The sequence below is a fragment of the Oncorhynchus mykiss genome, chromosome 23, assembly GCF_013265735.2.
Source record: "Oncorhynchus mykiss isolate Arlee chromosome 23, USDA_OmykA_1.1, whole genome shotgun sequence".
Taxonomy (NCBI): Eukaryota; Metazoa; Chordata; class Actinopteri; order Salmoniformes; family Salmonidae; genus Oncorhynchus; species Oncorhynchus mykiss.
Window position 1 is genome coordinate 56806138 of NC_048587.1, and position 72089 is coordinate 56878226.

A 72089-nucleotide genomic window follows, 5' to 3' on the forward strand; every position below is an offset into this window, starting at 1 on the left:
CATCAACCACCCGAGCCACTGCCTGTTCACCCCGCTATCATCCAGAAGGCGAGGTCAGTACAGGTGCATCAAAGCTGGGACCGAGAGACTGAAAAACAGCTTCTATCTCAAGGCCATCAGACTGTTAAACAGCCACCACTAACATTGAGTGGCTGCTGCCAACACACTGACACTGACTCAAATCCAGCCACTTTAATAATGGGAATTGATGGGAAATGATGTAAATATATCACTAGCCACTTTAAACAATGCTACCTTATATAATGTTACTTACCCTACATTATTCATCTCATATGCATACGTATATACTGTACTCTATATCATCGACTGTATCCTTATGTAATACATGTATCACTAGCCACTTTAACTATGCCACTTTGTTTACATACTCATCTCATATGTCTATACTGTACTCGATACCATCTACTGTATCTTGCCTATGCTGCTCTGTACCATCACTCATTCATATATCCTTATGTACATATTCTTTATCCCCTTACACTGTGTATAAGACAGTAGTTTTGGAATTGTTAGTTAGATTACTTGTTGGTTATTACTGCATTGTCGGAACTAGAAGCACAAGCATTTCGCTACACTCGCATTAACATCTGCTGACCATGTGTATTTGACAAATAAAATTTGATTTGATTTGATTTGGACTGGGGACAGCAAGGAGTCATCATGTCAGGTAGTCCTGGGGCACGGTCCTAGGGCTCAGGTCCTCCGAGAGAGAGAAAGAAAGAGAGAATTAGAGAGGGCATATGTGGGGTGGCCAGTCCTCTTCTGGCTGTGCCGGGTGGAGATTATAACAGAACATGGCCAAGATGTTCAAATGTTCATAAATGACCAGCATGGTCGAATAATAATAAGGCAGAACAGTTGAAACTGGAGCAGCAGCACGGCCAAGTGGACTGGGGACAGCAAGGAGTCATCATGTCAGGTAGTCCTGGGGCATGGTCCTAGGGCTCAGATCCTCCGAGAGAGAGAAAGAAAGAGAGAAGGAGAGAATTAGAGAACGCACACTTAGATTCACACAGGATAGGACAGGAGAAGTACTCCAGACATAACAAACTGACCCTAGCCCCCCGACACATAAACTACTGCAGCACAAATACTGGAGGCTGAGACAGGAGGGGTCAGGAGACACTGTGGCCCCATCCAAGGAAACCCCCGAACAGGGCCAAACAGGAAGGATATAACCCCACCCACTTTGCCAAAGCACAGTCCCCACACCACTGGTACCTGGCAGGACAGCTGTTGGTAGTAAATCTAAGGTCTTCTGCAGTAGTTTGGACCCAAAAGAACTCTCTTGAGACACTCCACCGTATCTCTCTTAGCCGTATGTCCCTACATCAAACATTGTGAACCTGTAGTGGTCATCATCTCTGTATCTGGCCTATTAAATGTGTTGAAAGGTACATCAAATCTAGCAGATCACTATTATATGTGTTGCTAGGTACATCAAATCTAGCAGATCACTATTATATGTGTTGCTAGGTACATCAAATCTAGCAGATCCCGAGCAATTTTCACAAATTACTCGTCAGTCAAGTGTCTTCTTCTTTTAAAGTTATGTCTTTACTATGGATTAAGTGATATATGACATGCTATTTTATCAAATCAATTCTCTGTAATTAATATCACCTGATTAAACTAATGTAATTAACTATGAAGTCGGGGCACCACGGAAGAATGTTTATAGAGCTATTGTCTTCCAAATAAACTCTTAAAGACCTTGTAATCAATTATCAATTGTCACCTCATTCAGTCTCATCTGAAAGTTGTACAATTCTTGGTTATCTTCACAAACCCTGGCTAACAAGTTGAATCAGCAATGCAAAATTTGATTTAATTATTTATTTACTAAATACCTAAATAATCACACAGAATTACATATACACAGGATGGGTCAAACATTGATTACTAATTATGTCATACAAGAAAACCTCCCTAGCAGACGGAAACAATATGACGGCTGGTTACACAAAGAAAGGGGGTTGGATTTGAATGAAAGTGCGGGAAGACTGAGGAACAAAAGGATTGGGTCTCTGTCGGACCTTATGAAGCTATGCTATCGTAAATACAGAATATTATGCATTCTAAATAACTGCCCATTTGGAAAAGGAAAATGCAAAAAAATAGATTTACTCTGAGCTGCGCTTTGATAGATTGGTCAAAGATGGAAGACTGGGTTGCCCAGCAGAGATCTCCCTTGTCCTTTGAAGAATATGTCTTGTGGTAGAACGGATATGTTGTAGTACCCTGTCTTTCTGAAGAGATTGTCTGTCCTTTCCTAGCCCACGTTTACAGCTGCTTCTGATAACTCAACGTCTAGGATGTATCACTTCTTTAGTGAATAAGAGTTCAAAGTTCATACCAAGTTGCCATACTGTAAGCTCATGCTACATTCTGGCTGGTATAGTCAAAATTCATCCTTCCAGCATGTTGATCGCCACCTCCACATTGAAATGATCCCTTTTAAACGTATGGACAGCGGTCCTCATGTCCTCGGGAACACAATGTTAATTTTGTTAGGTTGTATTCGTTCAACCATTCGCAACCATAACTCACATTGAAGTTGGCTTAGTTCTGTTGTTGATATGAGCCCTTTTAAACATATGGACAGCAGTCTTCACGTCATCGGGGACACAAATGTTGATTTTCGCCAATGGGCTTTTGTAGTGGGGGAGAGAAGGGTGTGTTTCGTAGTTCACAACCGATGCTTGTTCACTTGGGCGGGGCCACTGAGTGAGCATAGTTCACTTATGAAAACAAATCTCTCATTTAGAAGCTAAAATTACATTTAATCTTTTAACAAATAGTTTCATATTTAAACATTTAAATTGCACAACAATTCCATGTGAATCTAATAACTAGAATATGTAGACTTCCCAAGATACAGTTTATGTCGTCCTATCATCAGCAATAATGTCTCAGACGACAACTGATCTGACATAATATTCTTTAAGTACCAACGGATATTTTCAACTGGTTGGATTACCGAAATATGGTTCCAGAATCAACCTTTTGATGTTACCAGACTCTCTCTATGTTAACAAAGGGCTTTCCAAGAGTCCATTCTGTAGAGTAGAGAGAGAAAAGGGGGAAAGGTATTTATGGGGCTCATAAACCTCACCAACAGGGCAACGCCATGACAAAGTGTTATGGCAGACTTCACCTATTGGTGTCTTACTGCCCCATACTGCATGGGGTATTGAAACAAAACAAAAATATGATATTCCATTGCGGGGGGCATGGGTTTGGGCATGAAGGCTCTCACAAGGAATCTCACATAACCCAAATGCACGTAAGAAAGAAGAGACTCTTCATCACAAAACAATAGAGGGGATGGACTTCCTCACTCCATCCACCAAGCAGGTCAGTCGCTGTGCACCAACCACTTGATCCAATTCTTTACGTATATATCCTTTGCATTTACTTCTAGCGCACCACCCCAGAGATAACACCCTTGATAGATACCCTGCTTCGAAGATCCACACATCACGCATTCCAATCTGACATCTTTTTGAGGAGCAGAGCATGCTCCTTCTGTTCTATAGAAGCACAAAAAAAACTAAGTAAGCCCACTTCTCATTATTCTCATCCAACGCATCCACAATTATAATAGACACTTCAAACGGACATCCCAGGTAACAACCCCTATTCCAACCAAAAAAGACTGAGAACTAGGTTTGGATTTACTACATTTCACTGCCACTTTACTACTCTTACTTCCTTCTGCTTTCTCCTCTGAAATCCAATTCTTCTCACGTTCATCTCCACTCAACACTTCATCCGATTCAAACAGAACATCACCCTCTACTGTCCCAGGGTAATATTGTTTGCTCATAGATGGCTATTACCAGCTCATCAGCCTCTACTGTCCCGGGGTAATATTGTTTGGTCGTAGATGGCTTTCAACTTTGATGGCCACTGGCATGCTGGAGAAGTGTGCTCTTCACAGATGAATCCCAGTTTCAACTGTACCGGTCAGATGGCGTTGTGTGGGCAAGTGGTTTGCTGATGTCAACGTTGTGAACAGAGTGCCCCATGGTGGCAGTGAGGTTATGGTATGGGCAGGCATAAGTGTCGGACAACGATCACAATTGCATTTTATTGATGGCAATTGGAATGCACAGAGATACCATGACGAGATCCTGAGGCCCATTGTTGTTTCATTCATCTGCCACTTCATTCATCTGCCGCCATTAACTCATGCTTCAGCATGATAATGCACAGCCCCATGTCACAAGGATCTGTACACAATTCCTGGAAGATGAAAATGTCCCAGTTCTTCCATGGCCTGCATACTCACCAGACATGTCACCTATTGAGCATGTTTGGGAAGCTCTGGATTGATGTGTACGACAGCATGTTCCAGTTCCCGCCAATATCCATCAACTTCGCACAGCCATTAAAGAGGTTTTGGATAACATTCCACAGGCCACAATCAACAGCCGGATCAACTCTACGCAAACAAGATGTGTCATGCTGCATGAGGCAAATTGTGGTCACACCAGATAATTACTGGTTTTCTGATTCACCCCCCTATTTTTTTTTTTGTGACCAACCGATGTGACCAACCGATGCATATCTGTATTCCCAGGCATGTGAAATCCATTTATTTCAATTGACTGATTTCCTTTTATGAACTATAACTCAGTTAAATCTTTGAAATTGTTACAGGTTGCATTTATTTTTGTTCAGTTTATCTGTGCCATCATGGGCAGTGCCATTGTGGACTTTCTTCTGGCAAGTGAAGAGTAGTTCTGGGTCTTCTGGGAACAAGGGCACTCTGCTTTGTCCAACACTAAGGACTGACCCTCTGCCATCACAGTCTACTGTTTAGGGCCTTTTTACACTACACTACTTTGACGACACAAACTAGGTCCAGGAGAGATTCTTGTGAAGTATAAAGAGACAGATATAGATGCAAATCTCTTTTTAAAGATGTCTCCCACACTTCCTCCAGAGGTAGTGTGTGAGATATCTACACCACATACCCCCCTCTAAGTGGTATAGTGTAAAGACAACGGCTCTCCCACACCACATGTCCCTGCGAGAATGACCTTAACACCAGTAGACAGCATGTTTGCTCAATTAGCCAAATTGAAAATTAAAGGCTTTTAGAATATCCACACATTTGTGGATCATTGCATTAATCGAGTGTGCAACACTGGCTGCGTTTAGACAGGCAGCCCAATTCTGTTTTTTTTTTTCATTAATTGTTCTTTTGACCAATCAGATCAGCTCTGAAAAAGATCTAATGTGAAAAGATCTGATGTGATTGGTCAAAAGACCAATTAGTTGAAAAAATATCAGAATTGGACTGTGTCTAAACACAGCCTATGTGCAACATGGTTTAGATGAGAAGCTCCTGTATAGTTTGAATTGCAATGCTTATTTTGTTTGTCTATATACTATGGCAGGGGTTTTCAAACTTTAATTGCCAGTGACCCAGGGACCCCCTCTTTACACTCTACCACTTAGAGGGGTAGAGTGTAAAGCCCCCCAAAAAAAGTAATGTCTTGTGAGTATTTGTCTTGTAGATTATTTCTGTCTGTAATAAATCCCTTTTGTCAGGAAAAATTCATTTTGATTGACTGGGTCTGGCTCGTCCAGTGAGTGGGAGTCCTATGGAATATCGTAAAGAAGAGGCTGTTGTAAAGGCTGTCTGTGGACCATTAGAATGTGACAAACTGTCCACGAACAGTCGTTAGACCAAATGTAAAACAGGCTTGAATTTCACATAGTCAAAGGGCGCCGCACTGTGGACGTGTTGCACGTATGGAAATGAAACTACATCAATAGCAGATAATGTTGTGTTGTTATAAAATGTGCTGTTAATGCAAGCCAATATTTTCTTTATTGTTCTCATCTTAGTCAAATCCTCTATTATCCCAGTCTTGCTAACACGAGTCAGCCATGCTACTATTGTCCATAGACAGAAGACGACGATTTTTATTGCTTGATTTTTGTAAACTAGCCCCCATCAACAATGTTAGTGGTTAGATCACCTGACTACATTTGAATTGTTTTGTCATCATAATTATTGGTGGAAAAGTGCGACAGTAGTCTAACTTTTGATAAGCATTTATCAATATTTGCAGCAGCTACTGTCCAGGCTGTATCACAACCGGTCGTGATTGGGAGTCCCATAGGGCTGCGCACAATTGGCCCAGTTTAGTCCGGGTTTGGCCGGTGTAGGCTGTCGTAGTAATTAAGAATTTGTTCTTAACTGACTTGCCTAGTTAAACATGTTTTACTGTGCTTAGCGTAGATAAGGAGGGTAAGCATTGAAGGGAAAGAAGAGTCCCCGCCCTAAAATGTGATCCTTCAAAAACCTCTAGTGACGATGTCACCAAAGAAAGTTTATCTTCGCCGTCCAGAGAAACGTAATTTCCAGATTCGCCATTCTGACAAACGTTATTTCCAGATTCGCGTCCAGAGAAACGTGATTTCCAGATCTCCAATCCTGGATCTTCTCCGAACGAAAACAGCTGGATTACAGACTGGGATAAAATTAGTTAGTTAGTTTGTATTAATGATGTTGAGAATTATAACTATTTGTGGTAACGTGTCAGAGCGCTCCAAAATTACTTATAGATAAGTTTTTTTTATTGGAGAGGAGCTGGTAGCGGATCAATTCCCCGTGTGCGCGCACTGCACACTATTTACTGCGGCAAAAGAGTTGAATAAATTATCTCTATTGACTGTTTTACGTTCTACAAGTTTTTGCATCGTTTTGGGGAATCTGGCCAATGGTAAGTTACAATTGAACCATTTTGGGGTTTTGAAGGACTTTGAGCACAACTCTTTCTGTCAAAAGTGACATTTTTTTAAACTATAACCAGGCACTACCACACTATTTACAATGCCAAAAACGTGAACTACAATACTTCTATGGACTATTTTACTTTTTCATAATTTGTGGGAAAACTGACCACTAGCCTGATTTCCCCATGATTGTGCTAACACTCATAGAAAGTAAAATAGTCCATAGAAGTATTGTAGTCGTCTTTTAAATGCAATTTAACCATTTGGGTTTTTTGGAGGACTTTGACCACAACTCTTTCTGTCGAAAGATAATTATGTATTTGATAAATCAACTGCTGTTTTTCAATCAGTTAATTTTCAATGTTTCATATTTGTTCATTTTGAAACTTGAGTTTAGATTGATTAGATTCTAAATTAATTCCATATGTTGATTTCTTGTGATCATGTATTTATGAGCAAACATTTTCAATATTTACATTAAATGTATCCTGGCTCTAAGCTATTAATGCGAAACCAACTTCACAACGTACAGACTGCCCCAACATAGATTGCTTGAGGAAATAATTTTGATAGCATTTATTCTGTTTGTACTGCAACAATATTTCAATTTCTAGACCCATCTCCTCTTTCACCATAAATCATCTCCAACCCAATTTTGAGATGTGCAGACTGGCCCAACTGAGATTGCTTGTAAAAGGACAATGCTATTTGCATATGGAAATATAATGGAATGCATGTGTCTTTGTGTTGGGGCCCCAGCCCACGCTTTGGTGTTCATTTTTATTTATTTATTTTTATTTTTATTTTACCTTTATTTAACCAGGTAGGCAAGTTGAGAACAAGTTCTCATTTACAATTGCGACCTGGCCAAGATAAAGCAAAGCAGTTCGACAGATACAACAACACAGAGTTACACATGGAGTAAAACAAACATACAGTCAATAATAAAGTATAAACAAGTCTATATACAATGTGAGCAAATGAGGTGAGAAGGGAGGTAAAGGCAAAAAAAGGCCTTGGTGGCAAGGTAAATACAATATAGCAAGTAAAACACTGGAATGGTAGTTTTGCAATGGAAGAATGTGCAAAGTAGAAATAAAAATAATGGGGTGCAAAGGAGCAAAATAAATAAATTAATGAAATACAGTTGGGAAAGAGGTAGTTGATAGGGCTAAATTATATGTGGGCTATGTACAGGTGCAGTAATCAGTGAGCTGCTCTGACAGTTGGTGCTTAAAGCTAGTGAGGGAGATAAGTGTTTCCAGTTTCAGAGATTTTTGTAGTTCGTTCCAGTCATTGGCAGCAGAGAACTGGAAAGAGAGACGGCCAAAGAAAGAATTGGTTTTGGGGGTGACTAGAGAGATATACCTGCTGGAGCGTGTGCTACAGGTGGGAGATGCTATGGTGACCAGCGAGCTGAGATAAGGGGGGACTTTACCTAGCAGGGTCTTGTAGATGACATGGAGCCAGTGGGTTTGGCGACGAGTATGAAGCGAGGGCCAGCCAACGAGAGCGTACAGGTCGCAATGGTGGGTAGTATATGGGGCTTTGGTGACAAAACGGATTGCACTGTGATAGACTGCATCCAGTTTGTTGAGTAGGGTATTGGAGGCTATTTTGTAAATGACATCGCCAAAGTCGAGGATTGGTAGGATGGTCAGTTTTACAAGGGTATGTTTGGCAGCATGAGTGAAGGATGCTTTGTTGCGAAATAGGAAGCCAATTCTAGATTTAACTTTGGATTGGAGATGTTTGATATGGGTCTGGAAGGAGAGTTTACAGTCTAACCAGACACCTAAGTATTTGTAGTTGTCCACGTATTCTAAGTCAGAGCCGTCCAGAGTAGTGATGTTGGACAGGCGGGTAGGTGCAGGTAGTGATCGGTTGAAGAGCATGCATTTAGTTTTACTTGTATTTAAGAGCAGTTGGAGGCCACGGAAGGAGAGTTGTATGGCATTGAAGCTTGCCTGGAGGGTTGTTAACACAGTGTCCAAAGAAGGGCCGGAAGTATACAGAATGGTGTCGTCTGCGTAGAGGTGGATCAGAGACTCACCAGCAGCAAGAGCGACCTCATTGATGTATACAGAGAAGAGAGTCGGTCCAAGAATTGAACCCTGTGGCACCCCCATAGAGACTGCCAGAGGTCCGGACAACAGACCCTCAGATTTGACACACTGAACTCTATCAGAGAAGTAGTTGGTGAACCAGGCGAGGCAATCATTTGAGAAACCAAGGCTGTTGAGTCTGCCGATGAGGATGTGGTGATTGACAGAGTCGAAAGCCTTGGCCAGATCAATGAATACGGCTGCACAGTAATGTTTCTTATCGATGGCGGTTAAGATATCGTTTAGGACCTTGAGCGTGGCTGAGGTGCACCCATGACCAGCTCTGAAACCAGATTGCATAGCAGAGAAGGTATGGTGAGATTCAAAATGGTCGGTAATCTGTTTGTTGACTTGGCTTTCGAAGACCTTAGAAAGGCATGGTAGGATAGATATAGGTCTGTAGCAGTTTGGGTCAAGAGTGTCCCCCCCTTTGAAGAGGGGGATGACCGCAGCTGCTTTCCAATCTTTGGGAATCTCAGACGACACGAAAGAGAGGTTGAACAGGCTAGTAATAGGGGTGGCAACAATTTCGGCAGATAATTTTAGAAAGAAAGGGTCCAGATTGTCTAGCCCGGCTGATTTGTAGGGGTCCAGATTTTGCAGCTCTTTCAGAACATCAGCTGAATGGATTTGGGAGAAGGAGAAATGGGGAAGGCTTGGGCGAGTTGCTGTTGGGGGTGCAGTGCTGTTGACAGGGGTAGGAGTAGCCAGGTGGAAAGCATGGCCAGCAGTAGAAAAATGCTTATTGAAATGTTCAATTATGGTGGATTTATCAGTGGTGACAGTGTTTCCTATCTTCAGTGCAGTGGGCAGCTGGGAGGAGGTGTTCTTATTCTCCATGGACTTTACAGTGTCCCAGAACTTTTTTGAGTTAGTGTTGCAAGAAGCAAATTTCTGCTTGAAAAAGCTAGCCTTGGCTTTTCTAACTGCCTGTGTATAATGGTTTCTAGCTTCCCTGAACAGCTGCATATCACGGGGGCTGTTCGATGCTAATGCAGAACGCCATAGGACGTTTTTGTGTTGATTAAGGGCAGTCAGGTCTGGGGAGAACCAAGGGCTATATCTGTTCCTGGTTCTAAATTTCTTGAATGGGGCATGTTTATTTAAGATGGTTAGGAAGGCATTTTTAAAAAATATCCAGGCATCCTCTACTGACGGGATGAGGTCAATATCCTTCCAGGATACCCCGGCCAGGTCGATTAGAAAGGCCTGCTCGCTGAAGTGTTTCAGGGAGCATTTTACAGTGATGAGAGGAGGTCGTTTGACCGCTGACCCATTACGGATGCAGGCAATGAGGCAGTGATCGCTGAGATCTTGGTTGAAGACAGCAGAGGTGTATTTAGAGGGGAAGTTGGTTAGGATGATATCTATGAGGGTGCCCGTGTTTAAGGCTTTGGGGAGGTACCTGGTAGGTTCATTGATAATTTGTGTGAGATTGAGGGCATCAAGTTTAGATTGTAGGATGGCTGGGGTGTTAAGCATGTTCCAGTTTAGGTCGCCTAGCAGCACGAGCTCTGAAGATAGATGGGGGGCAATCAGTTCACATATGGTGTCCAGAGCACAGCTGGGGGCAGAGGGTGGTCTATAGCAGGCGGCAACGGTGAGAGACTTGTTTTTAGAAAGGTGGATTTTTAAAAGTAGAAGTTCAAATTGTTTGGGTACAGACCTGGATAGTAGGACAGAACTCTGCAGGCTATCTTTGCAGTAGATTGCAACACCGCCCCCTTTGGCAGTTCTATCTTGTCTGAAAATGTTGTAGTTTGGAATTAAAATGTCTGAATTTTTGGTGGTCTTCCTAAGCCAGGATTCAGACACAGCTAGAACATCCGGGTTGGCAGAGTGTGCTAAAGCAGTGAATAGAACAAACTTAGGGAGGAGGCTTCTAATGTTAACATGCATGAAACCAAGGCTATTACGGTTACAGAAGTCGTCAAAAGAGAGCGCCTGGGGAATAGGAGTGGAGCTAGGCACTGCAGGGCCTGGATTCACCTCTACATCGCCAGAGGAACATAGGAGGAGTAGAATAAGGGTGCGACTAAAAGCAATAAGAATTGGTCGTCTAGAACGTCTGGAACAGAGAGTAAAAGGAGGTTTCTGGGGGCGATAAAATAGCATCAAGGTATAATGTACAGACAAAGGTAAGGTAGGATGTGAATACAGTGGAGGTAAACCTAGGTATTGAGTGATGAAGAGAGAGATATTGTCTCTAGAAACATCATTGAAACCAGGAGATGTCATTGCATGTGTGGGTGGTGGAACTAATAGGTTGGATAAGGTATAGTGAGCAGGACTAGAGGCTCTACAGTGAAATAAGCCAATAAACACTAACCAGAACAGCAATGGACAAGACATATTGACATTAAGGAGAGGCATGCTTAGTCGAGTGATCAAAAGGGTCCAGTGAGTGGAGAGGTTGGTTTAGGGTCACGGCGATTTAGACAGCTAGCCAAGCCAACCGGTAGCAAGCTAGCATAGGATGGAGTCTGTTGTTAGCCACCTCTTGCGTTCGGTCAGTAGATTAGTGGGGTTCCGTGTGGTAGAGGGGATTAATCCAAATCACACAACAACAACAAAAATAAGAACAATAGATATAGTTATAGAGGCCCGAGAAGAAAACATAATAATTCAAATAAATAAATTGTCCGATTGTCTATTCAGATAGCAGCCGGAAAGACAGCTAACGGTTAGCGGGCCGCAGATGGGCGTTCCGGTAACGTCGCGACAGAGGAGCCAGCCAGATCTCCTTCAGGTAGATAACGTCGGCAGTCCGGTTGTGAAGGCCCGGTGGGGCTCCGCGTAGGCAGTGAAACGGGTCCGGATAGGTGACTGCAGCCCAGGAGTGAATGATGGAACTCAGGCGTGATTGACGGAGCTGGCTAGCACCGGAACAATCGATGTTTGCTCCGGAATCGACGAAAGCCGACTGTCACACGGATAGCAGCTAGCTAGCTGTGAGATCCGGGTATGAATGTCCAGAGAGCAGTTGAAATCCAGGGACATGGAGAGAAAAATTGGTCCGGTATGTTCCGTTCCGAGCCGCGCTGCGCCGTACAAAACTGGCGATAGATTTTCGATAGATTTTCGAGCTAAAGGACAGCCGATGACCACAAACCGTGGTTAGCTTCTGATTAGCTTCTGGGCTAGCTCCTGGCTAGCTTCTGGCTAGTTTCTGGCCAGCCTCCTGGAGTTTCTGGCTAGCTTCCTGAAGGATTGCAGATCTGAGGTAAATAATACTTTTTTATAAATATAAATTGGTGAGGCTGGTTGCAGGAGAGTGTTTAGAAGATGAGTTGATGGAAAATAAAAATAAAATGTATGTGAAAAAAAGTTGAAAATATATATATATACAGGACACGACAAGACGAGGACAAAAGACGTCTGAACTGCTATGCGATCTTGGATCAGAGTGTTATCATGTTATCCTGCAGTGTGTGTTTAATCCCAGCCTACAGTATAGGCTTGTCAGGATTTCCCAGATTGTACATAAGAAAACATCTAGTCTTATTAGTTACACTTCGTCAGTGCAACTTCTTAAGTATTCTAAGCCTGAGCAGTTACTTGGAAAGCACAGCCCTGTAAGGCAGGTCTACACTCCAATCTGTTTCACTGCAGCATAGTGTCTGGATGTATTGTAAAGGGTTTTGCTGATCAGTGAAGTGTGCTTGACTCTATGGTAAGGATTTTGTCCAGTGCTGAATAGATTAATCCGTCTTTTATTCTCCTCCTGTTATGTTTGACGTACACACAATAGTGGGTATGTGAAGGGTACATAGTCTATGCCACTGTGGCTGCACTTAAACAGGCAGCCCAACAGAGCCCCACAATGGAGGTGTCATAATACCCAGCGGTCAAACGGGGAAATGGTTCCAGTTGTTTTTCCACCATTCATTTTTTCCCATTGGGGATTTTAGAAACACTTAAAATATGGGCTGTGTTTTGTGTAGGCTTACCCTGGCGTAATGTTTTGATCATGTAAATATGTATCGGACAAGGTGACTTTTTATCAATATTTGTCTCTATTTACTCTGATTAAAACAAGCTAATTATTATTAAAGTAGACATCATGCAAGACTACAAATCCCTGCAAGCTCCTGCACGCCATCTCTAGCTGGCTCCTTTGCTAACAGGTATTGTGTCAATTTAAAACTTGCACAAGACATTTCAAAGAATTGTCAATTTTAAAGATATTTTGGCAATTGATTAATTTCTACATTTAGCTAACATTAGATAGTTAATCCAGAGATTCTTACTTTTGCCTCAATTTATCAGTCTCATTCAGATTATTATGGCATTTGTAGTTCTTTATAATGGCCAAATTAGCAGCTAATTAGCGTTTCATTTTTGGGAGGTAAATGCAGTGAATTTATTGATAAAAGTCTCCTTGTCCTTTTGCAACTAATTGGTCTTTTGACTAATCAGATGAGATATTTTGCCAATAATTTGGCAAACTATTATAATTGCCTGTGTAAATGCAGTCTGTGTTGTAAAATGTATAAATGGATGTCTTATTGTCACATACACCGGATAGGTGCAGTGACGTGTTTTACAGGGTCAGCCATAGTAGTAAGGTGCTCCTGGAGCAAATTAGGGTTAAGTATTTGTATTTATTATGGATCCCCATTAGCTGCTGCCAGCTACTCTTCCTGGGGTTTATTATGGATCCCCATTAGCTGCTGCCAGCTACTCTTCCTGGGGTCCAGCAAAATTAAGACAGTGATACATTTTTTTAAACATAATACATTCATAACAGATTTCACAACACACTGTATGCCCTCAGGCCCGTACTCCACTATCACATATCTACAACACAAAATCCATATGTATGTGTGTGTATCGTGTGTATAAATGTGTCTGTGCCTTTGTTTGTGTTGTTTCACAGTCCCTGCTGTTCCATAAGGTGTATTTTTAGCTATTGTATCAGTTGCCTGATGTGGAATAGAGTTCCATGTAGTCATGGCTCTATGTAATACTGTGCGCCTCCCATAGTCTGTTCTGCATTTGGGGACTGTGAAGAGACCTTTGGTGGCATGTATTGTGGGGTATGCATGGGTGTCTGAGCTGTGTGCTAGTCGTTTAAACAGACAGCTTGGTGCTTTAACATGCCAATACCTCTCACAAATACAAGTATTGATGAAGTCAATGTCTCCTCCACTTTGAGTCATGAGAGATTGACATGCATGTTATTAATGTTTGCTCTCTGTGTACATCCAAGGGCCAGCTGTGCTTCCCTGTTCTGAGTCAATTGCAATTTTCCTAAGTCTCTTTTTGTGGCACCTGACCACACGACTGAACAGTAGTCCAGGTGCGACAAAACTAGGGCCTGTAGGACCTGCCTTGTTAATAGAGTTGTTAAGAAGGCAGAGCAGCGCTTTATTATGGACAGACTTCTCCCCATCTTAACTACTGTTGTATCAATATGTTTTGACCATGACAGTTTACAATCCAGGGTTTCTCCAAGCAGTTTAGTCACCTTAACTTGCTCAATTTCCAAGTTATTTATCACAAGATTTAGTTGAGGTTTAGGTATTAGTGAATGATTTGTCCCAAAAACAATGCTTTTAGTTTTTGAAATATTTAGAACAAAATTATTCCATGCCACCCATTCTGATACTTACTGCAACTCTTTAAGTGTTGCAGTCATTTCAGTCGCAGAAATAGCTGACGTGTATAGTGTTGAGTCATCCACGTACATAGACACGCTGGCTTTGCTCATAGCCAGTGGCATGTCATTAGCAATGATTGAAAAAAGTAAGGGGTCTAGACAGCTGCCCTGGGGAATTCCTGATTCTACCTGGATTATGTTGGAGAGGCTTCCATTAAATAACACCCTCTGTGTTCAGTTAGACTGGTAACTCTTTATCCACTATATAGCAGGGGGTGTAGCCATAACACAATTTTTTTTCCAGTAGCAGACTATGATCGATAATGTCAAAAGCCGCACTGTCTAACAAGTCTAACAAAACAGACCGCACAATCTTTTTATCATCAATTTCTCTTTTGTAAGTGCTGTGCTTGTTGAATGTCCTTCCCTATAAGCGTGCTGAAAGTCTGTTATCAATTTGTTTTCTGTGAAATAGCATTGTATCTGGTCAGACACCATTTTTTCCAGAAGTTTACTAAGAGTTGGTAACATGCTGATTGGTCGGCTATTTGAGCCAGTAAAGGGGGCTTTACTATTCTTAGGTAATGGAATTACTTTTGCTTCCTTCCAAGCCTGAGGGCACACCCTTTCTAGTAGGCTTAAATTGATGGTATGGCAAATTCGAGTGGCAATATCGTCCACTATTATCCTCAGTAATTTTCCATCCAAGTTGTCAGACCCAGGTGACTTGTCATTGTTGATAGACAACAATAATATTTTCACCTCTTCCACACTCACTTTACGGAATTCAAAATTACAATCCTTGTCTTTCATAATTTGGTCAGATATACTTGGATGTGTAGTGTCAGTGTTTGTTGCTGGCATGTCATGTTGCTGGCATGTCATGCCTAAATCTTGCCAATGAAAAAATCATTAAAGTAGTTGGCATTATCAGTTGGTTTTGTGATGAATGAGCCATCTGATTCAATGAATGATGGAGCCGAGTTTGCCTTTTTTCCCCAAAATGTAATTGAAGGTGCTCCAAAGGTGCTCTTCATCTTTTTATTCAGTTTAGTCACATGATTTCTCAATTTACAGTATATTTGCCAATCGGTTGTGCAGCCATACTTATTTGTCATTCCTTTTGCCTCATCCCTCTCAGCCATACAATTTTTCAATTCCTAATCAATCCACATGGATTTAACAGTTTTTACAGTCATTTTCTTAATTTGTGCATGCTTATTAGTAACTGGGATAAACAATTTCATAAATGTGACAAGTGCAGCGTCTGTTTGTTCTTCCCTTAGCACAGGGACATTTATTTAATAAAAAATGAACTCTGTTCCACCTCATCCTGTATAGTCTCCGTACCATTTGAGTTAGGCTGGCTTGAATCATTTGAGTAGATCCAACTCTGAGGGAAAGACTATCTAAATGTAGGGAACTGAAATGTTAGTTTCAACTGCAGATTATTCCCCAATCCCCCTGTGATGTTATTTGGTGTTTTTATGAGAAATATATCCAGGTATTGACTATTGATCTAAGGTAGGAGAAATGACAGAGATGGTCTAATATTGTAACAGGCTTTGGAAATGACCGTTTCTTCCTGCTCACATACAGCTGAGCATCATGGGAGTCCCTATGTTTACCGTGTCTCTGGAGGACCTGGTCGTGGCCGAGGCACTGTCTCCCCCAGCATGCCAGGACGTCAGGTTCGCTCCACCCAGCCCACCGTACCTCCCGAGACCCTCATCATACCAGCCCACAGCACGAGGGTCCACCTCAGCCAGGACGACATCAAGAAGCTGAGGTTACTATCTATCAATAACTGTCAGCAAGAAGCTGAGGTTACTATCAATAACTGACACCAAGAAGCTGAAGTTACTATCTATCAATAACTGGGCGGCAGGGTAGCCTAGTGGTTAGAGCGTTGGACTAGTAACCGGAAGGTTGAATCCCTGAGCTGACAAGGTACAAATCTGTCGTTCTGCCCCTGAACAAGGCAGTTAACCCACTGTTCTTAGGCCGTCATTGAAAATAAGAATTTGTTCTTAACTGACTTGCCTAGTTAAATAAAGGTCAAATAAACAAATAAACTGACATCAGGAGGCTGAGTTTACTATCTATCAATCACTGTTGATGTTGTAACGGTTGTCTTATCATCATTAGGTAGATATTAGATATCCATGGGTTTTTATCCATCAGTCTGTGTGCTAACTCTGAGGTCCATATGCACATCTTGTTGAGTTGTGTTTCATGTGCAACCCTAAAATTTTAACTCAACTTCTATTCTTTCCCATCCAGGTTCAAGCCCACGGTGGGATCGGTGCACCTATCAGAGGGGCACAACACCAATTTCAACTGCTCCATCGAGGTCCCTGACAACCACCTGGACCTCACCGTGCTGTGGTGGAAGAACACCATGGAGCTGGCTGAAAACCTGCAGGTGGTCATCAACGAATTACAGACCGTCACACACGGGTTCATGACTCTGCTGTTCACTGTCAGGTAACTGTGGCGGGATTAGGGGATCATGACCGACACAGCATGTGAAGAAAAGAGCGTTAATATTTGGGTCGGTTGGATACTCAGGTCATTTGGGTCGGTTGGATACTTAGGTTATTTTGGTCGGTTGGATACCTAGATCATTTGGGTCGGTTGGATACCTAGATCATTTGGGTCGGTTGGATACTTAGACCATTTCGGTTGGATACCTAGATTATTTGGGTCGGTTGGATACTTAGGTCATTTGGGTCGGTTGGATACTTAGACCATTTCGGTTGGATACTCAAATTATAAAAATTTGCAATGATCTAACTGACAAGTTTTCAGCTACAGTCAATCTTCATCAGAGCATCGATAGACAAACGCAAAAAGCGAGTGCAGTCAGTATTATAAATCAGATGTAAAAGTTCTGAAATGTCAGGATTGCTACATTTCACCTCTACTTGTGTGTTTCAGCATAACTCGTGTGCAAAGAGCTGACGCTGGGGATTACCGCTGTAGACTGAGAGTCCGTGACATAGAGATAGAGTCCCAGCCTATCAGCATTCAGGTCGAAGGTGAGTCACCACATCATACCAGGACATTAAATTATGACTAGAGTTTCCATCAGTGGTTCTTAACATAATTTATTGAATGTGTTTGAGGGGATCAGTTTGGCGCAGAATTGCCGATCTTGATCATAATGAGTAATTCTTGATCATAATGAGTAGTTATTTGGGATGTAAGGTGACTTGTAGAGCAATGATTCTGCCAAGTCTGACTGCAATGTAGTCCATCTCAAACATGTACTGTGTGTGTGTGTGTGTTTAGGTCTACCAATGTTCACTAGACACCCAGATGACATGAACGTAACTTGTAACAGCCCCTTTAACCTGTCATGTGAAGCGGTGGGTCCCCCGACTCCTATCACAATCCGTTGGCTACGCAACGGAGTTCCTGAGATGGGGTACCTTACCTCCCGCAGCAACTACACTGTACCAGGTCAGGGAGAGAGAGGGAGACATGCAAGCATGCACACACGCGCGCACACACACATGGGCGCATGCACAGACGAGCACATGCACGCACGTATACATGCATGCACAGAATGCACATGCACAAAAATACACATATATGTACATACAATCTCTTGCTCTCGTGAGGTATTGAGCTGTGGCCACCAATATTATCCCAGTACCTCCTCTTTCTGGGTTTCAGATAGTCTGAAGGTGGACTGATTTGTTATCCTAGTCAGCATCTGGTCTAAAGTGGTGCACTACATAGGGAATATGGTCTAAAGTAGTGCACTACATAGGGTAATGGTCTAAAGTAGTGCACTACATAGGGTAATGGTCTAAATTAGTGCACTACATAGTGAATATGGTCTAAATTAGTGCACTACATAGGGAATATGGTCTGTACTCCCTGTTCACCCACGACTGTGTGGATATGCACACATCCAACTCAATAATGAAGTTTGCAGATGACACTACAGTGGTAGGCTTGATTACCAACAACGATGAGAGCCTACAGGGAGGAGGTGAGGGCACTCGGAGTGTGGTGTCAGGAAAATAACCTCACACTCAGTAAAACAAAAGAGTTGATCGTGGACTTCAGGAAACACTAAAGAGAGCACCCCCCTATTCACATCGATGGGACAGCAGTGGAGAAGGTAGAACGTTTAAGTTCCTCGGTATACATATCACCGACAAACTGAAATGGTCCTCGCACACAGACAGTGTGGTGAAGAGGGCGCAACAGCGCTTCTTTAACCTCAGGAGGCTGAACAAATTTGGCTTGTCACTGAAAACCCTCGCTAACTGTTACAGGTGCACAATTGAGAGGATCCTGTCAGGCTGTATCACCGCCTGGTATGGCAACTGGACCGCCCACAACTGCAGGGCTCTCAGAGGGTGGTGCGGTCTGCACAACGCATCACCGGGGGCAAACTACCTGCCCTCCAGGACACCTACAACACCCGATGTCACAGGAAGGCAAAAAAGATCATCAAGGACAATAACCACCTGCGCCGCTGCCTGTTCACCCTGATTCCATCCAGAGGGCAAAGTCAGTACAGGTGCATCAAAGCTGGGACAGAGAGATTGAAAAACAGCTTCTATCTCAAGGCCATCAGACTGTTAAACAGTGATCACTAGCACAGAGAGGCGGCTGCCTACATACAGACTTGAAATCATTGGCCACTTTAATGAATGGAAAACTGGACACTTTAATAACGGCGCTTTAAGAATGTTTACATATCTCGCATTACTCATCTCATATGTACAGTGGGGCAAAAAAGTATTTAGTCAGCCACCAATTGTGCAAGTTCTCCCACTTAAAAAGATGAGAGGCCTGTAATTTTCATCATAGGTACACTTCAACTATGACAGACAAATTGAGAGAAAAAAATCCAGAAAATCACATTGTAGGATTTTTTATGAATTTATTTGCAAATTATGGTGGAAAATAAGTATTGTGTCAATAACAAAAGTTTCTCAATACTTCGTTATATACCCTTTGTTGGCAATGACAGAGGTCAAACGTTTTCTGTATGTCCTCATAAGGTTTTCACACACTGTTGGTGGTATTTTGGCCCATTCCTCCATGCCGATCTCCTCTAGAGCAGTGATGTTTTGGGGCTGTTGCTGGGCAACAATGACTTTCAACTCCCTTACAGGCCTCTCTCATCTTTTTCAGTGGGAGAACATGGACAATTGGTGGCTGACTAAATACTTTTTTTGCCCCACTGTATGCCTTAATTTCAACAACAAAAATATAGACCCTTAGCTTTCCTTTGACATGCTCCTATGAACTTCACATGTTGGTGCTCATGTAACCTTTTACATAGAAATGGCCTTAATCCTTCTCCTGTCCCACTGTCTGTCCACCAGGTATGAGATTATGTACAGCTGTTGGCGTACTGACCCCCTGGACCGCCCCATCTTCACTCCGGTGAGAAAACTGCTGGGGTAGTGCGCTAGACAAAGGTGTGTCCCAAATGGCACCCTATTACCCAAGGGGCTCCGGTCAAAAGTAGTGCACTATATAGGGATGGGGTGCCATTGTGATATAGACATAGACACCCTGGTCAAAAGTAGTGCGCTACACTCTTTAGGGGGGGAAAAATATGTTTTATTGTCACATACACCAGAAAGGTTTGATAAAATGTTTTTTTTACAGCAGGGGTGTCAAACTCATTCCACCGAGTGTCTGCAGGTTTTTGTTTTTTCCTTTCTATTAGATCTAGACAACAGGTAAGGGGAGTGTCATACTAATCAGTGACCTTAATTCATCAATCAAGTACAACGGTGGAGTGAAAACCCACAGACACTTTGTCCTCGGTGGAATGAGTTTGAGGCGTGTCTTACAGGGTCAGCCATGGTAGTATGGCACCCCTGAACAAATTAGGGTTAAGGGCCTTGCTTAAGGGCACATCAACAGATTTTCCACCATGTCAGCTCGAGTATTAGAACCAGCGATCTTTCGGTTACTGGTCCAACAGCTCCAACCGCTAGGCTCCCTGCCACCCCTATCTAGAACCTAAAAGGTTTCTTTGGCTGTCCTTATAGAATAACCCTTTTTGGTTCCAGGTAGAACCCTTTCCACAGAAGGTTGTACTGGGAACCCAAAGGGGTTCTAACTGGAACCAAAAAGGGTTATCCTATTGGGACAGCCGAATAAACATTTTCTTAATCTGAGTGTGTATATAACGAATAGGGTGTAATTTGGTACGCAGACATAAACAAAGACTGCGTAAACATGAATCTTCCCATCTTCCCTTAGGTAAGAGAACTGTTGGAGAAGCTGACAGAGAAACTTCCAGAGGTTTCTACCAGCAAAGAGAACATCATCTACATCAACACCAGTTTCGCCGAGGAGGAGCATGGGGTTTGTGCAGACCCCCACCTAGATTTGCCGCTTTTTAGGACCTCCCCTTCCTGCAGTCATAACAACCAATTCAGCTCCTCCCCTTCCTGTTGCCACCCATTTAGCTCCTCCCCTTCCTGCAGCCAGGCGAGACCGGACCTCCCCCTTTTCAGTTCCTTCTCTTCCTGCAGTCAAAGTCAGAGACCAAATAACAGAGATATGGTGACAGCAGACATCCACGAGAGTAAGGAAGATGATCGTTACGTTGTTGTCATCTCTAATGCCAATCGGAGTAGAGACCCCGCTGTCGCCAAGACCGCAGCAACAGCAGCAGCTGTGGACAGTGACACTCCCCCGTTCTCGAGGGAGGGCTTGGGTGGGGCTGTGCGTGGAACTACCTGTGACTCAGTGGGTGATGTCACTGGAATGGAGCAGCACGCGAGTGACACCACGCTGTTACTCTGAAGGGCATGGAACATTGGGACTAGAAATCCAGGGATTTGAAAGCAGAAAAGAAAAGCTCTCTCTCAGGTGTCATATCTGATGATAATACACATCCTTCTGGTCTGCACTCTGATCTGTTGAGGACATTATAGGTATGATAATGACCCGGCCGGTGATGAGCACGATTACCGCATGATTACCGCCGGTAACGTGTCCGGCTCTGGACTCTATGCTACTGGGTTCGAATCATGCCTCGGAATATCATGCTACTCCTTCATTTTATTACAGTATGAAGAGATGTTACTGTGGATCATGAGCACATAGGCTTCCTGCTTGGTGCAGCATGTGCAGTCTTGAGTTGTCACCCTTCCAAGTCCTGTTTCACCAAGGATCTGCCCAGTTTCCATAGAAATTGAATACCTATCTATGATTCTGTCTTCTGGCATTATTAAAACAGTATTACAGGCTTGTCTATTCCCTAATGATTTGCATTGAAGTTATTCTGACCAGTTTTTCGGTGGATGTTTATACCTCAAATAGTTACCACTAGCTATCAGTGTGCAAGAGATGTACATAATATATTCTACATTTGCACATCTCTCTTATAGTATACAGCATTTCCAATGAGATAAGCTTTGCTCACAAATAAAATCAGTGTATCCCTAGCAAATATTTTCCCTCCTGCAGCAAAGCACCCCCACAACATGATGCTGCCACCCCTGTGCTTCACGGTTGGGATGGTGTTCTTCGGCTTGCAAGCCTCCCCAAAAAGTACGACCTTTGTCCCCATGTGCAGTTGCAAACCGTAGTCTGGCTTTTTTTATGGTGGTTTTGGAGCAGTGGCTTCTTTCTTGCTGAGCGGCCTTTGAGGTTAAGTCGATATAGGACTTGTTTTACTGTGGATATAGATACTTTTGTACCTGTTTCCTCCAGCATCTTCACAAGGTCCTTTGCTGTTGTTCTGGGATTGATTTGCACTTTTCGCACCAAAGCACGTTCATCTCTTGATATTGAAAGCTGTGAACAAGACATAAATACGGCCAATCACTGTTCTAAATCAGTGTACTACACTTCCAACTAAATGCTTACATTCAGACTGTATGTAAATTGCCTTTTTATATATTGAAGTATTTTTTTAAGTGCCATTGTGTATATGAACTTTACCTACTAAGTGTATAGAGAGTATTGTGTACATATGTTTTATAGTCTGAAAAAAAAATCTGTTTTGGATCTCTGAGGACCCTGTGCAGCCTTGAGGTACTCCACCAAGTTCAGGCTGTAGACCTTGGAATGTGCACAATATCTAATAGTTTCAATTAAAGATTTTAAAACAAGTACAACTTTTGTCAAATATAGTCCATGTTGATATTGACTTGTTAGTGATTTGCATTATTTTGACACAACGTAATAAACGATTGCAAATACACAAAGGTGCTATTTTGTTTATCCTTCTGAAAATAAATCCATCCTGGAATGAATAAAATACACACACAATATGATGATGATCATTGAAAGGTAAATGAATAACAGATTTCAAGTTGCTATCGTTTTTATAAAGTATACGGTAACTGGCACGGCTTTACATGGTGTAATGCATGTAATGCCAAAACGTCAACTCAAAGATACCCAGGTGTGTGACATTTTCCACTCAGGTGAGTTGGCCAGCCAGCCACGCAACACTAGAGCTACTGAAAACATGGCTGCTTCTGTACGGGTGAGGACGTGGAACAGCAAGGCTAGCTCAGTCAAACCCTGGCTCCTTCTTTTGACAGGGTTCATTTTATTGGGCGATGTAAATAGCGGGGTCATGGCAGCACCAGAACCGGGACAATGGAGTATTACAGTTGTCAATGTGAGTATTAAAATATTCAATTTATCTAGTTGTCAAGCTAAAGTTAGGTTTCGAGTTAACTAGCAAGAACAGCAGTGCGATTCATCCGTCCTAGCAATCTAGCGAGCCAGATTTTCTGTTCTTTAAAATTGAACATTAACAGTATTGATTGGTAATGCATTTTCCTGAACATATTCAGGCTATCGATTTGCACAAGCCATTGTACTGTCTATGCACCGTTAGCTATCTGGTGAGTGAGCTAACTAGTTAGCTAACGTTAGTTGGTTTAGGAATATTCTTTGAATGATATACCATGCTACCTCGGACAATTAGGCAAGCTGTTTTAGTTTAGACCATAGTTATAACGTTACCCCAAATGTTTTCTTAATGTATTGCCCAAACATAGCCGAGCTAGGTTAGGCAGCTACCTAACGTAACATACAACGTAGGCGGTATGTAAACAAATATCAGAGGGACCACTGTCCTGTACTGGGCTAGATCATTGCCTGCAATTTTGCCCCGATATAAGAAGTCTAACAACCATTTAGCTAGCTAATGTCCAGATTAGAACATGTAGCTAACTAGGCTATGCCAGAATTATATTGCTATAGTAACTATATAGCTAACGTTACAATGTCCAATGAATTGAAGGGGTAAGACAAACATCGTGTCTACCAGTCATTTGCTTTCAAGTCAGTGAAGTGAACAAGTGCACACTTTAGGAGGAAGGTTAGGTAGGCTAATTGGGACGTAGCCCCAATTTTCCATGGAGCTGGTCAGATGTCTGTCCACCACCATATCCTGTTGCAGAGTAATGTGAGAGCTGCCATTGCCTGCCTAGGGACTCCCAATAATGGTCACCAGGGCCCATATAAAGTGTCTGAGTAGGAATCAGTGCTGATCTAGGATCAGGTCCCCCGTCCTTTTAATCTCATTCATTGTGATCTGATCTTAAATCATCACTGTTACTCTGAGAGGATGGAGACATAGGTCACCAGACCAGTGCCTGTGTTTTGTTCCAGTGCTGGCATTAATCAGACCTGACTCTAGTGTAGGCCTATCACTCAGTTTATCTAACTAATGTAAACGCTGTTTCCTCTTCTTCTCAGACCTCAAGACCATTACTTTTGAGGAAATCCATGTATAAAGACACTGATATCAAATTGAAAGGTAAGATTAGCAGGTCCAGGATTTGTTTCAGACAGACTACCAAGCACTCCCAGGATCTGGATCACAGGAGGGATATGAAAGCGCCCAAAGAACTACCTCTGTAACACCAATTTATTGTTTCTCTTTACACCAATTTATTGTTTCTCTTTTAGTTGTGTCCTTTGGTTGTCCAGAGGAGATGACTTTTACCATTCAATGGTACTTGAAATACTATCCCTGCCACAATGAGTTCAATAATATTGAGGTAAGTAAAGTACAGGTAGTAATTACAGTAAGTGACTAGTACTAAGTTATAGGCTATTTAATGTCTATAGGCTGACATATATAGGTGTGGAGCAGAAAGTGAGTTTGCTGTAGTCATCTTTCATTATCAATACCTTGAACATTTTCTTAATGACTCATTTGTTTAGAATTCCTATGGTAGTGCCACATTTTGACAGTTGGTGTGAATTACCAGTTGACTATACTAACTGTAAGAGTTATTTTTAAATCCCGTAATTCCTCATAGGAAATGTATGTCTCCCTACATTCAACTACTAATAAATATGGTTGAATATTTTATGTATTAAATAGATGTGAAACATTGAATATGAATATAAATGATTACTTTAAAGGAAATGTATGAGAGGACGCCACTGAGTCGAGGACAGAGTATGGATCCTAACCCTCTAGGACAAGGGGAATGCATTGAGCACAAGCACAAGCCCTTGAGCTGCAACAATGACCTGCGATACTTCCCAATGCTAAATGTAAGGGCTTATAGGTTACATACATGAGTTCCATTACATTACAGTGCTTTTCACACTCCTGAGCTGGCCTGGTTACTCCTTTTCCATAGTAGCTGAAACTGTGCTGAAAGGGAAAGTGTGATAACGAAATATTTGGGTCGCCTCAATAGTTTGAAAAGGATATATTGGGAAGAATAATTTGTTTTGGAACTTTGCGTTTGACTTACTGACAACTTACTGTATGACAACTTTGTTTGTTTCAGAAAGCCAAGGCAGAACCACGGCCAGTTGTCCCTCCCATGGAAGGAGCAGCACCGGTGAGATGCTACGATGAGGTCATGATGTTTCACTGATGATGCATATAAAAAAACGTTTTACACACACACTTTCGGCTACATTGCAAGTTGCTAAGATTGTTGTCAATGACCGTTGGAGTTGGCATATACAGCATGCACAAAGAGATCTGGAACCAGACTATCACTTTTCACATTCTCATTTCTTCCTGCGTTCTTCATTGCATAATGCATTTAACCCCCTTTCAAAACAAATGTTGGTTCAATCCTACCCAGGGCTCAGATGAAAACTACACGAAGTGGACGATGGAGGAGTACGACAAAGTCGGCGGTCTGAAGAACGGCAGTGTGTCGCTTAAACATGACGTCATCGCCACCACGTGGAAGGACGGCCCCTATCTGCTGGTGGTGGTGATTAAGTCTAACAAACAGGAAGCCAACTGGAATCTAACAGGTGGGTTCACTGCATTAACCCCAATTTCACTTCAACTGGGTTGTGTTCACCAGGCACCAGACGGAAGAATGCAGACTGAAACAGGGAGGGACCACCAGAACTAACAAGAGAATTGACTGTAATGGGAAGGTACTAGCTGGACTCTGCAACATTTTTACGGTGATCTACCCTAATGAACATGACCAAGTTATTGAATACTTGGAATGTTAAACTTGCTTGTGAGGCTTACCAAGACATTTTTTTAGTTTCTTTAGGCAGCCTAAATACTCATTAAAATTATATAAAGGACATTGGCCATTTTGATCACGTTGCTCCATGTTTAATTTTTAAAATATTATTTCACCTTTATTTGACCAGGTAGGCCAGTTGAGAACAAGTTCTCATTTACAACTGCGACCTGGCCAAGATAAAGCAAAGCAGTGCGACACAAACAACAGCACAGAGTTACACATGGAATGAACAAACATAGTCAATAACACAATATAAAAAAAAGTATCTATACAGTGTGTGCAAATGGCGTGAGGAGGTAAGGTAATAAATAGGTCATAGTAGCAAAGTAATTACAATTTAGCAAATTAACACAGGAGTGGCAGATGATGTGCAAGTAGAAATACTGGTGTGCAAAAAAAGTAAATTAAAACAATATGGAGATGAGGTAGGTAGATTAGATGGGCTGTGTACAGCTGCAGCGATCGGTTAGCTGCCCAGATAGCTGATGTTTAAGTTAGTGAGGGAGATATAATTCTCCAACTTCAGCGATTTAAATTTTTATGTTAAATTTGTACTTTTTTTGCAATTTGTTCCAGTCATTGGCAGAAAAGAACTGGAAGAAAAGGGGGCCAAAGGAGGTGTTGGCTTTGGGGATGACCAGTGAGATATACCTGCTGGAGCGCGTGCTACGTGTGGGTGTTATCGTGACCAGTGAGCTGAGATAAGGCGGAGCTTTACCTAGCAAAGACTTACAGATGACCTGGAGCCAGTGCGTCTGGCCCTCGAATATGTAGCGAGGGCCAGCCGACGAGAGCATACAGGCCGCAGTGGTGGGTGGTATATGGCACTGTGATTGACTGCATCCAGTTTGCTGAGTAGAGTGTTGGAGGCTTATTTGTAAATGACATCGCCAAAGTCAAGGATCGGTAGAATAGTCAGTTTTACGAGGGTATGTATGGCGGTGTGAGTGAAGGAGGCTTTGTTGTGAAATAGGAAGCCCGTTCCAGATGTAATTTTGGATTGGAGATGTTTACTATGAGGCTGGAAGGAGAGTTTACAGTCTAGCCAGACCTAGGTATTTGTAGTTGTCCACATATTCTAAGTCAGAACCGTCCATAGTAGTGATGTCGGGCGGGCGGGCGCGGGCAGCGATCGGTTGAAAATAATGCATTTAAAGCTTGTTTTAAGTGTCCAAAGAAGGGCCAGATGTATACAGAATGGTGTCGTCTGCGTAGAGGTGGATCAGGGAATCACCCGCAGCAAGAGCGACATCGTTGATATGTACAGAGAAAAGAGTTGGCCCGAGAATTGAACCCTGGGGTACCCCCATAGAGACCGCCAGAGGTCTGGACAGCAGGTCCTCCGATTTGACACACTGAACTCTGAGAAGTAGTTGGTGAGGCAGTCATTTGAGAAACCAAGGCTATTGAGTCTGCCAATAAGAATGAGGTGATTGATAGAGTTGAATGCCTTGGCCAGGTCGATGAAGACGGCTGCACAGTGCTGTCTTTTATCGATGGCGGTTATGATATCGTTTAGTACCTTGAGCGTGGCTGAGGTGCACCTGTGACCAGCTCGGAAACCATATTGCACAGCGGAGAAGGTACGGTGGGATTTGAAATGGTCAGTGATCTGTTTATTAACTTGGCTTTTGAAGACTTTAGAAAGGCAGGGCAGGATGGATATAGGTCTGTAACAGTTTGGGTCTAGAGTGTCAGCCCTTTGAAGAAGGGGATGACCGTGGCAGCTTTCCAACCTTTAGGGATCTCGGACGATACGAGAGGTTGAACAGACTGGTAATAGGGGTTGCAACATTGGCGGCGGATAATTTTAGAAAGAGAGGGTCTAGATTGTCTAGCCCAGCTGATTTGTACGGGTCCAGGTTTTGCAGCTCTTTCAGAACATCTGCTATCTGTATTTGGGTGAAGGAGAAGCTGGGGAGGCTTGGGCAAGTAGCTGCGGGGGGTGCGGAGCTGTTGGCCAGGGTTGGGGTAGCCAGGAGGTTGGCATGGCCAGCCGTAGAGAAATGCTTATTAAAATTATCGTGGATTTATCGGTGGTGACAGTGTTTCCTAGCCTCAGTGCAGTGGGTAGCTGGGAGGAGGTGCTGTTATTCTCCATTGACTTTGGTGTCCCAAAACGTTTATGATTTAGAGCTACAGGATGCAAATTTCTGTTCGAAAAAGTTAGCCTTTGTGTTCCTAACTGACTGCGTGTATTGGTTTCTGACTTCCCTGAAAAGTTGCAAATCGCTGGGACTATTCGATTCTAGTGCAGAACGCCACAGGAAGTTTATTGTAACCCTAATTATTGTGTTATGGATAGCTGATTGAGTCTTTATATTTCCAGTCAACGTCGTAATGAAAGGAACTCACGGCTACATCTCCATCACAGAATGGCCTCTCATGATCGTGAGTATACATACAATTAAACATAGTCAGTGACACATTGAATAAACAACAGTGGGATGCATTGCACCATGACATTTTAGCTCACGCTAATTTCCAGTGCTTGTCTCTAGCCACATATACATTGTAGGGTTAATCATTGTCATAGATATCAGACACCTGTTTTGTGTTGTCTTCATGTAATAATATATTAGCTGACTTTCATCCAAAGCTTTCAAGCACACAATCCTGCCGTTGCTTGTGGCATGCTCTACTAACTGAACCGTACAGGACCTTGTGGTTTGTTCAGAAAAATACCTGTCTGTTATTTTGTTTTAACACGCATCTCAGTTCTACATGGTGATGTGTACATCCTGTACGGTGTGCGTGTTACTCTGGTTTATGTATTCAGCCTGCTACTGGAAGAACCAATATTTTTCTCTCACTCTCACCCTTTGTCTCTGTCTCAGTTCTACATGGTGATGTGTACAGTGTACATCCTGTATGCGTTACTCTGGTTCCTGTGGGCTGCCTGCTACTGGAAGGACTTACTGCGGATCCAGTTCTGGATAGCTGGAGTCATCTTTCTGGGCATGGTGGAGAAGGCTGTGTTCTGTGCTGAGTACGAGAACACCAACGGTGTCGGGGCAGCTTGTAGGTCTACACTACAGTTACACCTAACTCTGTTCTCTGACTGGTTTATAGAAAGTACTAAGAGCCTCTGTATAGTAGCATGGTGGAATGGATCACATTGATCTGGTCCCAATTCCCTCCCTGCCCCTTGGCCCTAACCTTTCAATGTTGGCAGATCTGAAGGGTCTGGATAGGTATCAGCAGTATAGTGGTGGAGAGTCCACCATATTAATTCTACCTTACAGATTTTCAAACATCGCAGGCTTGGGGCCAAGGGGGAGGTTTGGGGAGTGTTATTATTCTGAGCAAGAGTTTTTCTGTCTCGTGTGAGAGAGAATTAATTCCAATGTGGATGTTTTTAGCTCCAGGCCTGTTGATCTTTGCTGAGCTCATCTCTGCCCTGAAGAGAACCCTGGCACGGCTGCTGGTCATTATCGTCAGTCTGGGATATGGTATAGTCAAGTAAGTTGAGAAAATAAAGGTCGTCACACACTCTTACTCCCTGTCCTTTGATAGGTGACCCCAGTTACGTTATCGCGCTGTATGTATTTAGTCATTTTTCCTGTGTTGTGTGCGTTTCCCATCAGACCTCGACTGGGTACAGTGATGCACAGAGTGGTGGGACTAGGTGTGATGTACTTTGCCTTTGCTGCCATCGAAGGTGTGCTTAGGATCACTGGGGTAAGGCTTATTCCTGATCTTGCTTACCTCCAGTGAGCTTGCATTTTGAATGTGAATCTTCATTTCTCAATGGCGTGCTGTTTTTCTAATGTGTGGGTTATGGGAATTATGTTCAATACGTGTGTATGCATTCACTAAAGGTTCGTGAAAATGGCCCCGCCCTCATCACATCCATTGTTCTAGCATTGATGGACTTCTGTGTCATCTGGTTCATATCCTTCCTTATTTAGAATATTTACCCCATAATGCACCTCTAGTGGTCTATCATAACTTAATGGCCTACTTGGCTGTATCACTTGTCTATCAGTGTTACAGAATGGCACCTTATTGTGTTGCATACTAATGATTCTCACTGAAAGTCATGATGCTGGGGTTATAATGTATCTTGTACAGTTTGGATTGTAAACTTATATTGTATATTAAATCATGTTTCACTAGGTAATTTTCTTTGGTTACTGCTGTTATTTTTCTCTCCCCCACTCACTCTCCATCACTTTCACCTTCTGTCTTCTCTCTTTCTTCCTCCCATTATTCCCACCTGTCTGTCCATCCTGTCTCTCTCAATCCCTTTCTTCTTTCTTCCTCTCAGGCGAAAGACTCTGACCTGGCTCTGTTGGCCAACATTCCTCTGGCTCTGCTTGACTCTTCTCTCTGCTGGTGGATATCCTTTGGTGTGCTTATAGCCCTGTTTGAGGCTACTCTGTCCCCTGGGGGCCCCCTTATCCCTACCGGGGCTTCTCTGGTCCTCAGCCTCCAGCCTGTCCACTGGAGCCCCCCCCCCCCCCCCAATCCATGGTCCCTACCCAGGGCTACACCGTCCCTCCCTGTGCCAATCCAAAGGGTCTCTGCATGAGGGCAAATAATCTAATAATCTATTCTTGCACGCTATAGCACAGCTAGCTAACGCACAGCTAGCTAACCTGGAGGTCTGATAGTAGAGATCTAGTAGTCTGGGCCGAGCCCTTGGCCCCTATCCCTGCCTTGCATGTACACCTTGCATGTTATCATCCCTGCTGTTTTTTGCAAGGTTCTTCCATGATTCAAACCCCTGAGCTGACAAGGTACAAATCTGTTGTTCTGCCCCTGAACAGGCAGTTAACCCACTGTTCCTATCCCGTCCATTGAAAATAAGAATTTGTTCTTACCTGACTTGCCTAGTTAAATAAAGGTAAAATAAATCAAATTAAAAGGTCTGTTAGTTACATACTGTGAAGCACAGCTGCTGTTTCCTTGACTGCCCCCTAACATATTTGTGAGCCTGGCTCACACTATAAAGACACTGAAGCTGAGGAGAAACCCAGTGAAGCTGTCTCTCTACAGACATTTCACAAACACACTCATCTTTGCCATTATAGGTGAGTACAGCCAGGAAGACAATTTTCATGTTTTTATAGTTCATGAGTATCATAACACATTACTACTGTATAAGGCATTATGAACAATGTTATAAAGCAGTATATGTATGTAGCCTACTTCATACTTCATTCAGAATTAGTCTCACAATTGAATGGAAATGGTCTGATGCAGTTTTGGTTGTATTTTTTCCCCCACCTTCAGCTTCAATCATTTTCATGGTGTGGACGACGAAAAAATTCAGACTAGCCGACTGTCAATCTGTGAGTATGTCTTCTTGTAAATGGCAGCAAATGGTCCAGTTGTGTGATATCAAGTTTGACTGCTCTGTGCATTTCTTAAAGGTTCCAGGCAATGCAAATAGTCCGGGTAGCCATTTGATTATCTGTTCAGGAGTCTTATGGCTTGGGGGTAGAAGCTGTTTAGAAGCTTCTTGGACCTAGACTTGGTGCTCCGGTACCGCTTGCCATGCGGTAGCAGAGAGCACAGTCTATGACTAGGGTGGCCGGAGTTTTTGACAATATTTAGGGCCTTCCTCTGACACCACCTGGTATAGAGCTTGGCCCCAGTGATGTACTGGGCCATTCGCACTACCCTCTGGTGCCTTGCAGCTCAGCATTCAACTGCTGAGCAGTTGCCGTACCAGGCAGTTATGCAACCAGTCAGGATGCTCTCAATGGTGGCTCTGAGGACCCATGCCAAATCTTTTCAGTTTCCTGAGGGGGAATAGGTTTTGTCGTGCCGTCTTCGACTGTCTTGGTGTGCTTGGACCATCTTTGATGATGTGGACATCAAGGAGCTTGAAGCGCTCAACCTGTTCCACTACAGCACCGTCGATGAGATTGGGGGTGTGCTCGGTCCTCTTTCCTGTAGTCCACAGCTATCTCCTTTGTTTTGATTACGTTGAGGGAGAGGTTGTTGTCCTGCCACTGCACGGCCGGGTCTTTGACCACCTCCTTAAAGGCTGTGTTGTCGGTGATCAGGCCTACCACTGTTGTGTCATCGGCAAAATGAATGATGGTGTTGGACTCGCTCCTGGCCGTGCAGTCATGAGTGAACAGGGAGTACAGGAGGGGACTGAGCACGCACCCCTGAGGGGCCCCTGTGTTGAGGATCAGCATGACAGATGTGTTGTTACTACCTTTACCACCTGGGGGCGGCCCGTCAGGAAGTCCAGGATCCAGTTGCAGAGGGAGGTGTTTAGTCCCAGGGTCCTTAGCTTAGTGATGAGCTTTGAGGGCACTATGGTGTTCAAGGCTGAGCTGTTGTCAATGAATATCATTCTCACATAGGTGTTATTTGTCCAGGTGGGAAAGGGCAGTTTGGAGTGCAGTAGAGGTTGCATCATCTGTGAATCCGTTGGGGCGGTATGCAAATTAGAGTGTGTCTAGGGTTTCTGGGATAGTGGTGTTGTGAGCCATGACCGGCCTTTCGAAGCACTTCATGGCTACAGATGTGAGTGCTATGGGTTGGTAGTCATTTAGGCAGGTTACCTTAGTGTTCTTTGGCACAGGGACTATGGTGGTCTGCTTGAAACATGTTGGTATTACAGACTCAGAGATGTTTAAAATGTCAGTGAAGACACTTGTCAGCGCATGCTCGCAGTACACGTCCTGGTAATCCTTCTGTCCCTGCGACCTTGTGAATGTTGACCTGTATAAAGGTCTTACTCACATCGGCTGCGTGATCACACAGTCATCCGGAACAGCTGGTGCTCTCATGCATGTTTCAGTGTTATTTGCCTCGATGCGAGCTGTAGCTTGACCAGCTGTAACTATCAGTCGCACCACAGATGAAAGGTTACAAGTATTCTGCTTGAGATTTACATTGACATTTGTCATTTAGCAGACTCTCTTAGCAAAAGCTCAGGTTGCCCAGCCCGGCGGTGATACAATCTTCGGCAAAATCATTTGCAAGGAGATTCCTGCAAAAATATTATTTGAAGTTACTTACAGTAGTGAGTGCATACATTTTCATACTTTTCCCCCCATACTGGTCTCCTGTGGGAATCGAACCCACAACCCACTGGTTTATAAACAAAGCAAGGTGTAGATGCATGTGATGCCGGTTTTATATGACGTTGCATAAAGCCACAAGTAAATCCTTGGTATTGCCTGCCTCCTGAATCCAGGGACTTGACACAGTTCGAGGGGACCAGTAACTTTATGATCAACTCTATCAGTGTACCAGCTACAGTCATTTTTCATACTTGGGTCACCTTTCTTTGAACTGATACTGGTTTCATCCAAATATCATTACATTTGATGAAAACATAATTTTCACTGTTCAGGACTTAAGACATTCAATCAACGTATTGTAAAAAATGCCAGCTCAAGACTGCCGTATTGGGTCATGTATTGAACAGTATCATGGATGACATTGTTTGTATTATTCCATATAACAGGACTGGGTGGAGCTGTGGGTTGATGATGCCTTCTGGAGGTTCCTGTTCTCCATCATACTGCTGGTTATCATGTTCTTATGGAGACCCTCTGCTAACAACCAAAGGTGAGGTTACATGGTGTGTGTGGCTATCCTCGTGGGTACCTTTTTTATTAAACCTTTATTTAAACTAGGCAAGTCGGTTAAGAACAAATTCTTATTTTCAATGATGGCCTAGGAACAGTGGGTTAACTGCCTGTTCAGGGGCAGAATTCCCCACAAGGATAGTAAAAAAAAAGGGCAAAGTCTATTTTCAGGGTCAGGGAAAATAGGATTTTGAATGGAAGTACTTTTGAGGTCCCCACTAGGATAGTAATATCAAATGTGTGTGTGTCCTATATGTGGACAGTGTTGTATTGGAGAACGCCAAATCAAATTTTATTGGGGGGGGTAGCCATTTCATTAGTTGTTCAGGAGTCTTATGGATTGGGGGTAGAAGCTGTTGAGAAGCCTTTTGGACCTAGACTTGGCACTCCGGTACCGCTTGCCTTGCGGTAGCAGAGAAAACAGTCTGACTAGGGTGGCTGGAGTCTGACCATTTTTAGGGCCTTCCTCTGACACCGCCTGGTTGACAGGTCCTGGATGGCAGGAAGCTTGGCCCTAGTGATGTACTGGGCTGTACGCACTACCCTCTAGTGCCTTGCGGTCAGCTAACAACCAGCGTTGATGATTGACCTGCCTATTATATTAGTGAAATGTGCTTTGATCTAAGTGTGTGGAGACCATTGTCTACATCCTGCACCTTAGCTACCTTGTTGAGTGTGCTGTAGATTTATCAATGGCAATATGTTGACATATCACACTACCAACAGTCAGTCAGGGAGAAAGTGCCTCACCTTACCACCATTCCAAGCTTCAGAGGAAACACAAACTTAACACAGCCTTTAAATGTTCTGGAGCTTTATAACCATTTTTAAGGCTTTATAACTGTTCATACTGGAACTGTTCCTTTGTTCTCCTCAGATATGCGTTCACTCCACTGATGGATGACTCTGACGATGAGGAGATTGAGGAGTTCCTGGTGTCAGCTAATTTAGGTATTCTACATGTAGTTCTGTTTTTGTTTAACTTCTTTAGTGATAATGTGTTTGAACCTTGGTGATCTTTCTCTCCGTGTTTCTCTAAACACACACAGCTGATGGCATAAAGCTGAGAGCCTCCAACTTTAAGAGTGAGATGAACGGCTCAGCCAAGCCTTCAGGATCTAACCCGGTTAGTATCAAACCTTCAATTCAATTAATACAACTTGATTTGTTCCCTCAGGGAATTAAGTCCATTTCCAATTATCCAATCAATATGAACACTATCTCCACATATAAATACAGCATACCAACAAGCCAACCTTTTCTGTCAGTCAATAAAGTTTCACTTTCAGGTAACTGACACTCAAATGTTTGCTCTGACCTGTGATGCAATTCAAGAACAAAAATGACCTTCAAGAACAAATGACCATCTACTGTATATACTGAACATAAATATAAACGCAACATGTAAAGTGTTGGTTTCATGAGATGAAATAAAAGCACAAAAAGCTTCTCTCAAATTTTGTGCACAAATTAGTTTACATCCCTGTTTGTGAGCATTTCTCCTTTGCCAAGATAATACATCCACCTGACAGGTTAGGCATATCAAGAAGCTGATTAAACAGCATCATTACACAGGTGCACCTTGTGCTGGGGACAATAAAAGGCCACTAAAATGTGCAGTTTTGTCACAACGCAATGCCACAGATGTCTCAAGTTTTGAGGAAGCGTGCAATTGGTATGCTGACTACAGGAATGACCACCAGAGCTATTGGCAGAGAATTAAATGTTAATTTCTCTACCATAAACTGCGTCCAATGTAATTTTAGAGAATTTGGTAGTATGTCCATCCGGCCTCACAACTGCAGACCACGTGTAACCACACCAGCCCAGGACCTCAAAATCTGTCTTTTTCACCTGCGGCATCGACTGAGACAAACCACCCAGACAGCTGATAAACTGAGGAGTATTTCTGTCTGTAATAAAGCCCTTTTGTGGGGGAAAAACTAATTCTGATTGGCTGTGCCAGTGGTTAGGCCTGGCTCCCAATTGGATGGGCTTATGCCCTCCCAGGCATGTGAAAATCCATTGATTAGGTTCTAATGAATATATTTAAATTGACTGATTTCCTTATATAACCTGTAACTCAGGAACATTGTTGCGTTTTATGTTTTTGTTCAGTATTTTTAGTCTAGTGAATGACATTCGAGTTCAAACAACAGAGGGCAGCGTTGAGTAGTTATCTTTTCTCTTTTATTTTCACTCTTACCCACCTGTCCAGGATGAAGACTTGAAGTGGGTGGAAGAGAACATTCCTACCTCTCTAACAGACGTGTAAGCATCACTTATCAATAAATATTTCTATCAACACCAAAATAGCAGGTGTGTTTATAGCAGCGTTTTCCAAACTCTGTCCTCGGGACCCCAAAGGGTGCACGTTTTTACCCTAGCACTACACAGATGATTCAAATAACAACTAAACATCAGGCTTTGATCATTTGAATCAGCTGTGTAGTGTTAGGGTAAAAACCAAAACCTGCACCACTTGGGGTCCCCAGGACCGAGTTTGGGAAATCCTGGTTTAATGTGGTCACCATTATTAGGTGGTGGTTTCATAAAAACAAATGTTTTCTCCTTATTTTCCTCCATTGTAGAGCGTTGCCCGTCCTTCTTGATTCAGATGAGGTGTGTATATTTTTAACACAGGGTCATTTCTGTCAATGGCAAAATACACTGAGGATACAAAATATTAAGGACACCTGCTCTTTCCATGGCATGTGCTATCAGGTGAAAGATATGATCTCTTATTGATGTCACTTGCAGAGTCCATGCCCTCGGCGAATTAAGGCTTTTCTGAGGTCAAAAGGAGGAGGCAACTAAATATTAGGAAGGCTTTCCTAATAAGGGCGGCAGGTAGCCTAGTGGTTAGAGTGTTGGGCCAGTAACTGAAAGGTTGCTGGATCGAATCCCCTAGCTGACATGGTAAAAATCTGTTCTGCCCCTGAGCAAGGCAGTCAACCCACTGTTTCCGTTGATGGTGATTATGACAGCCTCCCACACCTCTCGGATTGAGGGGTTGGGTTAAATGCAGAAGACACATTTCAGTTGAATGCATTTAGTTGTACAACTGACTAGGTTTCCCCTAATATTTTGTAACTCAGAATATATGGTTTATTTCACTGTGCATTTCCTATAATGTTATTAAATTCCCAGTAGGCAATTTTATATGGACAGCCACTATGGTATTCGAGAGAGAGAGAGAGATATATATATATATATTTTTTTTTCCACTGTATTCCTTACCTAGGAAATCATGACTACAAAATATGAAATGTCCAAGATGGAGTAACATGGGAAATCTTCCTACTACCCACGATGGATGCAGAGCATCTCTTCCTTCTGAGATTGGTTCCTCCTGCATGGCATGGAAGAGACAGATCACCAGGAGTGCGACACCTATCCCGTCCTAGGCCTGTTTAGGCTGACAGTCAGACCTTTGTCTACAATACTACTGGGGCTTAACACCTCTGACTTGGCGATCAGCAGGGTCCTCCTATTCATTGGGTATCAAATGGACGAAAACTGATTTTAACAGGAGGTACTACCTGAACTTGTCCAATAAGAAATGCTGGTTATAGTTTTCCGTTGCAAACATTTTTGCTGCAGTGTGCCCTAATGTGTTTAGCCCTCTCACCCTCTCCACAAACCAAGACATAACAATTGAGTGTGTCCCAAAGTGCACCCTATTCGGTGCCTTCGGAAAGTATTCAGACTCCTTTACTTTTTTTCACATTTCGTTACGTTACAGCCATATTCTAAAATTGATAAAATGTTGTTTTTTTCCCCCTCATCAAACTACACTCAATAACCCATAATGACTGAATGAAAATAGGTTTTTAGAATGTTTTGCAAAATAAAAGAACTGAAATATCACATTTCCATAAGAATTCAGACCCTTTACTCAGAACTTTGTTCAAGCATTTTTGGCAGAGATTACAGCCTCGAGTCTTCTTGGGTTTGACACTATAAGCCTGCCACTTCTGTATTTAGGGAGTTTCTCCCATTCTTCTCTGCAGATCCTCTCGAGCTCTGTCAGGTTGGAAGAGGAGTGTCGCTGCACAGTTTTTTTTTTACGGTCTCAAGTGATGTTAGATCGGGTTCAAGTCCATGCTCTGGCTGGGTCCCTCAAGGACATTCAGAGACTTGTCCTGAAGCCACTCCTGCATTGTCTTGGTTGTGTGTTTAGGGTCGTTATCCTGTTAGAAGGTGAACCTTTGCCCCAGTCTGAAGTCCTGAGCGCTCTGGAGCAGGTTTTCATCAAGGATCTCTCTGTACTTTGCTCTGTTCATCTTTCCGTTGATCCTGTCTAGTCTCCCACTCCCTACCGCTGAAAAACATCCCCACAGCATGATGCTGCCACCACCATGCTTCACCGTAGGGGATGGTGTCAGGTTTCCTCCAGATGTGACGCTTGACATCCAATCTTGGTTTCATCAGACCAGAGAATCTTGTTTCTTGTTTCTCTACCTTTTGGGAAACTCCAAGAGGGCTGTAATGTACTTTTTACTGAGGAGTGGCTTCTGTCTGGCCACTACCCTAAAGGCCTGATTGGTGGAGTGCTGCAGAAATGGTTATTCTTCTGGAAGGTTCTCCCATCGCCACAGAGGAACTCTGGAGCTGTGTGAGTCACCATCGGGTACTTGGTCACCTCTCTGACCAAGGTCCTTCTCCCTTGATTGCTCTAGAAAGTTCTTCCATTTAAGAATGATGGAGGGCACTGTGTATTTGGGGACTTTCAATGCTGCATACATTTTTTGGTACCCTTTCCCCAGATCTGTGCCTTGGCACAATCCTGTATCAACCCCTAAGGACAATTCCTTCGACAACATGGCTTGGTTTTTGCTCTGACTTGCACTGTCAACTGTGGGACCTTATATAGACTAGGGTGTGCCTTTCCAAATCATGTCCAATCAATTGAATCTACCACAGGTGGACTCCAATCAAGTTGTAGAAACATCTCAAGGATGATCGATGGAAACAGGATGCACCGGAGTTCAATTTCAAGTCTGATAGCAAAGGGTCAGAATACTTATGTAAATAAGGTATTTCTGTTTGTTTCATACATTTTCAAACATTTCTGAAATCCTCTTTTCACTTCGTCATTATGGGGTAATGGTCAAAAGTAGGGAACTATGGACCTGTGTGGCTCAGTTGGTACACCATGGTGATTGCAACGCCAGGGTTGTGGGTTCGATTCCCACTGGGCGTCCAGTACGATAAAGTATGAAGATGTATGCACTCACTTCTGTAAGTTGCTCTGGATAAGAGCATCTGCTAAATGACTATAATGTGTACAGGGAATAGGATGCCATTTGGGACAGTTTTTGTGATAAAACTTGACTTTATACTGTATCTTGGAGAGGGGAACAAGCTGGTATATTATTTATACACCAATTGGATACATTATGTAATATAGGACCAATGTGATATTTTGATGGATCATAATTCAGAGGTGTGTGTGTGTGTAGTGATTATTATATCTCACTGAGTGAAGCTTTATTGCTTCCTAACCAAAGTATAATGTGATGTGTTGTGTGGGGGAGAGTTGTCTGCATTGTGTTTTCTAGGCTGGGACATAGGATTCATTAGTTTAGTGTGTGTTACGCAGTACTAAACAGTAGTGTTGACGTAAGTGTAGGATCACAGGGCTTGGGTCTGTTCAGATTCTACACGACATTTCTATCTGATTGTCTGTCAGAAGAATAATGCTAGAGCCGACACAATTCCGTTCTATCTGCTATTGATGTTCAGAAAGTTTCACATCACTGATGCACCCCTTAGGTTGGTTAGTAGAGGCAGTACTTTAGTTGAGGCCCATGGCATTGAGAAGTTATAATGAATAATAAAGTGCTTGTTAAGCAAAATAACCAACAAGCATGTATTTAGAGATATAGGCTACAACAGTAGATGGGTCAAGTCTGAGTGTTTCCTGAAACCTCCAGATGGACAGCTGCTCTCATGAGAGGATCTGGAAGCTCATAGCTAGATGGTCAGCAGCGGTGGTGGTCTGGTCAGCATGTCCAAGGGCAGGCAGGTAGGCTGGCAGCTCCATGTCATCAGGGCGTCTCCGCCGTCTGCAGATTCCCTGTATTGGGACTGTGATGAGCTTTGAGATCCCCACAGAGTACAGTCATCACTTCAGAAGTATCCTCCAAAGTAATGAAAAGCTGTCCCACTGCCTCTTGGATCACTGTTGGTGAAAAGCAACCCTGAGTCATCGGTGTAATTCAAATGAAAACACACCGGCTAGCTAGCATTACCTAGCTTGTTGACAATGCTGATTTTCATACATTTCCTAGTGGTAGAAAAAGTACCCAATTATCATACTTGTGTAAAAGTAAAGATACCTTAATAGAAAATGACTCAAGTCAAAATCATCATAAGTATATTTAGAACTAAATACTTTTCCTCAAGTATCAAAATTAAATGTAATTGCTAACATATTCTTAAGTATCAAAAGTATAAATCATTTCAAATTCCTTATATTAAGCAAATCAGATGGCACCATTTTATTTTAATATACAGATAGCCAGGGGCACATTCTAATACTTAATTTACAAATGAAGCATGTGCGTTTAGTGAGTCTGCCAGGTCAGAGGCAGTAGGGTTCTTTAAGAATGTAGTGGAGTAAATGTAAAAGTTGCAGAAATATAAATAGTAAAGTACAGATACCCAAAAAAACTACTTCAGCAATACTTTAAAGTATTTTTACTTAAGTACTTTACACCACTACAATTTATGGGCATGACTCAAATTCATGATATCAAGACTTGATCTGTACTCATTTAGCTATTGAAAAATGTAAAACTTGGTACAAAATATTAAATATTATTACATATGTACATGAGTTCTCTGCCGAGGCTGCCACTAGGCACCATGGCAATTATATAACCCAGGAGCTCCGTAATACTATGGCTGACCATGTAAAAAAATCATTTCACTGCACCTATCAGGTGTATGTGACAAAACATATCTTTCTTTCTCCTGGTACCCTCCCCCTTTTTTTTTTACATTGTTTCTGCCCTAAATGGTATCCTATTCCCTATATAGTGCACTACTTTTGACCAGAGCCCTACGGGCCCTGGTATAAAGTAGTACACTAAACAGAGGATAGGGTGCCATTTGGGACTAATATTGGTCCTTGTTATTTTTTGTTTAAGTGTACTTCCACCTTGCTCCTGAGTTGCACAGTGGTCTAAGGCACTGCATCTCAGTGCTAGAGGTGTCACTACAGACCCTGGTTCGATTCCAGGCTGTATCACAACCGTCTGTGATTGATTGGGAGTCCCATAGGGCGGCGCACAATTGGCCCAGCGTCCTCCGGGTTAGGGTTTGGCCAGGGTAGGCTGTCATTGTAAACAAGAATTTGTTCTTAACTGACTTGCCTAGTTAAATATTTTTTTTTGGTATATCTGCTAAAGCCTCTAGTTTACTCTCTTGGTTAATTTATGGGGATATTGTTATTGTGTGTTTTAATTTGATCCCTGCTGTCTTTTCCTAAACTCATTTTAAAGGAGAAACTATTAGAAATGACAGTCTCTGGTTAATTCATGCATTTGTTTTGCCATTGAAAAGGGGATGTTGGTATGACTCCAACATAGCTATCCCAATCCCTATGTTTTGTAATAGTTGAACAGTTTCAAAGTACACATTTGTTGTCCGCCATTTATGAAAAGGTTCTGGTACTGGTGCCAGTTAAATGGTGTCTGTTGAAGTCTTCATATGCATGTTATGGTGTATGAGACGGCACAAATGTAGGGGTGTTAGTTTCATGTGGACCAACAATCCCAATCTTTATTTATCCAAGTAGGCCAGTTGAACAAGTTCTCATTTACAACTGCGATCTGGCCAAGATAAAGTAAAGCAGTGCAACAAAAACAACACTGTGTATGCAAATGTAGTAACATTAGGGAGTTACGGCAATAAATAGGCCATAGAGGTGAAATAATTACAATTTAGCATTAACACTGGAGTGATAGATGTGCAGATGATGATGTACAAATAGTCTTTTCACCCCAGTATATGGTTACCAGTGAACTGAGAAGGTGGAGCTTTACCTAGCGAAGACTTATAGATGACCTGGAGCCAGTGCGTTTGACGACGAATATGGAGTGAGGGCCAGCCAACGAGAGCATACAGGTCGGAGTGGTGGGTAGTATATGGATGGCACTGTGATAGACTGCATCCAATTTGCTGAGTAGAGTGTTAGAGGCTATTTTGTGAAGGACATCACCGAAGGCAAGGATCGGTAGGATAGTCAGTTTTACGAGGGTATGTTTGGCAGCACGAGTGAAGGAGGCTTTGTTGCGAAATAGGAAGCCGGTTCTATATTTAATTTTGGATTGGAGATGCTTAATGTGAGTCTGGAAGGAGAGTTTACAGTCTAACCAGACACCTAGGTATTTGTAGATGTCCACATATTCTAAAGTGATGCTGGATGGGTGGGCAGGTGCGGCAGCGATCGGTTGAAGAGCATGCATTTAGTTTTACTAGCATTTAAGAGCAGTTGGAGGCCATGGAAGGAGTGTTGTATGGCATTGAAGTTCATTTGTTAACAGTGTCCAAAGAAGGGCCGGATGTATACAAAATGGTGTCGTCTGCGTAGAGGTGGATCAGGGAATCACCAGCAGCAAGAGCGACATCATTGATATATACAGAGAAAAGAGTCGGCCTGAGAATTGAACCGTGTGGCAACCCCATAGAGACTGCCAGAGGTCCGGACAACAAGCCCTCTGATTTGACACACTGAACTCTATCTGAAAAGTAGTTGGTGAACCAGGCGAGGCAGTCATTTGAGAAACCAAGGCTATTGAGTCTGCCAATAAGAATGCGGTGATTGACAGAGTCGAAAGCCTTGGCCAGGTCGATGAAGACGGCTGCACAGTGCTGTCTTTTATTTGATTTGATTTATATCGTTTTGGACCTTGGATAGGCACAAGGGGTTTATGTTGGATTGGTTCATGATGTTGTCCTCTGCAGCCTAGGGACAAGGTTAGGGGGTTGTCCATTTACTCGTTCTCAACTCTCGACCTGTCCAGAAACAACCCCTACCCGCTAGATTTTCCAATCTTTCCCCTCAGATCTCGTGTGTAGGCAGTAGGGTCTAGGGATGCGTTTGGGAATCAGGCCTAGTGTATTTGGAGCTTTTTCTAACTTGTAGAAAATCAGAATTAGATGCGTCTTCTTACTCAGACCCTGGCTGCCTTCATGCTCATTCTTTCCCTGTCATGTAGCCTACGACTGTATTCACTTGTCTGTTATTTTCACAGAACAGTCTGGTTTTGGCTGACTGTTAGTTCTGTTGTTTCCTAAGTCACCAGGTGACTCAATATTTATTGCCTTGTACCTATTTTTGGAAGGTTTGTCTTCAGAACTATGCTTGAACATTTAATTCCAGGGCTGCTTCTGAAATGGCACCCTAATCCCTGTAGAGTGCACAACTTTTGGCCAGAGTTCTATTCACCCTGGTCAAAAGTAACTCACTAGATAGGTGCCATTTGGGAAGTACATATACATTTGCCTGTACGTCTATTTATTTCTGTTGACTTGGAGAGAAAGAGAATCTGTATTTCTGATTGTTATTGTAATACAATGGTTAATTTAATTGTAAATAAAACATGTTTATTTTACCAATATGTTTTTGTATTATTGCAGTAAAATACAGGAAAATATTATAACCACTGATCATTATAAGATCTTGGTTATTTCAGCGTCCTGAACCCAGCCATGATCTAGTCAGGCAGATGTGCTATCATCATATGACGTCATATTGGTGCTCTCACGAGGTGGTATACTGTACCATCTGGCAGGACTGTTCCCTCGGTCAGATTTCTTACCAAACCAATGTGTTCCTGTGTTGCCTGGGTGACGTTTTCTAGGAACTCAGTCCAGCTTTAAACTTACTCTTGAAAGTTGTAATAGTAGAATTCGGTTCCCCTTGTCATGTCAGTCATTGCATACCTTAGAGAGCTATTTGTAACTTGTCGGAAGTGTCCAGATCAAGTAGCCCGTGTCGGCTGTAAAACAATAAAATTTCCCATAGATATTGTATTTTTTTTGTCACATATCACATGAATACACGGCAGAATGTATAGAATTGCAAGACAATTAGCTTTAAACCTGCAAAATTCTCTTCACCAATGAGGGGTGTGAACAGTTTGTTTCATGAACAGTGCTTGTGTGCGCAGGGGGGGCGCTGGATGTTACCCAAGGCTGGAAAGGGAACCCCTGTTTTAGTCTAGTGGAATGAGATGTTCCATTTGCACAGCTGTTCGTGTGCCGCAGATAGCAAAGACTAACTAATTTTCATCCGAAGTCAGAGAAACCGCTCAGAACATTTACATATACTGTATTTACCATGAGGGGGTTTTAGGACATCCTTTTGATGACCAGACTAAGCAGTTTTTTTAATGGTATTTGAATCTTATATTTTTAAAAGTGATATGTCTTTTTCTTGACTGTTCAGTAAGGTAATGGGGTGTAGGGACTACTATACAGAATCAACGTGTTCCTGAGTTGCGTGAATTAACCCAATCTGTTCCACAGAGGGCTATAGGCTGTTAATGTTGTGAAGGCACTTATGTAGGAACACCTCGTGAACTCTACAATCGCATGCACCTGCAGTGTGTGTCCTGTCACAATGAAAGCTTGTTTTTCACTAACATGTTTTTAAAGAAAGCTTTCTTCAAATGATCAAGTAAGAAACGTTTGTTAAATGACACAGCATTTGTTAGAAAGCTGACTGCTCCAGGCCAGGGTGAATGTAGGGTTATGAAATCCCTCAGCCAACCATATCCATCCAATTCATTCCCTCCCTCTTGGCCCCAGAAGTTTGCTGATCTAAAGGGTATTGGGGAAGTATGCTGTGTAGAGGTGGAGCTTACACCTTACAGATCTGCTAACATCGAAGGGTTTCTTAGGGGTTTGTCACTAGTTAACACAGCCACAGCACCATTTAACAATTGTGACGTTGTGGCTGTGTTAACTAGTGAAGACCTACTCAGGGCCAAGAGGGATGTAAAGTTTGGCAGGGAATGAATTGGGATCAACAGACAGTGTGGAGCCCAGGGCCCATATTCACAAAGTGTTTCAGAGTATGAGTGCTGATCTAGGATCAGTTTTTCCTTTAAGATTATAATGAATAAGATTAGAGGGGCAGCAGGTAGCCTAGTGGTTAGAGTGTTGGGCCCATAACCGAAAGGTTGCTGGATCGAATCCCTAAGCTGACAAGGTAAAAAGCTATGGCAGCCCCCCGCACCTCTCTGATTCAGAGGGGGTGGGTTAAATGCAAAAGACACATTTCAGTTGAATGCATTCAGTTGCACAACTAACTAGGTATCCCCTTTACATGGACAGGGGAGATCTGATCCTAAATCAGCACTGGGCCCTGACTGCAAGTAACCTGCAGTTCGTCAAATTTCTGCCCTGCTAGAGCTGCCCTGGTCAACTGTAAGTCCTGTTATTGTGAATCTGGGTTTGGAGGAAGCCAAGAGAACGCTACCTGCCCCAATGCATAGTGCTAACTGTAAAGTTTGGTGGAAGAGGAATAATGGTCTGGGGCTGTTTTTCATGGTTCGGGCTAGGCCACGTAGTTACAGTGAAGGGAAATCATAACGCTACAGCATACAATAACTTTAGATGATTCTGTGCTTCAAACTTTGTGGCCACAGATTGGGGAAGGCCCATTCCTGTTTCAGCATGACAATGCCCCCTGCACAAAGCGAGGTCCATACAGAAATGGTTTGTGTGGAAGAATTTGACTGGCCTGCACAGAGCCCTGACCTCAAACCCATCCAACACCTTTGGGATGAATTGGAACGTTGACTGCGAGCCAGGCCTAATCGCCCAACATCAGTGTCCGACCTCACTAATGCTCTTGTGGCTGAATGGAAGCAAGTCCCTGCAGCAATGTTCCAACATCTAGTGGAAAGCCTTCCCAGAAGAGTGGAGGCTGATATAGCAGCAAAGGGGGGACCAACTCCATATTAATGTCCATGATTTTGGAATGAGATGTTCGACGAGCAGGTGTCCACATACTTTTGGTCATGTAGTGTATAGTAATATGGGCTATTTTCAGCCCTTTCCTGGGTAGATTCTCAGAGATAGATATAATATGGAAAAGAGCAAACAACGCAAGATAAAAAAAAACATCAATTTCACAGTCAATTAATCAGTTGGTGTGTGTTAGTCCACTGTGGGGTTGAAGCTACGAACCCATAGGCTTGGCTCTCTCATCCCTTCCAGGCTTCTGGGAGGGAGGCTGGACAATGAGCCTGTCTTATCGGATGTAAGCAATGTCCCCACATGCTCTTGCAGTTTTCATAGCAGGGGTAAGTTATTTTTATTCTGACGCACAGATTCAGGATAGTCCTCGTTGAGGAAGATGTACGTTCCCCTCAAGTTCTTGGCTCTTTCCAGAACCACTACCTTGTCCTTTGAAACTCAGGAATTTGATGACTATCGGCCTGGGCCTGTCACCTGAGCCGGTGGTGGGTTTTCAAGTCCTGTGGGCGCGCTCTAACTCAATCTTCCTGTGGTCTTATCTTCAGTTTCTCCAAGATCATTTCCCTCACTTTGTCCTCAGACTCCGTCCAGGTCTCGTGGAGATTCTGCAATACAGTCTACAATAAGGTTTTTTGCCTTGATTGTCCCTCGAGACAATCTGATTTCTCTGTAATTGTTATCATGGATTCACATACAGAACTAATGTCCTCTCTCAGTGACTTCCAAATTGTTGTATCTTGCCGTTTTCCTGTTTAAACTCATCGAGCTGATCCTGGGAGAACAGCAAACTGTTATTCAGGTACTGGACCACTCTGGTCAGGTTGTCCATTCTTTTATTAGTTGAATCCACCAGTATTTGGACAAAACACTTGACGCTATTTTCTTGATGTTGTAACAACTGCTTGTAGAACTCTTTTCGTTCATTTGAAAGAACCTTCCCCTGTGATAGAGAGACACCCCTGTCCTCAACAGTACTCCCACCAGCTTTGGTCTTTGTCATGGCAATGTTGGCTACGCTGTTACTCCCCACAATTCCAGACAGGTCAGGTCACAGGGAAGATGGAAACAGCAACAAACAGTAGGATTCCAGACAGCTACAATCCTGGGACAATCCGCAGTTCCAGCCACAAGGGCTAACTGTGACGCGGGATACAAAATCAAAAGATACTAACCAAACTTTTCCAATACATTTTTTCAGACACTTTCAAAACTTTCCAAACCAACAAACCGAGCGTGGCGTCATTTCAAAATGTAAACATACAGTTGAAGTCGGAAGTTTAAATACACTTAGGTTGGAGTCATTAAAACTAGTTTTTCAACCACTCCACAAATTTCTTGTTAACAAACTATAGTTTTGGCAAGTCGGTTAGGACATCTACTTTGTGCATGACACAAGTAATTTTTCCAACAATTGTTTACAGACATTAATTCACTTATAATTCACTGTATCACAATGGGAGTGGGTCAGAAGTTTACATACACTAACTTGACTGTGCCTTTAAACAGCTTGGAAAATTCCATAAAATGATGTCATGGCTTTAGAAGCTTCTGTTAGGCTAATTGACATCATTTGAGTCAATTGGAGGTGTACCTGTAGATGTATTTCAAGGCCTACCTTCAAACTCAGTGCCTCTTTGCTTGACATCATGGAAAAATCAAAAGAAATCAGCCAAGACCTCAGAAAAAAATTGTAGACCTCCACAAGTCTGGTTCATCCTTGGGAGCAATTTCAAAAGCCTGAAGGTACCACGTTGATCTGTACAAACAATAGTATGCAAGTATAAACACCATGGAACCACACAGCCGCCATACTTCTAGAGAGGAATGTACTTTGGTGTGAATCAATCCCAGAACAACAGCAAAGGACCTTGTGAAGATGTTGGAGGAAACCGGTATAAAAGTATCTTTATCCACAGTAAAACGAGTCCTATATCGACATAACCTGAAAGGCCGCTCAGCAAGGAAGAAGCCACTGCTCCAAAACCGCCATAATAAAGACAGACTACGGTTTGCAACTGCACATGGGGACAAAGATCATACTTTTTGGAGAAATGTCCTCTGGTCTGATGAAATAGAACTGTTTGGCCATAATGACCATCGTTACGTTTGGAGGAAAAGGGGGAGGCTTGCAAGCCGAAGAACACCATCCCAACCGTTAAGCATGGGGGTGGCAGCATCATGTTGTGGGGGTGCTTTGCTGCTGGATGGACTGGTGTACTTCACAAAATAGATGGCATCATGGGGAGGACAATTATGCGGATATATTGAAGCAACATCTCAAGACATCAGTCAGGAAGTTAAAGCTTTGTGACAAATGAGTCTTCCAAATGGACAATGACCCCAAGCATACTTCCAAAGTTGTGGCAAAATGACTTAAGGACAACAAAGTCAAGGTATTGGAGTGGCCATCACAAAGCCCTGACCTCAATCCTACATTCCATTTGTGGGCAGAATTAAAAAAGGTGTGTGCGAGCAAGGAGGCCTACAAACCTGACTCAGTTACACCAGCTCTGTCAGAAGGAATGGGCCAAAATTCACCCAAATTATTGTGGGAAGCTTGTGGAAGGCTACCCAAAACGTTTCACCCAAGTTCAACAATTTAAAGGCAATGCTACCAAATACTAATTGAGTGTATGTAAACTTCTGACCCACTGAGAATGTGATAAAATAAATAAAAGCTGAAATAAATAATTCTCTCTACTATTATTCTGACATTTCACAATCTTAAAATAAAGTGGTGATCCTAACTGACCTAAGACAGGGTATTTTTACTAGGATTAAATGTCAGGAATTGTAAAAAAAACTGAATTTAAATGTATTTGGCTACGGTGTATGTAAACTTCTGAATTCAACTGTAGCATTGAAATTCCCACTAGCAGTTAGTGGTAGAGGGAAAATGGTATTGAACAAGGTAAAAGTACTGCCCATTTCTGTTGTAATAGAAGGGGGTGGCGCTTGGGGGCTGTGTGTGGCTGTGCATTTGAGTGAGAAAGACACAGAGGAGAACCAACCAGTAAAATCAAAGCCCCCTTCATTGTTGACGCATTGTGCCGACAACATCAAAGAGTCATTCCAGACTCTGAAGTCAGGAGGAATTGGAGAGTTCGGTATTACCCAGACTAGACAGTATTCTGCTCTCTAACTGTCTCCAGCAATATCACCCTCCTCTGAACTTCTACAAAACATGTGTGCATCATCAAATAGGCCAAGCATACAGCTTCAAACGAGGACAGTAAGCTGAGTGCAGGAGGCATGTTACTAATGATAAGTATTCAGTCGGCCATTAAAGAGCATTGTCATTTTGAGGCAGGGGTGTAGTGAGTACACGATCAGGGCATGTCTTTCTCTTTCTTCTCTCTATCTCTCTCTCCTCCACCCCTTCACTGGAGGAGTGGAGGAGCGGAGAGAGACGGAGAGTAAGAAAGACAAGAGAGAAAGCACATGTGGTGAACATTCCGCCCTTTCTCTCTCTCTATCGCTCTCTCTCTCTAGTCTCTAGACAAATAAATAATTGAAAAACACACTGAAGTATATCTTTAATTTCCATATGGCTATTACTCCAGTCAAAACTAAGTGAAAGCTCTGACGTGACATTCATTTGGTTCTAACATTGACCAACAGTTCAGTATGTGCAGGCTTTGACCTCCATTCTGGTTTGTGATTTCAAAGGACTTTCCTGATAAACATGCTTTTTTCTGATAAATTCTTCTTTAGACCTGAACATAGCTGATCATATTACTGATCACTTGATCGTCCTAACTGATTTGTTGTGGGATAGGGACATGGGTGTAAATCAGGTCAAACTAACTGATGTGTTTTGGATAGGGACACAGGGTGTAAATCAGGTCAAACTAACTGATGTGTTTTGGATAGGGACACAGGGTGTAAATCAGGTCAAAGTAGTAGTGAAGGACGGTCTTTATTTCAGGAGAAATAGTTATGTGCGATAATAAAGACTCCTTAAAACATCAGATGATATTGTACACTGCATTGGCAAGGCTGCCAAATCACTGTAGTTACCCTGTAATAGCCCAATATGATACTAGAAATATGTCCAAGTACAATGCTATTGTTAAAAACTAAATCCAAACCGCCTTAAGTTGTTCTTAAGAGTTTTGGTCCTATAATCACAAAGCAAGCCAGTAAAAACAGCTGTACCTGATATAAGGTAACATCACACTGCATTGAATCACTGACTGTGTCAAAATAAACAACAACAACATATTCTGATAAATCAGGGCCATGTGAGTGCTTCATGTTTTAAAGGGTCTACGTCCCAAATGGCACCCCATTCTCTACATAGTGCACTAAAACGTAGTTTATTTAATAGTGAATAGGGTGCCACTTTGGATGCATTCTGGGGTTCATGACTCTTAAAGGCCCATTCTGTGATATTTTCAGCCGTTTTGATAAACAGCTTTATAGGAACAGAGTGGGCCTTTAAACTGATCTTCACAATGTCATTGCATATATACGAGCAAAGCCTTCGGTCACCATGGCAACCTCATTCCATTACCACTCTGTTAGTTTGCTTTACAAATGTTTACTCACTCACCCACTCACTCATTCAGTAATTAACTCACTCAATACACCATTCATTAATTTCCGTTCCATCCTCACTCATATACTTCATAATCGACGTCAGTCCAAACCATTCTGTCCTCCCGCTCTGTTGTTTCCTTCCAACTTCTCCCTCTCTCTCTCCGTCCTCCTCCCTCGCTCCGTCCTCCTCCCTCTCTCTGTCCTCCTCCCTCTCTCCTCCCTTCTCTCTCCATCCTCCTCCCTCTCTCCGTCCTTCTCCCTCTCTCCTTCACTCTCCGTCCTTCTCCCTCTCTCCTTCACTCTCCGTCCTTCTCCCTCTCTCCTTCTCTCTCTGCCCTCCTCCCTCTCTCTCCGCCCTCCTCCCTCTCTCCGTCCTTCTCCCTCTCTCCTCATCCCTCTCTCCATTCTTCTCCCTCTCTCCTCCTTCTTCGTTCCTCTTCTCCCTTCCTCCCTCTGTCCCTTTCACTCGTTCCTCTGTCCGTCCATCCTCCTCAGAAGTTATACGCTGATACCAGAATATGCACCTTCGCCACATGCTTAGCCTGGAAGGTGCGATCACTATACTCTGACATGTCCACATCAACACTGATATCCTGTGGTCCTCTTAACCTCTGAACTAGGATCAATTCACCAGTCTGGCGGTCCGACCTTTGCATCACGAACATCCCGCGGCTGTTTCCCCCGACAATGCCGAATCTCAGGCTATCGGGGCCGGGGCGGCCGGGGGCGGCTGCGGTTGCCATGCGGAACAGGGTTGCCGGGGTCTGGAGGTTGGAGGGGAGGGAGAGGTAGTGGAAGGAGACCGTCTTAGGAGCCAGGTGACAGGAACGACTCTCCATAGGGCAGGGGTTCCTCTCACACTGACTGTGAGTGAGAAGAGAGGAGATGTTGAGACCAAGTTTAACCTCTTGACGCTTACTGTGGAAAGATCCATACACATTATAACATTGTGATTAAAGTATTGTTACACAAGTCAGTCTCCTTGGGAAAATAAACAGGGAGGAAAGTGTACATAATGTTCCCTCCCTCCCTACACTCTTAGATCAAAGACTTCCAAAAGGGTTCTTCAGCTGTCCCCATAGGAGAACCCTTTTGGTTCCAGGTAGAACACTTTTGGGTTCCATATATATAGAACCCTACATGGAACCCAAAAGTGTTCTTCAAATGATGATCCTATGGGGACAGCCAAAGAACCCTTTTATGTTCTAGATAGCACCTTTTGTTCGAAGACTGTAGGCTTGTGAATTAGAGTGAAATGGAGAAACCCTGACAACAGTATTTCTCTGTCTCCGTGTACTTATTCACCCTGCCTCTCCCGCTTGCTCTCTCCCTCTCTTTCTCTCTCTCCTCCACTGGCAGTCCTGCAGTCTTTCAGCACAGTGATGGTTCAGTAGGAGTGGACAGAGCTACATTTCATACCTTTATTGCCTTTAAATGAGGCAATTTGTGAGGAGTTGGCAAACACTATCTAAGACTGAGGCCAAGGCATCTTGGAAAGGATGGTGGTTGTGGTCATATAGCCAGGAGGCCAGGACACAGAACCCTGAACTAGAACAGCTGCTAGTGGGATTCTAGAAGACAACGCTAGAGATTCTACATTTATTCTGGAGAGTTTGAGACTGCTTCAAATAAGGTGGAAACATGAAGATGTCATTTTCACTTATTTTGGACTCTAGTGACATGAACAGACAAATGCGTACAGCAGACAGATCAATCACATGATCAAACACACACACACACACACACACACACACACACACACACACACACACACACACACACACACACACAAAATCTGGTACCATCGTTTCCAGACAGAGGACAATTCATTCCTTTCCCCCTTAGTACTGAGTCAAGTCTCCAGCGTCCCTGGTCAAAATGTTTGAAATGAAAGATGAGATGTTTCAGTCATGATTCATCCTGATGAAGAAACAATATTGTTTGAGAGAGTATTTTACTTGCATACTTTGTTTGTCCTGCTGGTATGGTTTTATGAGCATTTCTATGAGTTCTTGTATCATTTTAAGGGACTTGCCTGTCAATGACTCCAAGAGTTGGTATGTTTGTTTTCCTAAGACGTATAGCAATAACTCTGTAGGAGAGACTTGTTTCGTTTTATATATCTGAAGATATATACACACACACACACACGCACCAGGCGGTGTCTATCTGAACTACTTACAAGGGAGACGTCTTGACGTAGCTGATGTTGCCGTGTGATCGGGGACACTCCGGGCTCACACACTGGAACCCTCCTCCAGTGTTGATGCATGTTGTTCCTCTACTGCAGTTGTGCTGCTGGGTCAGACACTCATCCACATCTGGAGGGCAACATGAGGGGGAGGGAGAGAGGGAAAGAGAGGGTGGATGGGAGGTAGGGGAGAGAGAGAGAGAGAGAGAGAATAAATGAAACAGAAAAATAAAGAGTGAAACATTGGTAGTTCAGTTTAGTCTCTCAAACGGCTTGTCTCGCATCCTGGACCAAGACATTCCTTCTGTTCTGCTGTGAAGTGGTGAGGTCATCTGTTCCACTGGCCAGCAGAGAAAGTAACGCTTCTTAAGCTTACAGGGCAGATGAAACAGGTCTGGGGAGTAAAGCCTATGGCCAGGCCAGAGAGAGGGACATGGGACACCTCCATATAAATACATACAGCCATCTGCCTCATCTTTCGCTCTTGCTCTCTATCTTTTTCTTCCCTTCTTTCCAAACACCTTCACCCATAGCTAAGCTGAACCATGATGTTTGTTTATCCCTCTATTCTCTCCACCCTTCATTCCCTCCCTCCTCTACCCTTCTCTAATTTGTTCCACTGGCCAGAAGTAGAGCAGGGTAAGAAATGACAGGGGGGAGGGGGAGGGGGGGGGGGAAGAAGAAGAAACTGGATTGAGGACTACGGTCAGGGCAGAGGCTTGAGGACGGACACCTCTACAGAAATATCTTCCTCTACCATGATCGGCCTTCCTTTCCAAAGAACTCCATAGCTAAACCAACCATGATGTTTGTTTATCCCTTCATCCCTCATCTCCATTCTCCATTCCCTCATCTCCATTCTCCCTTCTCTCATTGCACCTTTATTTATGTTCTGGAAGCTCCATTGGTGTTCTGATGGGTTTAGTCATATAAATCACTGCTATCCCCGTAGCTCCAGAAGGGTAAGCCCCACAACCCTATCAGACCCATTATACAGCGCCTTAGCCAGGACCCAGGCTGTGTCTAAAAGCATTACTAGCTGTCAAATCCTTGCTTCCTCCGTCCTCCAGACACACAGATTTGACAGCTAGAAATGTTTTCAGCCAACCCCAGTGTGGCGCTCCCTGCCTGTAGCGTTGTAGTTCTAAGCCCAGCTCTAAAGTCCCTTGCATAGCTCCAAGATCAAGACCATGGAAATGAATGGGCCATTGTCCTCTATCCCTTCCTACCCTCCTTCAATCACCCCTACCCTCCCTACTGCCCTCTATCCCTCCATCCCCTTCTACCCTCCATCCCCCTCCATGCCCTCCTACCCTCCATCACCCCTACCCTCCCTACCGCCCTCTATCACCCCTACCCTCCCTTCCACCCTCTATCCCCTTCTACCCTCCATCTCTCCTATCGCCCTCCACCCCTCTCTCCTACCCTCCCTTCATCCCTCCTACCCTCCATCCATCTCTCCTACCCTCTCAACATCCATCTCTCCCTTCCTCCATCCCTCATACCCTCCTACCCACCCTCCATCTCTCCCTTCCTCCATCCCTCCTTCCATCCCTCCGACCCCCCTCCATCTCTCCTACCCTCCCTCCATCCCTCCCTCCCTCCATTCCTCCTACCCTTCCACCATCCCTCCTACCTTCCCTCCATCACTCAAACCCTCCCTACATCACTCTTATCCTCCATCTCTCCTACCCTCCATCCCTCCCATCCATCCCCTCTACCATCCCTCCAAACCTCCATCAATCCCTCCGACCCTTCCTCCTACCATCCCTCCTACCCTACCCCAATCCCTGCTACCCTTCCTCCTACACTCCCTCCTACCCTCCATCTCCTCCTACCCTCCTGTCACTCACCCTCACAGCTCCTACCATCAGGCAGCAGCTTATAGTGGCTGGGGCAGGAGCAGTGGTAGGAGCCTGGTATGTTGACACACTCGTACACACACAGCTTGCCCCCCTGGTCCAGCCGGTACACCTCACACTCATTTACATCTGGGAGGAGAGAGAGAGGGGGGGGGGGGATATGCACGTCAGTCACATGATCAGACATGTGGGGGTACAAACAACAGGGTGGAAAGGAGGAGAAAGAGAGAGAAAAGAGAGTCATATAATTAAAATGTTAGAGCACTATAGAGAGATACAGTAGCTAGAAGGATTTGGGGTAAAGGGCATCTGTTCTGTCTGGCTGTCCGGGAGGGGGGTAAGAAGGGATGGTAAGAGTTGTTGAATGCCTAATTGAGAGTGATCTAATCTATCCAATCCCAACTAGTGTTTAGTGGGTAGGTGCTACGGGTTGTTTCTGTATAAGGCCAGTCTTACCCTGGCAGAGTTTTCTGAGGTACCACTCATATGAAACAGACGCTTTGCATCATTATGTAGGATGGTTCGATTTTGGCAAGTTCTATCAAAGATACACAGCTAATCGATATGGACACATTTTGGCAAGTTCTATCAAAGATACACAGCTAATCGATATGGACACATTTTGGCAAGTTCTATCAAAGATACACAGCTAATCGATATGGACACATTTTGGCAAGTGGACACCAAAGTGGAGCACTAAATGATTGACACCCTTGATAAAGATGAGCAAACATGATTATAAAAAAAATCATTCAAATACTGGGCTATATTGTATGCTCAATTTTTTTTTAAATTCTATTATTTTATACTAATACAATTGCTCTGGGAAGAAAAGTACACATTTATTTCCCCTTTTATCTATTTTTTACCTTTCAATACCTCACCTTTTTCTAGTATATTTTGTAAGTTGGAGAACACATTGGGAGGGATCTTAGCCCATTCCTTCATACAGAATCCTTCCAGATCCTTGATATCCTTCGCCTGTGTTTATGGACTGCCCTCTTCAATTCAAACCACATGTTTTCAATAGGTCTCAATTCCGGAGACTGACATGGCCACTGCAAAATTTTGATTCCGTGGCCAATTAACAATTTCTTTGTGGATTTTGATGTGTGCTTGGGGTTATTGTCTTGCTGACAAATCTCCAGCTTTTTGAAAGGTATTGAAAAGAGGGGTGTGAAATAATTTTGACCCCTGCTTTTTTAAGGAGAAAAAAAGTATTACTTGTTAAATAAAATATATTTATCTGAGCAATTGTATAGGTGTAAAATAATATAATTTCCCAATTTTTTTGAGCATACAATATAGATCAGTATTTTAATTATTCATTTTATACAGTCAGTTTTGTTATCGGAGCCCCACAGGCCCTTTCCACCTTGGCTTAGCGTGGTTAAACCAGACTGAACACTTAGCTTGGTTAAACCAGACTGAACACTTAGCTTGGTTAAACCAGACTGAACGCTTAGCTTGGTTAAACCAGACTGAACGCTTAGCTTGGTTAAACCAGACTGAACACTTAGCTTGGTTAAACCAGACTGAACGCTTAGCTTGGCTAAACCAGACTGAACGCTTAGCATAGTTAAACCAGACTGAGCGCTTAGCTTGGTTAAACCAGATTGAACGCTTAGCGTAGTTAAACCAGTCTGAACGCTTAGCTTGGCTAAACCAGACTGAACGCTACACACACTATAACCAACCAGGCTCACAAAGTATCCTGGTTAAGGTGGGAACTCACTTCATCCAACACTAAAGCATCTCATATCTCACCCTGGCAGATACTGTTGTCAGATGTCCCACTCATGTGAAAGCCAGCATCGCAGCTGCAGTGTTGGGCGCGGTCCACTTTGGCACAGCGGGGACGTCTGCTGAACGCCGGGTCATTCATGACGCTCCACTCGGGCGGAGCTGAACACGAGAGAGGGAGAGGGAAGAGCTTAAACTTCACCCGGTGGCCCCGAGAGGGCCTCGAGGGCCCTTGCACCACTGGACAGCATAAACACGCACATAAAGCACAAACAACAACACCATGCAGAGGTACTGTACATGACAATACATGGACAAACAACACCACCATGCAGAGGTACTGTACATGACAATACATGGACAAACAACACCACCATGCAGAGGTACTGTACATGACAATACATGGACAAACAACACCACCATGCAGAGGTACTGTACATGACAATACATGGACAAGCAACACCACCATGCAGAGGTACTGTACATGACAATACATGGACAAACAACACCACCATGCAGAGGTACTGTACATGACAATACATGGACAAACAACACCACCATGCAGAGGTACTGTACATGACAATACATGGACAAACAACACCACCATGCAGAGGTACTGTACATGACAATACATGGACAAACAACACCACCATGCAGAGGTACTGTACATGACAATACATGGACAAACAACACCACCATGCAGAGGTACTGTACATGACAATACATGGACAAACAACACAGACGAGGACATAGACTTATAAACACAACACAGACCAACAGCACAACACAGACCAACAGCACAACACAGACCAACAACACAACACAGACCAACAGCACAACACAGACCAACAACACACACAGACCAACAGCACAACACAGACCAACAGCACAACACAGACCAACAGCACAACACAGACCAACAACACAACACAGACCAACAACACAACACAGAACAACAACACAACAGAGACCAACAACACAACACAGACCAACAGCACAACACAGACCAACAACACAACACAGACCAACAGCACAACACAGAACAATAACACAACACAGACCAACAGCACAACACAGACCAACAGCACAACACAGACCAACAGCACAACACAGACCAACAACACAACACAGACCAACAGCACAACACAGAACAACAACACAACACAGACCAACAGCACAACACAGACCAACGGCACAACACAGACCAACAGCACAACACAGACCAACAACACAACACAGACCAACAGCACAACACAGAACAACAACACAACACAGACCAACAACACAACACAGACCAACAGCACAACACAGATCAACAACACAACACAGACCAACAACGCAACACAGACCATCAACGCCACACAGACTAACAACACACCACAGACTTACAACACAGACAATACAACGTAACACAGACTAACAACACAACACAGACTATCAACACAACATCAAATCAAATATTATTGGTCACATACACATTGTTAGCAGATGTTATTGGTCACATACACATGGTTAGCAGATGTTATTGGTCACATACACATGGTTAGCAGATGTTATTGGTCACATACACACATACACTCTCGGCACTGTATTGTCATCAAAGAAGTTGTTTAATTTGTCTGGAAGCAAAACGGGGCTGGTTTTCTTTTTGTAATCCGTGATTGTCTGTAGACCCTGCCACAGACGTCTTGTGTTTGAGTTGTTACATTGCAACTCCACTTTGTCTCTATACTGACGCTTTGCTTGTTTGATTGCTTACGGAGGGAATAACTATACTGTTTTGTATTCAGCCATATTTACAGTCACCTTGCCATGATTAAATGCGGTGGTACGTGTTTTCAGTTTTGCACAAATGCTGCCATCAATCCATGGTTTCTGTTTAGGAAAAGTTTTACCAGTCACAGTGGGTACAACATTTCCTATACACTTCCTTATAAACTCGCTTACCAAGTCAGCATAAACGTCAATGTTATTCTCTGAGGCTACCCGGAACATATCCCAGTCAATGTGATCGAATCAATCTTGAAGCGTGGAATCCGATTGGTCAGACCAGCGTTGGATAACCTAAGCACGGGCGCTTCCTACTTTCTGCCTATAGGAGGGGAGCAACAAGATGGAGTCATAGTCAGATTTGCCAAAGGGAGGGTGGGGGAGGGTATTGTATGCAACGCGTAAGTTAGAATAGCAATGGTTGAGCGTGTTACTCGCTCATGTACTGCAATCGATATGTTGATAGAATTTAGGTAGCCTTGTTCTCAAATTAGCATTGTTAAAATCCCCAGCTACAATAAATACAGCCTCAGGATATATGGTTTTCAGTTTGGATAAAGTCCAGTGAAGTTTCTTGATGGCCGTCTAGGTATCCGCTTGCGGGGGGGATATACACGGCTGTGACGATAACAGAGGAGAGTTCTCTTGGGAGATAATACGGTCGGCATTTGATTGTGAGGAATTCTAGGTCAAGGTGAACAAAAGGACTTGAGTTCTTGTATGTTGTTACAATTACACCATGAGTCGTTAATCATGAAACATACAATCCCGCCCTTTTCTTACTGGAGAGATGTTTGTTCCTGTTGGCGCGATGCACTGAAAATTCCGTTGGCTGTACGGACTCCGACAGCATGTCCCCAGCTAGCCATGTCTCGTGAAACAGAGTATGATACAATCCCGGATACCTCTTTGCAAAGCAACTCTAGTCCTGACTTTGTCGACTGTTAACTAGGGACACTGGACATTAGCGAGTAATATATTCGGAAGAGGTAGGTGGTGTGCGCGCATCCGAAGCCTCACTAGAAGACCGTTCCGGCAACCTCTCCTCCGACTCCGTTGTTTTGGGTTGGCCTCTGGAATCAATTCAAATGCGCTGGGAGGTGCAGACAAAGGATCTGCTTTGGGAAAGTCGTATTCCTGGTTGTTGTGCTGGTAAGTTGACATCTCTCTGATATCCAATAGTTCTTCCCAGCTCTATGTAATAGCACTTAAGGTTTTCTGATCTAACAATGTAAGAAATAATACATTAAAAAATAAATACTGCAGTTTTCTAAGGACTAGAAGCGAAGCTGCCATGTCTATTGGCGCCATCTTGCGTAAACATAGACTAACAACGCAACACAGACTAACAACGCAACACAGACTAACAACGCAACACAAACTAACAATGCAACACAGACAATAAACGCAACACAGACTATCAACACAACACAGACTAACACAAAACAGACTACCAACAGATATCCACTAATACAAAACATAATAAGTGAGATAGTAACGAATAGCAATGTCATGCAGTTGTCGCTAGTTCCTATGTGTTCTGGTAGGGTATCAGGTGTATGATGTCTGGTACTGCTGACCCGTCTGTGTCTGGTGCTGACAGTTGGATCCATTCCAGCTCTGTGAACAGGTGCACCTGTACTGGTTTACTCCCTCTACACAGGTCCCTCCGTTCTGGCATGGGTTACTGGAGCACTCACTCACATCTATGGACAAAAGGGAGAGCTGAAATAATGAAAGATGTCCCTGATCAAGATGCAGTAGCATTTCCTGGCATGTGGAATCCCAATAACCATTCTAGTGTTCTATTTATCTCTGTGGTTGAAACTGTTGAAAATACATACTTTGTCCCAGTGTCAGTTCTCTGCTTGTCTTAGACCCATCTAGGAGCTGTACAGTGGAAGTTGGAAGCTTACATACACTTAGGTTGGAGTCATTAAAACTAGTTTCTCAACCATTCCACAAATTTCTTGTTAACAAACTATAGTTTTGGCAAGTCGGTTAGGACATCTACTTTATGCATGACACAAGTAATTTTTCCAACTATTATTTACAGACATTATTTCACTGTATCACAACTCCAGTGGGTCAGAAGTTTACATACACTAACTTGACTGTGCCTTTAAACAGCTTGGAAATTCCATAAAATGATGTAATGCTTTAGAAGCTTCTTATAGGCTAATTGACATCATTTGAATCAATTGGAGGTGTACCTGTGGATGTACTTCAAGGCCTACATTCAAACGCAGTGCATCTTTGCTTGAAATCATGGAAAGATCAAAAGAAATCAGCAAAGACTTCAGAAGAAAAATTGTAGACATCCACAAGTCTGGTTCATCCTCGGAAGCAATTTCCAAATGCCTGAAGGTACCACGTTCATCTGTAGAAACAATAGTACGCAACTATAAACACCATGGGACCACGCAGCCATCATAGAGCTCCGGAAGGAGACGCATTCTGTCTCCTAGAGATGAACGTACTTTGGTGCGAAAAGTGCAAATCAATCCTAGAACAACAGCAAAGGACCTTGTGAAGATGCTGGAGAAAACAGGTACAAAAGTATCTATATCCACAGTAAAACGAGTCCTATATCAACATAACCTGAAAGGCCGCTCAGCAAGGAAGAAGCCACTGCTCCAAAACCGCCATAATAAAGACAGACTACGGTTTGCAACTGCACATGGGGACAAAGATCATACTTTTTGGAGAAATGTCCTCTGGTCTGATGAAACAAAAATAGAGCTGTTTGGCCATAATGACCATAGTTATGTTTGGAGGAAAAAGGGGGAGGCTTGCAAGCCGAAGAACACCATCCCAACCGTTAAGCATGGGGGTGGCAGCATCATGTTGTGGGGGTGCTTTGCTGCTGGATGGACTGGTGTACTTCACAAAATAGATGGCATGATGAGGAGGAAAATGATGTGGATATATTGAAGCAACATCTCAAGACTTCACTCAAGAAGTTAAAGCTTGGTCCCAAATGAGTCTTCCAAATGGACAATGACACCGAGCGTACTTCCAAAGTTGTGGCAAAATGGCTTAAGGACAACAAAGTCAAGATATAGGAGTGGCCATCACAAAGCCCTGACCTTGCAAGCAAGGAGGCCTACAAACCTGAGTCAGTTACACCAGCTCTGTCAGGAGGAATGGGCCAAAATTCACTCAACTTATTGTGGGAAGCTTGTGGAAGGCTACCTGAAATGTTTGACCCAAGTTAAACAATTTAAAGGCAATGCAACCAAATACTAATTGAGTGTATGTAAACTGCTGACCCACTGGGAATGTGATGAAATAAATAAAAGCTGAAATAAATCATTCTCTCTACTATTATTCTGACATTTCACATTCTTTAAATAAAGTGGTGATCCTAACTGACCTGAAACAGGGAATTTTGACTAGGACTAAATTTCAGGAATTGTGAAAAACTGAGTTTTAATGTATTTGGATTAAGGTGTATGTAAACTTACGACTTCAACTGTATATCTGCTCTCTGTCCAGGGGAGGGGTGATACGTTATACAGCAGAATCAGACCAGAATAACCTGGCACCATCATTTACGGACGGAGGACAATTCACTACTTTCCCCGTCAATACTTCCCTTCAAGTCTCCAGCCTCTCGGTTTAAAGTGCTTTAAATAAGAGATGAAATGCTTCCCTCCTGATTCATACTGTATAAAGAAGTGGTATAGTTTGAGCTAGATGGACTTGCAGGGATGGATGGTGATTATGTGAGCATGATGAATAAAGCTCTCCAGAGACGGTTGGAATGGCTTTTTTAGCATTATGGTTTTAATGGTTTTAACTCTATAATTTTAAGAGACACGTGCCTTCCACGGACTCGGTTCATGTCATTGCTTATAACAAGTGAAAAACTATCTAGAAGAGATGTGTACTGTTTTATAAACATGAAGAAAAAGGTTACTCCTCTAGCTTGGAAACTTAATCAATTACAACAAGAATGTCTCTTCAAGTGCAAAGTGGACAAAGTTAGAAGAAAGCTGTCTTTCTCTTGAGAGTAGTGGCTCTATCAGGGGATTAAGAATAACACACACACACCCTACTCTACCCCCCACCCTGTATCCACCGCCACCTCTCTCTGGACTGGTGGAATACCTGGAGCAGGACTACTGAGGTCTGCCAAATTATTCTACTGCTGGAGGAGGAATAACACAAACACACAGGGTGACCTTGTCTGACCTAGAGCGGCCAGCTAAGAGGGGTTCCGACTGGCCACCCCACATATGCTCTCTCTAATTCTCTCTTTCTTTCTCTCTCTCGGAGGACCTGAGCCCTAGGACCATGCCTCAGGACTACCTGACATGATGACTCCTTGCTGTCCCCAGTCCACCTGACCGTGCTGCTGCTCCAGTTTCAACTGTTCTGCCTTATTATTATTCGACCATGCTGGTCATTTATGAACATTTGAACATCTTGGCCATGTTCTGTTATAATCTCCACCCGGCACAGCCAGAAGAGGACTGGCCACCCCACATAGGCTGGTTCCTCTCTAGGTTTCTTCCTAGGTTTTGGCCTTTCTAGGGAGTTTTTCCTAGCCACCGTGCTTCTACACCTGCATTGCTTGCTGTTTGGGGTTTTAGGCTGGGTTTCTGAACAGCACTTTGAGATATCAGCTGATGTACGAAGGGCTATATAAATACATTTGATTTGATTTGATTTGGTTCCTAGTCCTCACACAAACAGACAAGGGGAGCAGAAGAAAAGTTCCATTCTTCAGTCTGGAGCTCAGATCCCTCCCTGAATGAAACCATTAAATGTCTCAGTGGACTCAGAAAACACCTGTACAGTACTAGACCACATTCCAGAGCAGGGCACATTCTCCTTCCCCTCTACATGCTGTTGCTATTCCACCATAATAACCACTACATCCTAAATAGCACCATATTCCCTAAGTAGTGCAATACTTTAGACTAGGGCCCATAATTTGTGCACTACATAGGGACTATGATGTAATTTGGGACACACCCCAGGACGGGCAGCAGGGCTACTGTAAAATAACCCCTTCTTGTGTTTCTGTTTCTCCCTACAGTCTCTTTGTTTTGGGGTTCCAGGAAGCAGAGGCTAAGGCCATGCATGCTGTCATTACAGCACCACAGCCCATGGTCTGATAGCATGCAGCTATGTTAAGCATGCTATTGATGGCTCACATCTCTGTCCGGCCATCGCTACAGGCAGAAGCCCAGACATTCCAAGGCTGTGTAACAAATGGCATCCTTTTCACTGTGCACTGCTTTTGACCAGGGTATAGGGCTCTGGTCAAAAGTAGTGCACTAAATAGGGTGTCATTTGAGAAACATCCCAAGTGGTTCAGTCAGTTCAGTCAGAGTGTTCTCAGGTTTCTATGTAAAGTGGTTCAGTCAGTTCAGTCAGAGTGTTCTCAGGTCTCTATGTAAAGGGGTTCAGTCAGTTCAGTCAGAGTGTTCTCAGGTCTCTATGTAAAGGGGTTCAGTCAGTTCAGTCAGAGTGTTCTCAGGTCTCTATGTAAAGGGGTTCAGTCAGTTCAATCAGAGTGTTCACAGATCTCTATGTAAAGGGGTTCAGTCAGTTCAGTCAGAGTGTTCTCATGTCTCTATGTAAAGGGGTTCAGTCAGAACAATCAGAGTGTTGTCAGGTCTCTATGTAAAGTGGTTCAGTCAGTTCAGTCAGAGTGTTCTCAGGTCTCTATGTAAAGGGGTTCAGTCAGTTCAGTCAGAGTGTTCTCAGGTCTTTATGTAGAGGGGTTCAGTCAGTTCAGTCAGAGTGTTCTCAGGTCTCTATGTAAAGGGGTTCAGTCAGTTCAGTCAGAGCGTTCTCAGGTCTCTATGTAAAGTGGTTCAGTCAGTTCAGTCACAGTGTTCTCAAGTCTCTATGTAAAGGGGTTCAGTCAGTTCAGTCAGAGTGTTCTCAGGTCTCTATGTAAAGTGGTTCTGTCAGTTCAGTCAGAGTGTTCTCAGGTCTCTATGTAAAGGGGTTCAGTCAGTTCAGTCAGAGTGTTCTCAGGTCTCTATGTAAAGGGGTTCAGTCAGTTCAGTCAGTGTTCTCAGGTCTCTATGTAAAGGGGTTCAGTCAGTTCAGTCAGAGCGTTCTCAGGTCTCTATGTAAAGTGGTTCAGTCAGTTCAGTCACAGTGTTCTCAGGTCTCTATGTAAAGTGGTTCAGTCAGTGTTCTCAGGTCTCTATGTAGTTGGTCTATACATCGCTACCTGTCCTGTACCACAGGTGGCCCCTGGGGAAGGCAAATTAACACCATGGAGGAGTCCAAAATACAGTAAGCTCTCAGAAGCAAAGACCTTCCACTCTCCCTCCCTAGTCTAAAATACAGTAAGCCCTCAGAAGCAAAGACCTCCAACTCTCCCTCCCTAGTCCAAAATACAGTAAGCTCTCAGAAGCAAAGACCTCCCACTCTCCCTCCCTAGTCCAAAATACAGTAAGCTCTCAGAAGCAAAGACCTCCCACTCTCCCTCCCTAGTCCAAAATACAGTTAGTCCACAGAGCTAAAGACCTCCCTCTCTCCCTCCCTAGTCCAAAATACAGTTAGTCCACAGAGCTAAAGACCTCCCTCTCTCCCTCCCTAGTCCAAAATACAGTTAGACCACAGAGCTAAAGACCTCCCTCTCTCCCTCCCTAGTCCAAAATACAGTTAGTCCACAGAGCTAAAGACCTCCCTCTCTCCCTCCCTAGTCCAAAACACAGTTAGTCCACAGAGCTAAAGACCTCCCTCTCTCCCTCTAGTCCAAAATACAGTTAGTCCACAGAGCCAAAGACCCAGATACTCTGCCCTCCTATACTTCTCTCTCACCCTCTCTTTCTTTCTCTCTCCCTCTCTCTCTCACTCACCCTCTCTCGCTCTCACCCTCTCACTCTCACCCTCTCTTTCACTCCTCCTCTCTCGCTCCTTCCTTTCTCTCTCTTTCTCTCACCCACTCGCTACCCCTCTCTCTCTCTCTACCGCTCTCCCTCTCTTTCTCTCACCCGCTCTCTCCTCTTCTACATTCTTCCTCTCCTTCCCTCTCTCTTCCGCCGTCATCAATCTTTACATGTCTACAGGACCCTCCGTCTGAAGAGACTACTGTAGATTCTAGAATAACAATGGGTTGGTGTTGCAGATGGCAGCTTTCTGTCCATTAGTGTTCTTTCTACAGAGTAACAAACTAAACATGCCCTAATGAACACGACCCAGGTTAAGTGTGCATAGTCACATTGCATTTACCCAACAGTGAGTGTTTGTGTAGCCGCTGCAGCCGCTCTGACCACAGTTTTAAAATCTTCACAGGCCAAATTGTGAAGAACAGGATGGGAGTTTACAGTCATAGTGATGTCTGTAGTAAAAGCTAAGAATTTACAGGTGAATGGATGGATCTCTACTGTGCAAACACAGCCCCAATACATAAAAGCACTCTGATGTAACGTCAGCATGTAGTTAACATTTTTCCCTGTTACCTTCTCTCCTTACACCTTACGAACACCCTTTCTCCATCTCTCCCTCACCATCTCCCTCTCCCCAGCTCCCTCTCTCCCACTCTGTCCCCCTCTAGCTCTCTGTAATACCAGTACATTCCTGTGCATTGTGAGGACCGAGGCCATGGCAGCAGCAGTAGTGAAATAACAACCATGTGAGACCTTTACAGTGACTGGCTGCTGTAAAACTAAAGTCCTTTTAAAGAGGAACGTGTGTGTAGGAGACAGCAAAACAACACACTGACAAAAGGTTGTGTTGGTGGAAACTGCAATCTAAAGAGTGAGATGGGCTCTGGTGTCAGGTGGACAGACACATTGAAACATTTATTAAGTTACTGGCCAAATAGAGGTATGGTGGAGCAGTGTGTGCCGGTCCATCTCTTCATGATTTCCTCAGCCCAGCATTACCTAAAGTGACGTGTGTTTGTCTATAGTATCTGTTTGGACAGACAGACAAACAGTACTGTACCTTTACCTTTACAGATGGTGTTGACACCGCTCCAACTCCCGTTCTCCTGACACACACGTGTCTCGGGGCCCACCAGGTGGTAACCATGGGAACAGGTAAAATGGACCTCATGACCGATGAAATACTTGGAGCCAAACTTCCTCCCGTGGACAGGGGCTTCCAGGGAGGGGCAAACGGACGGAGCTGAGAGAGAGAGAGGGGAGGGACGGAGGGAGGGAAAGAAAGAAGAGGAAGGGAGGAGGGGCAGGGAGAGAGAGAAGGAGAGAGAGGATTGTCACATGTATGCATACGGAGTCGTGCACCCAGCATACTGTGGTATTTAGTGTCTGTGGACATACACAGACACTAAATGCCTAATTTCATCCAACAATACCAGCTCTATAACAAATAAAACTTCAAATAGTTATGAAAAAATGTGCATTTTATTGAGACAAGCTACTACAAATACTGGCATCATTAATACAAAGGCAGCACACAATTGTCCAGAATTGACAGCCAAGGTGTATGGCAACTAATCGGCCACCAACCTCAAGGCACAACAGAGGGTAGTGCGTACGGCCAAGCTTCCTGCCATCCAGGACCTCTATATCAGGCGGTGTCAGAGCAAGGCCCTAAAAATGGTCAAAGACTCCAGCCACCCTAGTCATAGACTGTTTTCTCTGCTACTGCATGGCAAGCGGTACCAGAGTGCCAAGTCCAGGACCAAAAGGCTTCTTAACAGATTCTACCCCCAAGCCATAAGACTCCTGAACAGATAATCAACCGGCTACCCAGACCCCTCTTTTACGCTGCTGCTACTCTCTGTTTATAATCTATGCATAGTCACTTTAACTCTGCTTACAGTGCCTTGCAAAAGTATTCATCCCCCTTGGCGTTTCTGCTATTTTGTTGCATTATAACCTGTAATTGAATTACACTTTTATTTGGAATTCCTGAATAGGACATACACAAAATAGTCCAAATTGGTGAAGTGAAATGAAAAAAGTAACTTGTTTCAAGAAATTGTAAAAAATAAAAACAGAAAAGTGGTGCGTGCATACAGTATGTATTCACCCCCTCTGCTAAGATCTGGTGCAACCAATTACCTTCAGAAGTCACATAATTAGTTCAATAAAGTCCACCTTTGTGCAATCTAAGTCTCACATGATCTGTCACATGAGTTCAGTATATATACACCTGTTCTGAAAGGCCCCAGAGTCTGCAACACCACTAAGCAAGGGGCACCACCAAGCAAGCGGCACCATGAAGACCAAGGAGCTCTCCAAACAGGTCAGGGACAAATTTGTGGAGAAGAACATATAAGGGTTGGGTTAGAAAAATATACTGAAACTTTGAACATCCCATGGAGCACCATTAAATCCATTATTAAAATATGGAAAGAATATGGCACCACAACAAACCTGTCAAGAGAGGGCCGCTCACCAAAACTCATGGACCAGGCAAGGAGGGCATTAATCAGAGGCAACAAAGAGATCAAAGATAACCCTGAAGGAACTGCAAAGCTCTACAGCGGAGATTCGAGTATCTGTCCATAGGACCACTATAAGCCATACACTCCACAGAGCTGGGCATTACGGAAGAGCGGCCAGAAAAAAGCCATTGCTTAAAGGAAAAAATAAGCAAACACGTTTGGTGTTCGCCAAAAGGCATATGGGTGACTCCCCAAACATATAGAAGAAGGTACTCTGGTCAGATGAGACTAAAATTGAGCTTTTTGGCCATCAAAGAAAACGCTATGTCTGGAGCAAACACAACACCTCTCATCACCCCGAGAACACCATCCCCCCAGTGAAGCATGGTGGTGGCGGCATCATGCTGTAGGGATGTTTTTCATCGGCAGCGACTGGGAAACTGGTCAGAATCGAAGGAATGATGAATGGTGCTAAATACACAGAAATTCTTGAGGGAAACCTGTTTCAGTCTTCCAGAGATTTTAGACTGGGATGGAGATTCACCTTCCAGTAGGACAATGACACTCAGCATACTGCTAAAGCAACACTGGAGTGGTTTAAGGGGAAACATTTAGATATCTTGGAATGGCCTAGTCAAAGCCCAGACCTCAATCCAATTGAGAATCTGTGGTATGATTTAAAGATTGCTGTACACCAGCGTTACCCATCCAACTTGAAGGAGCTGGAGCAGTTTTGTCTTGAAGATTGGGAAAAAAATCCCAGTGGCAAGATGTGTCAAGCTTATAGAGACATACCCCAAGAGACTTGCAGCTGTATTTGCTGCAAAATGTGTCTCTACAAAGTATTGACTTTGGGGGGGTGAATAGTATTCAGTTTTTTTGTGTAGTTCCTTGTTTTGTTTCACAAGAAAAACTATTTTGCATCTTCAAAGTGGTAGGCATGTTGTGTAAATCAAATGATACAATCTCCCCAAAAATCGATTTTAATTCCAGGTTGTAAGGCAACGAAATTGGAAAAATGCCAAAGGGGGTGAAAACTTTCGCAAGGCACTGTACATGTACATATTACCTCAATTACATCAACTAACCGGTGCCCCCACACATTGACTCTGTACCGGTACCCCCTGTATTTTGCCTCGCTTGTTATTTTACTGCTGCTGTTTAATTATTTGTTACTTTAATTTTTTTTTTAAACATTTTTTACCAAATAGTTATTTTTATTTGTTTTTCTTAACTTCTTAAAGCGTTGTTGGTTAAGGGCTTGTAAGTAAGCATTTGACTGTAAGGTGTAAACCTGTTGTTATCGGCACATGTGACAAATACAATTTGATAAGTTATTAAAATAAAGATGTTTGACTAGTACAGTACAGCCTATGAGCTTAAAGTAAAGTAATTTCAAGAGAGGAAGAGAGTGAGAGAAAGTGAAATAAACAATAAAAAAAATAACAGTAAACGTTAAAATAATAGTTTTTCACTTTTGTTTATTATCTATTTCACTTGCTTTGACAATGTAAACATATGTTCCCATGCCAATAAAAATTGAAATGTTATTGAGCGAGAGAAACATACAGACAGACAGTCTCCTCAGTCTAGCGCTGATGAATAACTAATTTCACCAGTTTTCACAATAGAACAGAATAGAACAGCATAGTATATACATAAATATAACAGAATAGAACAGCATAGTATATACTTAAATATAACAGAATAGAACAGTATAGTATATACTTAAATAGAACAGAATAGAACAGCATAGTATATACTTAAATAGAACAGAATTGAACAGTATAGTATATACTTAAATATAACAGAATAGTATAGTATATACAGTACTTAAATAGAACAGAATAGAATAGTATAGTATATACATAAATATAACAGAATAGTATAGTATATACAGTACTTAAATAGAACAGAATAGAACAGCATAGTATATACTTAAATAGAACAGAATTGAACAGTATAGTATATACTTAAATATAACAGAATAGTATAGTATATACAGTACTTAAATAGAACAGAATAGAATAGTATAGTATATACATAAATATAACAGAATAGTATAGTATATACAGTACTTAAATAGAACAGAATAGAACAGCATAGTATATACTTAAATAGAACAGAATTGAACAGTATAGTATATACTTAAATATAACAGAATAGTATAGTATATACAGTACTTAAATAGAACAGAATAGAATAGTATAGTATATACATAAATATAACAGAATAGTATAGTATATACAGTACTTAAATAGAACAGAATAGAATAGTATAGTATATACTTAAATAGAACAGAATAGAACAGTAAATACTTAAATATAACAGAATAGAATATTATAGTATATACATAAATATAACAGAATAGCATAATATATACTTAAATAGAACAGAATAGAACAGCATAGTATATACTTAAGTAGAACAGAACAGCATAGTATATACTTAAATAGAACAGAATAGAACAGTACAGTATATACTTAAATAGAACAGAATAGAATAGTATAGTATATACATAAATATAACAGAATAGTATAGTATATACAGTACTTAAATAGAACAGAATAGAATAGTATAGTATATACTTAAATAGAACAGAATAGAACAGTAAATACTTAAATATAACAGAATAGAATATTATAGTATATACATAAATATAACAGAATAGCATAGTATAGTATATACAGTACTTAAATAGAACAGAATAGAACAGCATAGTATATACTTAAATAGAACAGAATAGAATAGTATAGTATATACTTAAATAGAACAGAATAGAACAGTAAATACTTAAATATAACAGAATAGAATATTATAGTATATACATAAATATAACAGAATAGAATAGTATAGTATATACAGTACTTAAATAGAACAGCACAGTATATACTTAAGTAGAACAGAACAGCATAGTATATACCTAAATAGAACAGAATAGAATAGTATTTACATAAATATAACAGAATAGAACAGTATATACTTAAATAGAACAGAATAGAATAGTATAGTATATACCTAAATAGAACAGAATAGAATAGTATATACTTAAATAGAACAGAACAGCATAGTATATACCTAAATAGAACAGAATAGAATAGTATATACTTAAATAGAACAGAATAGAACAGCACAGTATATACTTAAGTAGACCTGAACAGCATAGTATACAGCGGGGCAAAAAAGTATTTAGTCAGCCACCAATTGTGCAAGTTCTCCCACTTAAGAATAGGAGAGAGGCCTGTAATTTTCATCATTTGTACACTTCAACTATGACAGACAAAATGAGAAAAAAAATCCAGAAAATCACATTGTAGGATTTTTAATGAATTTATTTGCAAATTATGGTGGAAAATAAGTATTTGGTCACCTACAAACAAGCAAGATTTCTGTCTCTCACAGACCTGTAACTTCTTCTTTAAGAGGCTCCTCTGTCCTCCACTCGTTACCTGTATTAATGGCACCTGTTTGAACTTGTTATCAGTATAAAAGACACCTGTCCACAACCTCAAACAGTCACACTCCAAACTCCACTATGGCCAAGACCAAAGAGCTGTCAAAGGACACCAGAAACAAAATTGTCGACCTGCACCAGGCTGCGAAGACTGAATCTGTAATAGGTAAGCAGCTTGGTTTGAAGAAATCAACTGTGGGAGCAATTATTAGGAAATGGAAGACATACAAGACCACTGATAATCTCCCTCGATCTGGGGCTCCACGCAAGATCTCACCCTGTGGGGTCAAAATGATCACAAGAACGGTGAGCAAAAATCCCAGAACCACACGGGGGGACCTAGTGAATGACCTGCAGAGAGCTGGGACCAAAGTAACAAAGCCTACCATCAGTAACACACTACGCCGCCAGGGACTCAAATCCTGCAGTGCCAGACGTGTCCCCCTGCTTAAGCCAGTATATGTCCAGGCCCATCTGAAGTTTGCTAGAAAGCATTTGGATGATCCAGAAGAAGATTGGGAGAATGTCATATGGTCAGATGAAACCAAAATAGAACTTTTTGGTAAAAACTCAACTCGTCGTGTTTGGAGGACAAAGAATGCTGAGTTGCATCCAAAGAACACCATACCTGTGAAGCATGCGGGTGGAAACATCATGCTTTGGGGCTGTTTTTCTGCAAAGGGACCAGGACGACTGATCCGTGTAAAGGAAAGAATGAATGGGGCCATGTATCGTGAGATTTTGAGTGAAAACCTCCTTCCATCAGCAAGGGCATTGAAGATGAAACGTGGCTGGGTCTTTCAGCATGACAATGATCCCAAACACACCGCCCCGGCAACGAAGGAGTGGCTTCGTAAGAAGCATTTCAAGGTCCTGGAGTGGCCTAGCCAGTCTCCAGATCTCAACCCCATAGAAAATCTTTGGAGGGAGTTGAAAGTCCGTGTTGCCCAGCAACAGCTCCAAAACATCACTGCTCTAGAGGAGATCTGCATGGAGGAATGGGCCAAAATACCAGCAACAGTGTGTGAAAACCTTATGAAGACTTACAGAAAACGTTTGACCTTTGTCATTGCCAACAAAGGGTATATAACAAAGTACTGAGATAAACTTTTGTTATTGACCAAATACTTATTTTCCACCACAATTTGCAAATTAATTAATTAAAAATCCTACAATGTGATTTTCTGGATTTTTTTTCTCATTTTGTCTGTCATAGTTGAAGTGTACCTATGATGAAAATTACAGGCCTCTCTCATCTTTTTAAGTGGGAGAACTTGCACAATTGGTGGCTGACTAAATACTTTTTTGCCCCACTATATACTTAAATAGAACAGAATAGAATAGTATATACTTAAATAGAACAGAATAGAATAGTATATACATAAATATAACAGATTAGAACAGTATATACTTAAATAGAACATAATAGAATAGTATATACTTAAATAGAACAGAATTGAATAGTATATACTTAAATAGAACAGAATATAATAGTATATACATAAATATAACAGATTAGAACAGTATATACTTAAATAGAACATAATAGAATAGTATATACTTAAATGGAACAGAATAGAACAGCACAGTATATAATTAAATATAATAGAATAGTATATACTTAAATAGAACATAATAGAACAGCACAGTATATAATTAAATATAAT

At 42.7% G+C, this 72089-nt stretch overlaps 3 protein-coding genes across 5 annotated transcripts in view; 2 read left to right on the forward strand and 1 right to left on the reverse strand.

Moving 5' to 3' along the window:
- The first annotated feature begins 6266 nt into the window (after positions 1 to 6266).
- LOC110503003 (tyrosine-protein kinase Mer) lies at positions 6267 to 22595 on the forward strand. 2 transcript variants are annotated; one of them, XM_021581366.2, is made up of 7 exons: positions 6267 to 6764; positions 16084 to 16273; positions 16768 to 16971; positions 17425 to 17525; positions 17779 to 17949; positions 19839 to 19899; positions 20731 to 20963. In XM_021581366.2, the coding sequence occupies exons 2-7, from the start codon at positions 16161 to 16163 to the stop codon at positions 20732 to 20734; spliced, it is 654 nt and encodes a 217-aa protein (XP_021437041.2). In that variant the 5' UTR covers positions 6267 to 6764; positions 16084 to 16160; the 3' UTR covers positions 20735 to 20963. The 2 variants fall into 2 exon arrangements, with proteins under 2 accessions (XP_021437041.2, XP_021437040.2); XM_021581365.2 differs by having other exon boundaries at positions 6268 to 6764; positions 17779 to 17914; positions 20731 to 22595.
- Positions 22596 to 22918: 323 nt separating this feature from the next.
- LOC110503004 (transmembrane protein 87A) lies at positions 22919 to 37338 on the forward strand. The gene is made up of 19 exons (XM_021581367.2): positions 22919 to 23110; positions 24199 to 24259; positions 24412 to 24503; positions 24874 to 25008; positions 25251 to 25304; positions 25557 to 25734; positions 28294 to 28355; positions 28802 to 28985; positions 29327 to 29426; positions 29552 to 29645; positions 30235 to 30306; positions 30892 to 31000; positions 31203 to 31261; positions 33403 to 33506; positions 34404 to 34477; positions 34576 to 34652; positions 35745 to 35797; positions 36118 to 36148; positions 36771 to 37338. Exons 1-19 carry the CDS (start codon positions 22955 to 22957, stop codon positions 36810 to 36812), a joined length of 1737 nt encoding a protein of 578 aa, XP_021437042.2. The 5' UTR covers positions 22919 to 22954; the 3' UTR covers positions 36813 to 37338.
- Positions 37339 to 50442: 13104 nt separating this feature from the next.
- The window catches only part of LOC110503005 (fibulin-7), a 30064-nt gene continuing 8417 nt past the window's right edge, over positions 50443 to 72089 (reverse strand). For both annotated transcript variants that reach the window (XM_036960867.1, XM_021581369.2), the window contains 6 exons: positions 65564 to 65740; positions 59215 to 59340; positions 55889 to 56026; positions 54113 to 54250; positions 52251 to 52389; positions 50443 to 50932 (listed from right to left, as the gene is read on the reverse strand). In XM_036960867.1, the coding sequence (XP_036816762.1) occupies positions 50560 to 50932; positions 52251 to 52389; positions 54113 to 54250; positions 55889 to 56026; positions 59215 to 59340; positions 65564 to 65740 (1091 nt within the window). In that variant the 3' untranslated portion in view covers positions 50443 to 50559. The remainder of the gene's footprint in view (positions 50933 to 52250; positions 52390 to 54112; positions 54251 to 55888; positions 56027 to 59214; positions 59341 to 65563; positions 65741 to 72089) is intronic.

Bases quoted from the DNA above. Each gene is read 5' to 3' on its own strand.
- LOC110503003 (XM_021581365.2), top strand. From the start codon at position 16,161: ATGCCAGGACGTCAGGTTCGCTCCACCCAGCCCACCGTACCTCCCGAG. The intron at 17,526-17,778 runs GTGAGTCACCAC...GTGTGTGTTTAG, and splicing joins TATCAGCATTCAGGTCGAAG to GTCTACCAATGTTCACTAGA. The intron at 17,915-19,838 runs GTACCTTACCTC...TCTGTCCACCAG, and splicing joins AACGGAGTTCCTGAGATGGG to GTATGAGATTATGTACAGCT.
- LOC110503004 (XM_021581367.2), top strand. From the start codon at position 22,955: ATGGCTGCTTCTGTACGGGTGAGGACGTGGAACAGCAAGGCTAGCTCA. The intron at 25,009-25,250 runs GTAAGGGCTTAT...TGTTTGTTTCAG, and splicing joins GATACTTCCCAATGCTAAAT to AAAGCCAAGGCAGAACCACG. The intron at 29,427-29,551 runs GTAAGTTGAGAA...GTTTCCCATCAG, and splicing joins CTGGGATATGGTATAGTCAA to ACCTCGACTGGGTACAGTGA.